The 72,089-nt window shown below is 46.5% G+C and overlaps 1 protein-coding gene across 1 annotated transcript; it reads left to right on the forward strand.

The window, feature by feature from the left end:
• Positions 1 to 3,532: 3,532 nt before the first annotated feature.
• On the forward strand, positions 3,533 to 39,941 carry LOC146771172 (phosphoenolpyruvate carboxykinase [GTP], mitochondrial-like; the record flags this gene model as incomplete). The annotated part of the gene is made up of 8 exons (XM_085640329.1): positions 3,533 to 3,717; positions 7,092 to 7,295; positions 7,955 to 8,142; positions 8,368 to 8,530; positions 8,692 to 8,910; positions 15,574 to 15,711; positions 17,702 to 17,797; positions 39,160 to 39,941. Coding segments are annotated over 8 exons (1,648 nt in total), but the record flags the coding sequence as incomplete, so codon positions are not given.
• Positions 39,942 to 72,089: the final 32,148 nt, after the last annotated feature.

Here is a 72,089-nt window from a genome sequence, read left to right on the forward strand (position 1 = left end):
ATCATCTCCTGTGCTACAGAAAATTCATGTGGCTTCTGCTCTGAGGGTGCGCGGTCTATCCTCGCCCGGCTGCCACCACAAATAGACTCCGTCCAGACACCGAGATCATGCAGAGCCCAGGGATACCAGCAGACACTGCAGCTCCCAGATGACCCTCATTTTATTTTTGATGCTCGGACTCTGTTAAATTTGATTCTAACTTTAAGTCTAATAATGATCAATTCGTCCCTGCAAGTACGACTCGCCTAATATTAATCCAGTGCAGTGGTCTAAGATTTCATTGCCAATCGCTGTATCAGTATGCCAGAGAAATTAAGTGTATGATGTAGGCTCCTCCACATAGGGGCACACTGTTTATGAAGTCTGCGCCGGTCTGCAGCCCCGCCACAGCATCTCTCAATAAATGAATTTGTTGCAGGACAGAAGTTGCACATGATTTCCATCACACACCACACAGTCTCTATAAATGCGATTTAAGAGAAGCAGCCAAGTGTTTTCGGTGTTCCTGCTGGCAAGGAAACGTAACTATTAATTCTCTACATGTACCGATATTATACCATATTGCATTCAAGTTTTCTTAATCACTTAATGCATTTTAACCTTTATTTTTCTGTGTGGCTTACAGTTTTAAATCGCACAAAATGAACTCCGCAATGCAAATTTAAGAAATATGGTGCCCCATAATTGTTCGGTTAGCCACATACTTTGCTGGCTATGCAGATGAAAGAGTGAGAAATGCAATTAATTGAAAAGATTTGCATGGGGAATGGCGCCCGGCCTCCCAAAAAATGCTGACCCCCCTAAAGTGAACCCCAAAGCTGCCTCCCCCTCATCCCTTCCCCTCCCGTGTGCAGTCCAGCCTCGCCACTCTCAAACTTCACCAGCCGCCACTGGAGTTAACTGACACACTGCTGCTGGTGTTGGAAGTGCATGTTTCACTCTGCATGTCAGAATGTTTTACTAAAATGGACGAGGAAGATATTTAAGACCACACAGAGATTGTGATCTAATTTTAGCTGTCTAGAGCACTGACCATAATTACTATAACAAAAAAACTTTTTTTTAAAATTTACTGCTGTATTCTCTAGTTTTGATTCCATCAAGATGGAGCTCAGGTGTGCCACACTTTTATCCTAAATACAGAATGTTAGCACTCTTGTTGCTCATTTAAACTTTGTGGTAAAGCTGCAGTTGACCACAACAGAGTTTACTGACAGACTTGTGTTGAAATAGCATGCTCCAGTCTGCGCGTCCGAATATTTTACTGAAATAGATACGGAACCTTTGAGAACTCCTAGAAAATCTGTCCTTTCCTCATTTTAGCTTTCTAGCACTGTAGCCATCATTTCTATGACAAAAAGAACACCCCATAATTTTGTTAATTTTTAAAGGAAATTCTTTAGGTTTTCCAGCTTGAATTCCTTGAAGATGGCTTAAAGTGTGCTATGGTTTTGTCATACATAGAAATGTTACTGCTCTAGTTGTTCAATAGAACCCCTTGGAAAGATTCGCAGAACGCAGGGGAGAGAACTGACAGGCTGCTGCTGAAAGTATATGTTTTACTCCGAACATCAAACTTTGTACTCCGATGGCTAAGGAAGATAGTGTGAATATAGAAAAAGTGTTGCCTCCTGGAGCACCTTCCATAATCTCTATGAGAAAATCATAAGAGAAAACACTTTTTTTTTCAAACATGGTTCATCAAATCTCAGCAGAAGGTCAGCGTTTTTCTCATGATAACATCACTGTAGAACACACCACAAATCTTACAATGAGTATGGTACACTCAACAGATTTATATTCGAACTAAAAGCCGTTATCGCCCTTTATATGTGCTCCTTTTTATGACCCTCAAAACCTGGCATTTACTACAATGCATTTCAAAAGGGAACATGCCCACATCATCTATAATGACTGTCCATGTTGTGGCTAGCCAGTCATGGGGAAGGGGCCTCTCTGGAGAGTCCCTCCCCCACATGCCTATTGGTGTCCGGTTGAACTCACCCTGCCTGCCTCTTATATGTTTTTTCATTTGTTTTCAGGATGCAGGGACCATGTTCCAGAGTCCTGTAATGGCTGCCATAGCTTATTGCTCATGTTGTGGCCAGCCAGTCATAGGGAAGGGGCCTCTTTGGAGAGTCCCTCCCCCACATGCCTATTGGTGTCAGGTTGAACTCACCCTGCCTGCCTCTTATATATTTTTTCATTTGTTTTCAGGATGCAGGGACCATGTTCCAGAGTCCTGTAATGGCTGCCATAGCTTATTGCTCAGGTTGTGGCCAGCCAGTCATAGGGAAGGGGCCTCTTTGGAGAGTCCCTCCCCCACATGCCTATTGGTGTCAGGTTGAACTCACCCTGCCTGCCTCTTATATGTTTTTTCATTTGTTTTCAGGATGCAGGGACCATGTTCCAGAGTCCTGTAATGGCTGCCATAGCTTATTGCTCAGGTTGTGGCCAGCCAGTCATAGGGAAGGGGCCTCTTTGGAGAGTCCCTCCCCCACATGCCTATTGGTGCCAGGTTGAACTCACCCTGCCTGCCTCTTATATGTTTTTTCATTTGTTTTCAGGATGCAGGGACCATGTTCCAGAGTCCTGTAATGGCTGCCATAGCTTATTGCTCAGGTTGTGGCCAGCCAGTCATGGGGAAGGGGCCTCTTTGGAGAGTCCCTCCCCCACATGCCTATTGGTGTCAGGTTGAACTCACCCTGCCTGCCTCTTATATGTTTTTTCATTTGTTTTCAGGATGCAGGGACCATGTTCCAGAGTCCTGTAATGGCTGCCATAGCTTATTGCTCAGGTTGTGGCTAGCCAGTCATAGGGAAGGGGCCTCTTTGGAGAGTCCCTCCCCCACATGCCTATTGGTGTCCGGCTGAACTCACCCTGCCTGCCTCTTATATGTTTTTTCATTTGTTTTCAGGATGCAGGGACCATGTTCCAGAGTCCTGTATTGGCTGCCATAGCTTATTGCTCAGGTTGTGGCCAGCCAGTCATGGGGAAGGGGCCTCTTTGGAGAGTCCCTCCCCCACATGCCTATTGGTGCCAGGTTGAACTCACCCTGCCTGCCTCTTATATGTTTTTTCATTTGTTTTCAGGATGCAGGGACCATGTTCCAGAGTCCTGTATTGGCTGCCATAGCTTATTGCTCAGGTTGTGGCCAGCCAGTCATGGGGAAGGGGACTCTTTGGAGAGTCCCTCCCCCACATGCCTATTGGTGTCCGGTTGAACTCACCCTGCCTGCCTCTTATATGTTTTTTCATTTGTTTTCAGGATGCAGGGACCATGTTCCAGAGTCCTGTAATGGCTGCCATAGCTTATTGCTCAGGTTGTGGCCAGCCAATCAGGATTGAGTAGTCCTCTTTAAGGTGGCCATTCAGAGCCTATCTGGACACCTACCCTTGTAACACATAAGTAAACTGCTCTTCTGGTAGCCGACACACCACGTCCACTGTTCTTCATTTCTATTGGGGTTAAAGTCATTATTTGGGGCGTATCTTTTATATTAATCATGCCGGCATTGTTGCTCTTCTTGTAGCTGGCTGACCAGGACGGATCCTAAGGATGTGGCACGAGTGGAATCAAAGACTGTGATTGTGACCGAAAATCAGCGGGACACTGTGCCCATTCCTGTTGGTGGTGCCAAGGGTCAGCTGGGCAACTGGATGTCTCCTGAGGACTTTGAGCGGGCGGCTGGTGCACGGTTCCCAGGGTGCATGAAGGGTAAGTTGGATGTGAGAGGAACCTACTTTTTTCCCCCTGCTTTCTGACAGCTGTCTATTTTTGGTTGCAAGTTTCCCTTCCCTCATTCTAAAAGTGCTCTTTCAATCCTTCCCCTATTAGAATGCCCTCTCCATCCCTTATTCTAACACTCTTTCTCTTACCCCTTGTTTTAATGACTTTCTTTCTATCTCACGCCATTGGAAAATGGATGTTTGAATCCTTAATAACTTTCCCCTTTTGACTAATCTCTACCAAAGTTGGCAATGACAATAATTTAGAATACATCTAAGTGCGTGACGACTTTCATGCAGATTAGTCACAAAATTCAGAAGTTTCAAAGGGGGGTGGGGGGGGCAAAATCATTTTTCACTCGTGCTGTTGACTTAGCGCAGGGTCAGTTGGATCGCCAGGTGGAAGCACCATCTCAACCTGTGAGTTTCAGACCACATTTGTTTTATGGTATAGCCACTTTTTGAAATATTAGTCAACCTTAACTTCCTTCTAACACCAATTTGTTTAGAGGATAATATATATATATTGAGTGGAAAACAGCGAAAGGTTAAATTCAAGTTATAGTTAGCCTTGGTAATACGACCTTAAAATGTGTTTTAAAAAACACCTCTGAAATTCATTGAAAAAATCACATTTAAAGTGCAGTTATGATTCTAAAACCCAAACACAAATTACTGAAAATGGCCAGTTATGGTTAGGTGAACTAACTTACAAAATTATGCACTGGTAACCATAGCTTTACTTTTTTAACCTTTGGTTTTTCAGTGAATTTCAGTTTTTTGAAATCGTCTGAAACTGCTCCTTGCCCCCAATCTTCTATTGACAGCCAGTCCCTGCTGCAGACGCCCTGCCCAGTGAGGGCTGGCACATAGGGCTAAGGCCTGGCATGTGGCCAAACCCACTATGGGAAGCCAATTCCTGCTTCACAGGGGGCCTTCGACAGTACCTCTGGGGGGGTGGGGGTAGCACTGGCCACAGACATGGCTTGGGATCAGGGTCTGGCCGTTTGCTAGTTCCTTCGCCAACCCACTGCAGGCTGCCAACCGCGGCCTCCAGCCTGTGCATCATTGTTGACCGCAGGGCCGAGTGCCAAACCTCGCGTGTGGCACCTCCAGCTGCATCATCCATTCTTCTTTTTTTCATTTGAGGATTTTGCAAACCTTTGGACTCTGGGAGGCTCTAGAATTCACAAATCCAGCACATGATTTCTGAGTCTCACCATGTTTAAAAAAAAAATATATATATATATCCATTTTTTTGATGGGGTTCCTTTGGGGGCCCTCACGTGCTTTAGGGTAGCTTCACCCTGTTCCCGTATGTATCTTTTTTCTTTGTTTGGTGCTCCGTGTTGGGTAATAGCAGCGACAACACAATAACAATAATAATAATAATTCTTTTTATTCTTCTTCTTTTACTCTCTCTCTCTCTCTCTCTCTCTCTCTCTCTCTCTCCTTCTCTCTCTCTCTCCTTCTCTCTCTCTCTCTCTCCTTCTCTCTCTCTCTCTCCTTCTCTCTCTTCTCTCTCTCCCTCTCTCTCTCTCTCTCTCTCTCTCTCTCTCTCTCTTTTCTCTCTCTCTCTTCTCTCTCTCTCTCTCTCTCTCTCTCCTTCTCTCTCTTCTCTCTCTCTCTCTCCTTCTCTCTCTCTCTCCTTCTCTCTCTCTCTCTCTCTCTCTCTCTCTCCTTCTCTCTCTCTCTCCTTCTCTCTCTCTCTCTCCTTCTCTCTCTCTCTCTCCTTCTCTCTCTTCTCTCTCTCTCCTTTCTCTCTCTCTCTCTCTCTCTCTCTCTCTCTCTCTTCTCTCTCTTCTCTTCCCCCCCCCCCCGCCCATGGATTTCTGAATGCGTGGAGGGTTCGTAAATTAATGATTGATATCGCTAAAATTTTACCTCTTCAAGTCTAGACTGGAACACTTTTTAAATTCTAATTTCTCAAACTACTGACCGGGTTTACACCACACTAAACAAATGCACTTACTCCCTTGAGTAAAGTTCCATTTGCATGGCAAGTTTGGTGTAATTCTGTTTATCCGTGTGACCTGTACCTAGGGGAGTTGAAATTCGAAATATCAGTTTTAGTTTTGGCCCTCAATAAACAGATCTGCACCCAGCTTGTCATAAAGAACCAAAGTGGAACACATTTAAGCCCAGATTTGTTGACTGATGTCAGATTCATTAAGAAAGCAAAACATGCCTTTAACCGGAAACCCTTACCTAATCCTAACTACAGGCACTAACCTCTATAACATATGGACACACCACTGAAGTACCCGAACTACATGTACTCCAGGCACCACAAGTCACCAAGGAGTATCACGGTGACAGTGGGATTCCAGAGTCCCTTGCTGTAGTATCTCAGTAACGCGTATGATCTGCCATTTCACTCCTTCAATTCAGAGCGCTTAAATCAAGAAAAGGATGCAAGCTTTATGGGCGCCGCCATTGTATAGTTCTGACCACTCTCTAATGGAGAACAACATACGAGGTCCACCCATTTTCTAACATAAAAAGCTGAAGCAGAAGGACAGCCACAGGGGTTTGTTGTTGTGTAGCTCCTTCTTCATGTTTACCTGACACATGTTCTCTGACCGACATACATCTCCCTTGTTTCAATGCTTCTCTAACCCACTCCCTTTGTGTATTTATTTATAAAAAAGGCGCATTTTCTGATCTTATCCATACCCAGCCATTTTACAGGCTTGGAGTGCCCCATGGATTATGCACACACACAATAGGAACCCGGAGTAGTTCCAGGTTTTAGGTGGAGTGCAGCTCCTTCATATGGAACACTCTCAAACTACTCGCCTCAAATGCCTTTTTTCCCAGCAGAGTTTGTAAGCATAAGAGTAGCATAGTGCCATCTACGCCGAGCTTGAACATTGACGGTCTTTTGCCATTTTTGCAGGAAAGTCTTTAAGCATAGAATTAGTTGGTGCCATCCACGTTGAGCTGAAAAATGGCAAAAGCCTTTTACCACTCCACATACTGCCCATCATCTCACTTTGTTATTGAGGGAGGACAGGAAAAGCCATGTGCCAGTGGTGCTCGTGGATTAAAAGTGATGCCTCTAGTAACCTATCATTAAATGCTGCATACTACATATGATATCATTTGCTTTTTCCAAGCGAATTATGAAATTAGAACAAATTCGTTGTAATAAGAACATCTGTGACCGTCAATCACAGGGAGATTATTTTGTCTCGAGTTTACCTCTGACTCCCTTATGTTTTCTTTCCATTTTTAATAACACCCTACTTTTTAATCTTTCTTTTTCTCACACCAGTGAAACGCTGTCTCCAATCTACCTGATTATAACCTTATCCCCATGTATGGTAATGCTCCTTGCATTGTATCATGTCTGCCCCATAGGTCGCACCATGTATGTGATTCCGTACAGCATGGGTCCTATTGGATCTCCCCTCTCTAAGATCGGAGTCCAGGTCACAGACTCGCCATACGTCGTTGCCAGTATGAAAATAATGACACGGATGGGGTCCCGTGTGCTGGCCACTCTTGGGGATGAGGAGTTTGTGAAGTGCCTACACTCCGTGGGACGACCCCTGCCATTGCGAGGTAACTAAGTAGCTTCATAGCCATCTGAGATGGAGCTCCAGTCCGGAGAGCCAGAGGTCCACTAAGAAGTGGTAGCGTATCTCCCATCTCCGGAGAGCCAGAGGTTCACTAAGAAGTAGTAGCGTATCTCCCATCCGTCCAACGTAGCGTGTTCCTTGATATGTTGAGTTGGGTTTTTTCCTGATTATGGACAGAAGAAGCAGTGTGGCTTGTTGTGTAGTTTTGGGGAGAGCAGTGGATTATCAAGAAACTGGCTGTGTGAAGTGTTACACGACTGTGGGGGCTGTGGAGTATTGTGTCACTTGGATTGTATTTGAGTGTCTTGTTTAGTATTACAGGGTGTGGAGTGGCCGATGGGAGTGTTGTATTGAATGGTTGGTTGGGAATGGCTGGAGGGTGGAATAAGTTGTATCCCATAGCTGGGTGGAGACATTTGCTTGCGACTGGTATTGGAGTGTCTCCAGAGTGGGGGTTCAAGGGGACAAGTTTGAAGAGTTCCACCACTGACCAGCATCGCTGGGGAGGAGTTTCTTTAGTGTGAACAAGCGCTAGTATGGGGGTATGAGGGCATGACATGTGGGCATAAGCTTCGTTCTTTCAGCCTGGTCAGACTGTACTTTTGACATTCATGCATATGGGTCCCCTTGCCTCCCACAAAGCACCGCTTACCAATGGCTGGCCTTGTAATCCCGAGAGCACCCTGATTGCCCACGTGCCAGATCGGAGGGAGATCTTCTCCTTTGGCAGCGGTTACGGCGGCAACTCTCTGCTCGGCAAGAAATGCTTTGCACTGCGCATTGCGTCCCGCATTGCCAAAGATGAGGGCTGGCTGGCTGAGCACATGTTGGTAAGTACAGCAAAAATGTGAGAGGGGGAAAAGGGCCAGAGAAGGGAGGCATGGGAGATGGTCATAGGATGCTCAAGGCTAAGCGATGATGGGTTAATCACGCGCTAGTGAGCAGAGTAAAACTGCAGAGTAAGACCGAAGTGAAGAATGACTGGCAGAGCTGGGCATAGAAAGATGGATTGGCTTCATATTTTCATAAATGTCTTTCTCACCAACTTCTTCCAGATTTTAGGAATCACGAATCCGCAGGGACGGAAGAAGTACATTGCAGCAGCTTTCCCCAGTGCCTGCGGGAAAACCAACCTGGCCATGATGAGCCCCTCCCTGCCTGGCTGGAAAGTGGAGTGTGTTGGGGATGACATTGCGTGGATGAAGTTTGACGCTGAAGGTGACCATCCTTCCTACAAGCGGCTCTCTTCTGCTAGCTTCATGTGTGAAACCTCCTCTCACTTCTCTCTCTCGACTCACTCGTTCGACACATCTGCATTTCCTTCCCTGAGGCTCCCCCTTTCATCTCCCCCTAACCCTTTGCTTCTGTCTCCTCTGCAGGGCGCCTCCGAGCCATCAACCCTGAAAATGGCTTCTTTGGCGTAGCGCCAGGTACCTCCATGAAGACTAATCCCAATGCCATGAGGACCATGCAGAAGAACACGATCTTCACCAATGTGGCAGAGACCAGTGAAGGCGGCGTCTACTGGGAAGGCATCGACGAGCCTCTGCCTTCCGGGGCTACGGTCATGTCCTGGCTTGGCAAGCCATGGAAGCAGGGTGAGTGCCTTTGAGGGGAGCAATGGAGGATTCCCTTTGGTAACCATATCATGTCTATGCCCCCTGACTTGTGGCCCTTTTAGTCTTTGTTACAATGCATACAGGCATACCCAAATCCTGACTGCCTAGCAGGGCTATAGCGCACAGACCCGGTGGTCCGTCAAGCATGTCCCCCTCACCTTTTGTATCCGAGGCAAGAGGGAACTGTGAGATCCATCAAGAAAATAGAAATGGTGTGTCAGGTGTGCTCTTATGGCGCACACACACAAAGCCTGTCCGTTTTATGCGGTATGACAGATGCAGTGAAGACCCATTGACCATTCCGCATTGCACAGTGTTACAATGAGACAACATGACACCATGTTTAGTCCTTGATGTAGACATTCCCTGTGAGCTGCTTGTCTCAAGTTACAATTCTGACCAGGCTAACTTACTTTTCCAGCCTTCCATTATTCATGAAATAAGATGAGTCCTGGAAGGAATGCAGTCTCTCCGCTGTGTTCACTCCTGTCCCGTGGACATCCACAGTGGGTGCTGTAACCTGCTAACTCGGCACAGCCACATTTGGTATGTTCCAAGGACAGACTTTTGTTATTTCCAAAGTGCTATCACTGTCACTCTTGCAAGAGAGCTATCTCTGCACAGCTTGCACAGGGACAGATATGGCTAGTACGAGTCAAAGATAGATTTGCCCCACCTGCTTCTAAGACATATCCTTTTTAGTTTCATGTTTCCCTAATAGCCTTTACTGAATGATGTGTCTCCACCTATATCAAAAGTACTGTGGCTGTTAATTTGTAAACGTTGATTTAGTAAACTGTATCAAAAATATATTTACAGCATGGAGGAAATCTATGCTGAAATGCTCAGACCAAGTTTAAAGTTAAATCCCAAACACCAATTGTCCCTGTAGCGGTTACGATACAGAAAACAACATTTTCTTGGGCTTCACTGAAGTGCTGTGACTACCAGTAGCATACGTACTTCTGGCTGGGCTGGAGTGACTTTGCTATACTCAGGATGGGGGGGAGAAGCCCACTGACGGCTGGCACGTAGGATATCTGAGACTTGATGCATTTTTCTGAAGAGATGAAATGGTTCTCACTGGGGCCCGTGTCCACCTGGACGCCTGGGCCAGATGTATACTTGGGTGCTGAGATTTGTGATGCTCGGGGAGCTGAACTGTGAGGGTCAGTGGTAGAGTTGGGAGGCATGGAGAACTGAGTTCGAGGCACATCGAGAGAGGGAGTAAACCCTGTGATAGTTATGACACCAGAAACTAGTGGATAATGCAGGGTAAGAAGGGACATGTGTTCCATTTTCAGGTCTCGTCTGATCCAGCGCTTTAGCGCTGCTCTCGCGAGAGCTTTTGTTAAAGGGGGATCTGGAAGTGCAGACTAGTGCTTTTCAGGCCTCCAAATACAGTGCATGTGCGCCGGGCGCGCGCACCATTTGTCAGCCTGCCTGATCTCTTTCGCGGGCGCTTTGATGTTCTCAGTGAGCCGCGCGGCCACTGAGAACATCAAAGCGGCCGCTAAAGTGCTCACCATTTGCCACCCCCTCCCTTATCCCACTTCCTGCTTGTTTTTTTGGGCTTACAGTCTCCATGCCCTCTTGCTCCTTCGTGCTGCTTTACCCTTCCCTCTGCTTGTGCTTCCTATCTCCTCCCACTCCTGCTGTTCTTTCTTTTTTTTTAAAGTCATTTTACTAAGCGCCAACGCGAACTGAAGGTATCGGAGTGCTTCACTTGAGCACCAGCTGCATTACAGACGGACGCATTCATTTTCATGGATGTACAGCCAGTAGGTGTGCAGGGGCGGGGATCTCATAGCAGCAGTTCTCAGAATACTGTACAGTCAGTACAGTGAGGCTCAGTTCTGCAAGCCTCGCGCCCTGTTGCTCATCTTGCTGCCAGCCTTTCTTTTAGGGTGGCCTTCAGGCTCACACACCTCGCACCTAGCCACAAACCACAGAGGTCGAGCATCTTTTGAACTGGTCTCTAATTAAAGAAATGACCTAGAAACCAAAGGCATTTCACAAGTCATCGTCCCGCAGCCCATGCGCACGTAGAGTACTGTCAGCACACGGCTCCCAAGCCAGGAACTTTATTATGAGATCCGCCTTATATTAGAATGATTCAATTCAGACCTCTCTGTTTCGGACCGGGGGAATGTTTTAGCGATTTAGCAGGCAGACAGACGTTTGCATTTCTTCAATAAAACGAGAGCGAAATGGGCTTTGACTCATTAAACTAGGGAGGTCCGCCCCTTAACAAGAAAATCCATGCTTTAAATGGACAGTTATTAGGTAGCTGCACTTTTGAATTTGAAAGGCACAGTTCCGTATTTTTAACTAGCAAACTTTTAATGATAGCGTATCTGCACTTCTGCGTTGCAGCCAGGTATCCTGGGAGTCAGAGTACCTGCACTTTAATGTTTAATTTTTAATCAATGACTGAATTGATGACGTGTATGCCCAGGTGTGCCACACTTGTTGTGTTGACACCAAAAGCTCCGGGGGGACAATGCAACCAGTATTCAAGCATTAAACATTTTTTAAATGCATAAAATGTTAGACAAGTAGCAGGAGACAAAATATGCAAAATGGCCGTGATGCAAACAAAATGAAAACGTGAGAATGACATCTATCCAGGAAATGATGCATGGCTATAGAGCAGAGGTCTTCAAACTTTTTAACTCTGAGCCCCCCCTAAGCAAAATGTTTTGAGGTCAGGCCCCCCTCCAAAACTTCATGACCAGGATTGGGGGAGCGGGAGGGACATGGCTGCGTGCAGGAAGCGAGGCTTATAAGATGATTTCAGGAATACTTTTTCTATAGCTTATGAACTGCACCAAATAGGAGACTTATAAAACAGCAAATGCATCAAACAAAAACAGATATCCCAAACAAACTGCTACCCATAATTGGGGTGTTGTGAGCCCCTCACACTGTTTGACCCCAATGCAACTATACCTGCTGCATTAATAATAACTGCAGTCCTGAGTAGCAGGCTATCTCCTTTGCTTTTTTTACCTCTTCCCCTCCATGATGGATCATCACCTCTGTCCTAATGCTTGAAAGGACAATAAGCTCTGATGCCCCTTTTTTTAAAGGTAGACGGTCATAATTGTGATGCAGTGGGCCCCCCAAAATCCATGGGCCCCAGTCCTGCTGCATCTGCTCCTTTATGATAACCAGCAGTGGCCACTTACACACTTGGCAGCAGTACCAGCTTCACTAATGAATGTCCCTTTTAAAAAAACAAAAACACTTATATTGTCCCCTTCTTTGGGGTATCTCGCTGAAGAAGTGGTCTCAGACCATTTGTAAACATAAAAATGAGTCCGCATACAGTGCTCCCTATTCTGGGCCTTCTGTTTGACAATATCTATGAATCTCGCTCCTTTCCTCTGTCTCCTAGACCATTACTGTGAGGCCCCAGGGGTCGAGAGGATTAGGGCTCTGCATCTGAATGCACCCTGCTGGCCTTCTACCTGCCACCCCATGGACTCAGCTTTCACAAAAAAACTGCCCCTGAATGGTTAATACTGACTTTGAGATGCCTCTGCCTGAAATTGAAGTGCGGGTGGTAGTGCAGAAAGTTAAAAAAGAAACCATGGAATTATGAGTTTCTGCAGCAGCGTTTTCCACATAATTATCAGTGTATTGCATGTGCTACATACTCTGCAGATTTCAACAAAAAAAACTTGATTCTAGCTCAAACGGAACAAAAGTTACTTAAAGCGTGACAAAGTGTTCCGGAGCAGTGGAAGGCCCTTTGCAAAGATTGACTGGTAATCTTGTGGTTGCTTACTGCTGTATTTGGGTGCTACACTGGTACTAATGAGGTGAAATATTTCCCCTGACAGTGTTACCGTGAGTTAAAATGACAAAATAATGAAGTAATATTAACCACAAAATGTGGCGCATTGTGCCGCATAATTTACCTTTTCTTGCTGCATAATTTAGTCAACCCTGCCGCATAATGTTGTCCTCTTCTGCTGAATAATTCCAGTGGATCTGCTTAAAGCTTTATGGTGGCAAAGATCTATTCTTTTTAAGATGTAATGTAAAGGAGTTATCAGCTGGAATCTGGAATAGTGGAGACACTTACAAAAATGTCTGCATTTGATACAGTTTGATTACTTATTACTAAAAAGTATGTTTTGTAAGAACTTGTTTTATCTCAATCACTGCATCATGTTGCCGCTGCCTAGCTTAGAGTATGTAAATACTGTTTTAAAATAATGACTTGCATGTTCACAGTGCTTTCTGCCACAGGCTGGGACCTCATAGCACTATATACAGGGCCATTGGAATTATGCGGCAGGAGAAGACCAAAACATGCAGCATGGTTGACTAAATTCTGCAGCAAGCAAAGGCAAATTATGCTGCATATTTTGTGATGGCATTACTGCACTATTTTGCTACTTTTACACTTGTTAACATTGTCCTGGCCTTTATTGCCCCTCATAAGTACCACATTAACACCCACATATAGCAGTAAGCAACAGAAAGGTGACCAGTCAACATTTAGAAAGGGCCTTCCACTATGAGGTAACGTGTTGCTGCATTTTTTAATCTGCAAATTATACAGCAGATGATGGATTGTGTGGCAAATGCGGGAAAACCATAACTATGCGCTGTGAGTGCAGGGTGAGAATGAGGAGTGAGTTGTCCGAATGCAGGTTGAATTCCCAGACACTTGAAGTTAATCAGCATGTTATTGGCGGGCGTAGGGTTTCAGATACAAGTTAAACTATTGCTACTATGGAATTAAATCAGGGAATCGAGGGTGAAGGAAATAAATAATGTGCTGATCCTGCAACAAACTTCCAGTCTTATGATTAGGGTTGCCAGCTCATTATTCTGATGTTGCAGAAGGTACACAAATAAACAGTCACCTAAAGCCCTATTTTCAGCACTTTATCTGTGCATACTGGGAAAAGCAAATATAAAGCACTTTTAAATGTGTTCTAGGGCTGCCTGAATGTTTCATGACTGAAAATAAAAGGAACAGACAGAGTCAAATTACAAATGAATACCTACTTTTTTATTTAAGAACCTATTTAGTGTCAAAGCAAGGTCTTTGCAGGCTCTTTAAACATACATGGCTGGTATTTTTTCTATTGGCAACCCTTTTTTTATATTAATTTTCATGAAATGCATTTTCACACTACAGCAGTATATGTAAAATACAAATTTAAGGAGGAATAGGCAGAGCCGGGACCCAGGGGTTACTGGAAAAAGAAAAACAAAACAGCCTCCATAACCTGTTTCCTAAGGTATGCAAATGGTCTTTAAAGACCGGTGAAAAACGTGGGCGTGCTGGAGTCTTAATAAGACTCCAGACACTGCCCAGTGAGCCCCCAGCAGCACACTCACTGACCTCTTGCCCCACGGCACTCTTAGGGCTTCGGAGTAAATGAAGACAGCCTGGAAATGCAGCGAATAAACATCGCTGCACTTCCAGGCGTCTTCATTTACATGTGCTTGCAGAGGCCTTCGCGCCCCCCTGGGAACCCATCCACGCCCCCCCAGGGGGGCGCGCCCCACAGTTTGAAGAACTGTGCTATAGAGGGAGTTTTGTTATGATTTGACTGATTTATACTTTTTTAAACGCACAATACATATAAAGGTCTCTTGGCGGGGGCTTCGTACTTCCTGGAAATAACATTCCAAAGGAGCCAGAATTACCGGGTTTTCTCTAAAACATATCAAAGCAGTCCGGTTCGAGGTTTAGTGCTTCAGGGAACGCTGAACCTCATTTGCCAGATAATCACCGATTGCGAGTAACCCTTCTAAGAAAGGGAAATTACAGGATCCTATTGCACAAGCCATCTGTGTTGTCAGGTTTCGCCGGCACAGCGCTTGCGCAGTACCCATGGCAAAACAGCCGGTATATGTGTGCAGGTCCGTCATGATCCTTTTCCGAGAAAGACCTAAATAAGCAAATTTGTGTAAATGCATGTAGTCTGTGTGGACCTGGGGAACTGGGTTCGAGCCTCGGTAACGACGCTGAACATCCTGTGATTCTGGGCAAATCACTTAATCTCCCTGTGCCTAACCAAAATGAATGTGTGTCCTCATGTAACGTAACCGGTGCTATGTAAAGCACTCTGATACCTGATTGGATTTGGGTCAAGTTTGCGCTATATAAAACTCTGCTAAAAAAAAAAAAGCTCCTTTGAGGGGGAGTTCCTTGGACTGTCAGATCCAATCTGCACTCTAAAGGATCATTTGTTACACGCCCTCATCCACTCTCCCTGTCACCGAGCCACCTTTCACACTCCTGGGCGACATGAAACTTTAGCAGACACCGTGGACCGCACAAAATCTCAAAAATGAACACGCATTGGCATAGCCAATAGGTCTCGTTTTTGGGACCTTTGTAAGTATTTAGTTATGCAGCACAATATCCTTGGTGCAACAACACCAACTGTTGCATGGCTAAACACTTATAAGGTCCCAAATGCGAGACCTATTGGCTATGCCAATGCTTGTTGGTCATGGAGACCATTCTACTTGCAAGGTGGAGGGGGCGGAGTGTTATCGTCACATAGTCTCAGGGATGCTTGATGTCTTCTTCTCCCCCCCCCCCTTTTTTTAATACATTTTTGTTTATTTATATTAACCCTCAATCTGTTCCCTTCTGTTTTCCAGGTGACAAGGAGCCATGTGCCCACCCAAACTCCCGTTTCTGTGCTCCCGCAGGGCAATGCCCCATCATTGATGAAGCCTGGGAGTCGCCAGAAGGAGTGCCCATTGAAGCAATCATCTTTGGGGGCCGGAGACCCAAAGGTAAGTCCAGTTAGTGGTATACATGAGAGAGGGGGGCTAGTGATGCCATCAGCTGCTGATGAAAGGTGATGGAGCACTGCTGGTGGAGGAGGTAGGGTGATCTTTATCAGTGAAATAGTACATTTCATAGGGTTTTCCCCATCTTGCTTCATATACGCATGGTGGGTATTTGACGCCCATAGGCATTCACCATTGCTCATAACCCGAAATACATGAAAGTTGTTGAGAAATATATAGCCACCATTGCTAACACCAGGCTTGGAATTTCATTGATCTTAGCCTTTTTTTTCCCTTTTTCCTCGTTTGTACTCTGGGCCTGAGGCTTCACTGCCTGTTTTTAAAATTTTTACTTTACAGAGTTTTATATAGCCCGAACTTGACCCGAATCGGGTATCGAAGCACTCTACATGAGCACCAATTGCATTACATTTTTGTTAGGCAAAGGGAGATTAAGTGATTCGCCCAGAATCACAGGGTGTTCAGCGTCATTGCCGAGACTCGAACCCAGTTCCCCAGATTCGAGGTCGACCGCCCTAGCCGTTAGGCCAACTCCTCTCCCCTGGAAACTTTCACCTCCATTTATACACCAGGCCTTGGGATTTACTGCTCCTAGGTCTTCACCTCCATTACGATCTTCCTCAGGGGGTGTTTATAGAAGATAGTTTTCACCTCCAGTGTTTCTTTTCAGTGCATACTATTATTCAATAAAATGCGGGGTCATGGCGTTTTTTAAATGTCCATTAAAATCTTAGAGGGTATATTCTTCCTATTGCTTTTCCCATCATTTATATCACCATTATACATCCTTCGGGATTAGAATGCACAGCCCACAGCATTTCAGCTCCATTATTACCACCCAGGAGTGGCAGTAGCGGCTCCTGGTGGGAGTGCTGCGGAGCGGTGAGGCGGGGCGGAGGGGGTAGAAAACCACAGAATACGGCCGAACGGAGGTAAGTACATTAATAAATAAATAAAACAAATCACATTGCGCACGCCGCAACGCCAAATGTGCGTAATGTAATTAGTTTTATCTATTTATGTACTTACCTCAATTTGGCCGTATTCCGTGGTTTACTACCCCCTACCCTGCCCCTCCCCCGTCCCGCCTCACCACCCCGCAGCACTCCCACCAGGAGCCACTACTGAGGAGTGGGAATTTATTACCTGTAGACAGTCACCACAATTATTAGCCCGCAGGGCTGGTTATTTAATATCCACAGCCATTCACCCATACATAGCTCCATGGGGGCAGGTATTTACTGCTCATAGCCTCTCTCATCACTTGGCTCTCACTCTCAATACTTGGCTGTTTACTTCAGTAGCTTTTCCCCTCAGTGAATACCCATGTGGGGTGGATCTTTACTTCCCACATGCAAGCCCCACCCCCATATCTTTGCCCACAATCTTCCAATTATGGTTTTATAAATGGGATTTGTGGTGAGCTGGTTATCTTGAGGCGCACCACTTATTTAACATGGCCCTCCCTCCATTGTCTCTGTCTCCCATGTCACATCGCACATGAATCAGGTTATGACCTCATCTAAACTGCAGAAGTAATCTTTCCATTATTTGTATTCCAAGTCATGTTGTGGGTCCCCTTACCTTGCTGCTTAAAATGATCCCTGTGAATCTCAGGGAAGTCCACCCTGGAGCCTCAGGACCTGTTGAATCTTGCTTTTGGAAATGCCTTAAGTAGTGAAAACACCTGGGGCACTATTTGGGTATCTGGGAAACATTCAGCAGGTCCCATGATCAGTTTCAGTCTGTGATGACTTCATCTTGTTCTGCACATGCTTGAAACTCAATGTAGCCCAGTTATTAAACGCAGCATATCTGACAGTGGCATTTTTATTGTGGAGCAGTAGCTTCGAGGTTTGCTGTGAGGTACCACTTAAAGGTCACCGCCTAACTCTCAGGCCTCCCGCCTTACCCCTTGAAACCCCATCAGTTTCTTTACGGTGTTGTGACCTCTGCCATCTTTCACTTCTAGGAGTGCCTTTGGTGTACGAGTCGTTCAGCTGGCGTCACGGGGTGTTTGTCGGTGCCGCTATGCGATCAGAGTCCACGGCAGCAGCTGAACATAAAGGTAAGACCTGTGCCAAACCCAATCTGCATTTGACAGCTGTGGGAATGCCTCCATCGACTTGTTTGGCAGAAGCATGGGGAGAGTCACCCAACATGGGGCCTTTGAGAAGTGGATGCCAAGTGTTAAGTGCCTTTCAAGGTTAGAGGTATGCCAGCCCACTCATTGTGGTCCGAAAGTAGCTTGGCAGAGACCTTACCCAGTGAGGTCTGAGATGCAGGATCCTTGCCCATCATGGCTTCACTGTGAGTAGTAGGGTCTGCCTAGTATTGTGTAAAAAATAAAAAAAAGCAGATCAGCAGCGTTAACCTAAGATGGGGTGTGTATGTGTTTGACCTCTACGTAACCGGACACGTGTAAGGGCTGTATAGTAGTTACATCCATTACTGGACATGAGCTAGGTCTCTAGATGAGGGACGTACAAGAGGCTGTTGGGCATTTTCAGCATGGTAGGCATACAATCAGTTTTAGAGATGCAGTCGCTCTACAAAGTGGTGGGATTGAATGGTGAAAGGCCAAACCCTTGAGATGCCATGGCTAAAGATAAACCCTTCTGAGGTCATGAGCCTGCAATTCAGGGGTTACTTGCCTGTGTAACCTGTAACGACTGTCCGACTGTTAGGATTTCACCAGGCCCTTGCTCCTCATGATGCATGAACTACAGACCACTAGGGTCTATAGAGGCGATGCAACAAACAGTTTAGTATAAACGCTCTCTATTGCCTTTCTCACTGTAGTTTGTCATTTGTACACTTTTTTCTCTCTATTTTTCAAAACTTTACACATATCTAGATTAAGGACAAGATTTTGATTGGGGCTTACATATTACTCCCTTTGAGCTAACAAATGCTACCGACCTATAGAGGCAACACTAGGCAGAAACTCATTGACCAGTACGGAGAACATAGGACTACTTTATTTCATCATGTCGGACTCAACTTTTTAACCTTGGCGAAGGTAGCAAAAAAGTTATAAATAAACTACTGTTTATCTCCAGGTGATCCTCAGTCACCTCTTACAAGCCCTTTCTACATATCGCCTAGGCAACCCATCCACTAAGCGCTCCATCTTTCAAGCCTGTTGGGACTTGCTCAACGAGGAGCAGGACCAGAGGATGAAGCACTCATTCTTAGTGGGTGAGGGTCCTTGTTATCTAAAAGTAAGACCTCCATGAATTTAGGTAGAACACAGTGTTCGAGGCATGTGGGCTGCTGAATTCATATCTGTGCATAGATCGCCACCTAGTGTTGGGTCCGGATGTTTGCATGTTGTTGTCCTGGAAGAGTCTTCGAAGTATCCTGAGATAGGTGACTCCTCCCCTGGACCACAGTGCGCATGGGCATCCTCTCCATCCTCAGATTGTTTTTTTCCGCCATTGGGTTCGGATGTGCTTATCTTGACTCAAGTTAGGAAAAACTTTTTTCAGGCCAAAAGGCCTTTAGTTTGCGTCGGTACTGTTCCCGATCGGTATCGACAGTTACTTGTTAGTTTACTGACTTCAGCAACAACTTTTTCGCATCGTATCCGACCATCGACCCTACATCGACGATGGAATCGAGGACACCATTCAAGCGGTGTCCTGTTTGCAATGCGAAATATCCCCATGTCGACGTCCACCCGGTGTGCAACAAATGCCTTTCACCGGATCACGACGAATCCACATGTATGGCCTGTGCCCGATTCCGATCCAAGAAGACTCTCCGGAATCGACGAGCGGCGAGACTTGAAGCGCAGCAAGCGGCACCGGCCCCGACCAACATCTTCAGCGCCGAGGACGAAGATGTGGAAGGCGTGGAGAACCTACCCTCCAGCCCTGCTTCCGAACACGATTCCGGATCGGAAGACGTCGAAGAACAACTCTTTCACAGAGAAGAAGCCGACACCGAGGTAGGAGACTACGATGAGGCCTTAGGGGCCGAAGAAAGTAGCTCCGGTGACGAGCAAGGCCTACCCGTACAGACGGAGGATGCCCCAGTGCGTCAGTCAATGGCTCCGGTCGAGGGATCGCCTTCGGGCCTTACCCAAGACCTATCCCGCAGTTCTTCGGCCCCGCCATCTGGCCCGGCCTCGGACATTCAGCGACAGCCATTAGTGCCCAAAATGACTAGTTTCCCTTCCTCGAGAACGAAACCGAAAGTCGTATCGGTTCCACAGAAACCGAAACTGAAAGTGACACTGGTCGGATCGAAGCCCTCTACACCTTCGACGCCAGCCAAACCCGTCGGCACCGACCGCACCAAACGGGACTTCGGTGCCGAACTCGCAGCAGCCGACGTCGGCACCGACACACGGAAAAAGGCCATCGGTACCGCCAAGCCGCCTCGGCCCCCGGCACCGAAACACTCGGCTCCGGCCACAAAGGTCAAAATGGCCGCTGCGTCGCACATCGCTCCGAAAGCAGCACCGAAGGCCCAATCATCGACGTCGTCGACAGCTACTACCTCTCCTCGACTCGATGACCCCGTGGCCCCGAAGAAGTCCACGCCTGCCTCTGCAGAACCGCTCGGCGCCAAAGAACTGTCGGCGTTCCAGGGTCGACAAGTTGCAGCGTCCTTGCAACGCATCAAGGAAAAAGCAACCCTCCAGGACACGTCGGGCTCCGAGCCGAAAAAAGCTCACAAAGCTTCTCCAGCAATACCCAATATCACTTTTGGACTGCCACCATCCACGGCACCCAAATTGTTTGAGATCAGGACACGTGTCACCCAAACTAGGATCACACCTGCTGAACGTTCTCCTACGGAGACGTCACCGTCCCACATCATCGATGCCGACACCGGCAGACTTATGCTCCAGAAGCGGAGAATATCTTCCGAGCAGCCTTTGGACTCCTACCGGATCCCGTTAAAGAAAAAGCTGCCAGCGGATTCGGTACCAGTTCTTTATGAACGTCTCCATACCTCCTACCTAGATCCACAGCCCTTCTCTCCGACACCCTCCGAAACAGATGCTTTGGAGGACTACATGGGTGACGATGTCCCCTACCCCAGAGAGATGGACCCTGAAGGCCAACAGGACCCTGACCAGGCTTGGGATGACCCTGTAGACCCGGGTGCGCCTATGGATACACAGGACACGCAGCTATATGGCGCAAAAACGTCTCCCACAGAGGACACTGCCGCATTCAACGCCCTCATTGAACGTGCTGCGGCCAATCATGGTGTGCCACTCCACTCTGACACAATCGAGGACGATTTTCTAATGGATACTTTCGCATCCTCAGAAAGGAATATCAAAACTCTACCCATGCTGAAAGGTGTCCTTAAACCAGCAAAGGACATTTTCAAAGAACCCACTAGGGCAAGAGTAATAAACCCCAGGATCGACAAAAAATATAGGTCGGCGCCTGTGGACCCTACGTACATTAGAGGACGGGTTGCCTCTAGATTCCATTGTAGTCGCCAATGCTCGCAAAAGGGCGCACTCACAGACTACTGGCGAAGCTCCTCCCCCGGACAAGGTGTGGAAATTTAGCTCGCAAACTGAACATTATCTGCGCCATCTTGCCCCTCCCCAGCACCACGCGCAACGAATGCACGGCCGCCATTTTAGGCACCCCGCTCTCTCCGCTCACTCTCGACCGCCAGCGTTTTCCCTTGGCGCTGCAAGCATCCCCCGCGCGCCGGCCACCCCCGCTCTCTCATACAGGCCATAAACCCTCTCCTTCTGCGCGACCCTGCTACGGAACCACTTCCAACCGACAACCCATACATGGTCATGCCTCTCCTTTGATAACCCCCTTCCTCTGCGCCCCATTGTCTGAACTGGTCCCAGGCCATCACCTAGCCCTGCGGATGCAGTTTACTGCCCCTACTGTAAGGGAAACACCCCACATCAAAGGGATTACAGTAGATCAAAGCCCCTACCCCCTGAGACCCGGCCAGTTGCACACACCCCGGAAATTAGCGGAATTCCCTGCTGCGCGATAGCCATCTCCCACTGCGGGTAGGGTGGGAACTTCTGCTGTATCTATGTGTGGGATCGGATCTGAACCGGGGCTCCAGGGGATATTCCCCCGTACTTCAAAAGAATCTCAAGAATGTACAATGTGTAATAAAGCAATAAACCAGTGTATAAGAGACCAGGTCTCAGAGATGCGGGTAGAGCACCTCGTGACGATACCTTGCTGTCTGATCTGATGTGTTCTGCTCCGACGGAATAAAACCTTGTTTCCTGCCTTCCAGTCTCCGGCGCCTGCCTCTTTTATTGGTAAATTATCGAGTGGTATGAGAGGCGATTATCGCCGGGCAAATACTTGGAAGGTTATCGACTGAAACTGCCGCTACCATTTAACAATTGGCGTCCCAAACGTGGGGCCCATCAGCGACACGTGGATCCAGTGGGAGAGGTCCCGACGACAGAGTGAACGACTGCAACGATCGGGAGAGCTCCTGCCCAATAGACCCTCGTCTGGCAGCCGATCATCCGAACTTCACTGGTTCCGAGCAGACCTCTCTCGAGTGATCTACGGTCCTGACTGGGAACCATCAGGAGTGCCGCGGCAAATACGGAGAATAGAGGACGATCGGGCGCTGGAGGCGGAAGACGAGAAACTGTCCATGCGGTCCGGGTAAGGTCGTGAAACACGACAAAAGTGCGAAATAATTGATTGATTGTTTGAATACTAGTATTGCTCATTGATTGTTCTTTTTGAGATATTCGCTGTCTACAAACGGGGAGGAGTAGAAATACTCTCTCTCTCTCCCTTTGCAGATAGTGAAGGGTAGGTAACGCAGACTTTTGTCCCCATTGAAACCCGTCGTGCCTATCTTTATCTCCCCATTGATTGATTGTCCGAACATTGATTGTTTTGAAGAATAGTGCTTTTTGAGATATTCTCTGTTTGCAAATAACGTAGAATAGGAATATTCTGTCTAGTCTTTGCAAATAGTGAAGGGTAGGTAACGCAGACTTTTGTCCCCATTGAAACCCGTCGTGCCTATCTTTATCTCCCCATTGATTGATTGATTGATTGTCCGAACACTAGTTGTTCGATATTGGTTCTTTGGAGGTATTCTCTGCTTACAAATAACGAGGAATAGAGATATTCTGTCTAGTCTTTGCAAGCAGTGAAAAGATAGGTAGTGCTGACTTTTGTCCCCGTTGAAACCCGTCATGCCTATCTTCTCCCCACTGATTGGTAGTTGGTTCTGCCCGGACCGCTTATTAGAGGTGAACCACCCGGCTCCACTGGAAGGCACCCCTAATAAGGACATGTTCACTAAATATGGACTAGTCGCCGTGGCTTATAGCAAGCTGTGGCATAAATATACCAAGAAGGAGCCCGAAAGTCAGTGGCCACTGATGGGATCCTTCGACGACCGCAAGATAGAAGCGCTAGAAGTAGCTCTGCGTAGCAATAAGACGACGCCTACTATGCTTGACAGTATTGGCATGTGGCGCAAAGAAGCGACGCAACGGAAAAAGAGGGAAGAAGTAAAAGCAGAAAAGGAATTACGAAAGGCAGCTCACCTTGCCGCTAAAAAGTTAGAAGAAGACATAAAGGAGAGAAGGGAAACTAAACTAAGACAGGAGCCCGAAACCTCAGGCCAGTACGCTGTTAGGACCCCTTCTTTGCTCTACCCTGTGTTGTCCTCCAAGCAGCAAACGAATGACGAATTACTGTTAGGTCCCCCGACCATTTACATGCCCCCTCCGTATGCACCCTCCCAACCAGTAGTGCAACACCCACAACCCCCGAACACGAACGAAGGCAGTACAGGGGCCTCGGCCCTCACGGCCTCCGCGCCGGCTGAGCCTCTTGTACTGAACCCAACGTCGGCTATAACGCTAGATGACCATGAGATGAGAAAGAACGATTCCACCAGAATGAATCGATTAACCAAGGATGAACGAGCAGGAATCGATAGGATAGTAGGGACGCTGGTGGAGCGAAAAGAAAGTGAGGAGTATATAACGGATGTGTATAAATCGTATGCCGACAACCGCAGACGACACTTTGTCGTACGGCTCTGTTATCACGCCCTGAATGCATATGAGGATAGGTACCACGATAAAGGTCCCGAAGGCTTAGCGGCCCTATATAGAAAGATAGACATCGGGGAAGAAAGAGAGGGCGATGTAGCGAACCTCTTCACTCGTACACTCGAGGTCTACCGACATCTTAAAGAACATGGACAAACAACCGAAACAGAAACCCCCATAGCAACTAAACCCCAGGGAGGAAGGGCCGATGCCATGATGCCCATTAAAGAAGCTGCCCCCTACTGGGTCCCCCCACGGGGTCAGGGAACACACGACGACATCAACCACCAAGATGCGAAGGGAAGGGTTGTATATAACTGGGTCTACCAGCCGTGGGACCGGCAAGATATTTTGACCTTTAGAAAGACCCTACCCGACTTGAGAAAGAACCCGACTGCCTTCTACACTGAATTAGGTACAGCCTTAGGCTCAACGATAATGACGTTAGCAGATATCGACTTGTTCTTTGGGCTATGTCTGCCGGCTGATGTGTGGAAACAAATCCGGAAAGTTGACCACGCTGAGCCGTTCGGATATACCTGGGTACAACTCGATACCATAGATAAACAGCGAGAACCAGGACAGAAACCCCCGAAAGCCATCCTAGAGCTCCCAGATAAGATTGTACAAAAGTTGAAGACTCTAATCCCTGAAAGAAAGGTAGACTGGTCGATAGTGACGGCTTGCCGCCAGAAACCCCAGGAAGACGTGTCTGAATACTTCTCCCGATTCGAGACTGTGTTTTCCGACTACAGTGGCCAAGACATGACCACCGCAACCGGACACCACCTCTTTGTCCAGAATTATGTAAAGGGTCTGTCGCCAGAAGTTTCCCAGAAACTACAGACCAGCGAGAGTAGTTGGGCAGCCTCCAAACCCGCAGCAATTCTCCAGATGGCCCAATACTACGAAAACCAGAAAAACGAGAACGATAGGGCGTCAGAGAAGAAGAAAAAGGAATTAAAGGAGAGGGTGATGATAGCACAATTGCAAGGGGTGACAATAGGAAGGGAATCCCCGAAGGAGAACTACCAACCAACCGCCCCTAGAAAGCTACCCCCTAGAGACCATACACCTACACCCTACAACGGACGGAGAGACTTAGATGGGAACCAATGTGCGTTCTGTAGAGGGTTCGGACACTGGAAATCCCAGTGCCCGGTCCTTTTGGAACTGAACAAAAATAGGGACCCCAATAGACACAACCGGAAGTTTGTTGATACCCACCATCAACGTCACCACACTTGATTAGGATCACGTGCAATCGAGCAAACGCCGAATACGCTAACCAGATCGCTGATACGTACAACGCTCCAGCAAAATAGTATGGTCAAACATTTTTAATAAATTATAAGTATAACAACATTCCGGCAAAAATGAACAGGTTAGAACATGTTTTAAACAACTATTTACATGACAGTCTGCTGCGACCTGCATCCCAAAGCATTTTCGTCCACGTGACACCGTCCTCGCCTCTCCTTCCTCGAAGTTGCAACATTGGCCTGTTTTGGGCGGTCCTTTTTAGTTGATTTTGGGCTATAAAAGCCATGCAGGAATCCCTTGACATCAGTGGCGGCCGATTGTGCGAATAGGCCGGAGGCTATACGAAGCGCCGGAGGGCTGGTGCCCTGGCGGGGGGAGGCGACGCGGACGGACCTCCCCCACCTCCCCAGGTGGAGGCTTGCCAGGCACCCCAACCGTCTTCCACTCACCGGCCAGCTAAGCTGCACCTAGCCATCTTTTTCATCGGCCTGCTGAATTTCACCCTGGCACGCTGTGCGGGTCTTCCCAGTCACTTCTTCTTTCAATAACGGAGGGTGCCCTGGCGGGGGGAGGCGACGCGGACGGACCTCCCCCACCTCCCCAGGTGGAGGCTCGCCAGCAGATGAGGGCACCCCAAGCCACACCTTTCACACGTCGGCCAGCTGGGTTGCGCCCAGCCACTTCATTCGCCGTTCGGCTGAGCCGGCACCCCTGCACGCGGCCGCCAGGCAACCACCCAAGGACAGGGTTCACCAGGACTGCCGCTAACACCCGACGCGGGGAGTGGGCCCCCGCAGCCAAGTAAGTAGGGGCCCACTCCGATGATGATGTCCTCCGGACTGCTGTTGTCGCTGCAACTGATGCCACTCCGGTGGCAGCACCACCCGAACTGCTGCTGTTACTGCTGCTGGCTCCTCTCCGGTGACTGTACCGAAGAGCTGCTGCTACTGCTGCCATTGAACTCCGGCGGCTGACCCCTCCGGTTCCAGGCCTGGCCCACCGTGAGACAATTCTGGACTCGAAAGCTTGTTTGCTAGGGCATGGGCCCCACTCTTGACAGAACGCTCCCCTCAGCCTTGCAGAATTGGTTGGAGTCATTCGACATTCGACTCCTGCGGACTTCCGGTAAGGACAAAACCACCGCCATTGCTCTTTTTGCCCCCCCCCCGGGCGGCAGCCACCTTGCCTCCGCTTGGTGCAGTGAGAAAGTAGAGTGTCGGCGGAAGAACCCGCCTGCTGCCCCGCCCTGAGAACGAACCATGGCATTGCTACAAGGTTGCAGTGACGCCATGCTGACGCAAAGTTGACGCTAACGAAAGTTCTCGAACTACCGAAAGGAATTCTGGTTCGGCAGCTAATTCATGGAAAGACTTAGACTGTGCACTGGCCCGACCCCACCCCAAGATGGCGCTGATGTAGGAGTGGCCTACAACTCCTTGTGGCGTTCCAGTCACGTGACATTTGTGTTAAAAAGAGATATATATATCTGTATGCGATGCTTTCACACATGATGGTGGGGGAAAGGGGGGAACCGATTTTTTTTTTTTTTTTCATGTTAATCCAGTGTTGCTCATGTTGCTCGACGCCCCTCACACTGTGGCCGGTCTATGGCGGCTGTAGGCCCGTATTTCCATACTGACATTGTTTTAAATAAAGGGCTTCTTAAAAAGGAATTACGAAATCAGTGTCATGACTAATCATCTAGGTTGTTGAAGGTTTTTCTTTTCAATAAATGATTGTTACTCCTAAGCGAAGGCATACAGATAATACAGACACAATTTGCCTAAAAATCTTTTTGTTTAACGAAATTTGTACCAATCACGCCTGCCCTTTTTCCGAGAATTGTCAAATCAATAATGAACTATAACTTAAGGTATATGTCGCATGCAAGGTATGGTATCCTGCACCATGATACACGACCAATTGAGAAATACCTGCACGACCAGGGAACGCGAATTTAGGAGATGAATGAACTAGAGCATCTTTGCCTCAAACTAAAGAATAATGGGTCCGTGGTATTACCCAACCCTACGGCTAGCCTGGTACATGGTAGGTAGAACCTTTCGTGTCTGCACGCGCTGGGGTATTTTGAATACTGCACCTCCCCTCCCCTCTTATTTCCCCTCTATAGGTCACGACGAAGTTCCGACTGAAGAATGGAGTGGACATGGACCGCACCAAGTTCAACATCAGGGAAAACATAGACAAACGTTGTGAGACAGTGTGTAAAATTACAGACCACCATTGAGAACATGAAAAACTGTATGATATGATTGTGCGTGTGTACTACGATTATACGATATGAATGTGTATGCATTTCATGTTCGGATCACTTGAAGAGAGCGTCATTGTATGATTGAAGTGTGCGTCCACCGATCAAAGGGAGGAGAATAAAGGGTCAGACAACCCATAGGATGAACTACAAAATACTGAAGGTACGCAGCATGCATAGGAATAGAGGACAGGGAAGGAGAGGTCCCCGTGCTCGACGCAGCCCTGAGTCTCCGTCTTGACACATGTACTGTCACACCCTATCCGGCATTTGTGTGTACGTGATCATCGAATTTATGTCTTTTCCCCGCTTGTGTTTTCTTACATGGAACAGACCCATGCTACTCCATGTTGTGTGTGCACCAAGTGACCTATTATCTTACCCATCTCTCTCTCTCTCTCTCTCTCTCTCTCTCTCTCTCTCTCTCTCTCTCTCTCTCCCCCTCCCTCGCAAAAGGCTCTTTCTTGCCCTCTTTCTTCTTGAATAAATTAACGACATACACCTCTTTGGTGAGTGTATAATTGGCCTGAACACTGTGGTGTTCGAACAAATTGATAGAAACAAAAACGACCATACTTTACCACGTTACTACCTCTCCTTTTTACAAACATTAAGCCTAATCGGCTGAGAAGGAAAGGACAGGTAAGACGACTGATGTCTCCCAATCTGACCCACAACACGGGGACTATATGTCAGTGGGTTTTTGTTCTTAACGGACACCATCTCCACCACCCAGAATTACCCCTGACCAATTGGCCCGGAATAAAATGTCTAAAGCACCCTGTTCTCCCAAAGATAACTCCAGCCCTATACTAGCCGTCTCAGAAGTATCCCGAATAAAACAGCTGATGGCCCCTGTTTTAAACTGATAAAGGGTCACCTACTGTATGAAAAGGATGCTCGTGAACGCATGACCATAGCACCTCGCACTTACAGGTATTACCAAACCTTGCATTATAGGGCGCAGAAACTGACACCTAGAAGGCCAGACGATGGACAGGGACACCCACAGAACCCTGCACCACAGCAGTAATTAATAGATTAGTAACACGCACCTTAACATCAGAGTTAATAGACACCAATCATATAGTAACAGATAAGAGCATTTCCGCAACTACTCGGTGGTTGGGAGAGAGAATAAAGTATGTAAATGTCTTCCCTGCCAAGATCTCTAAGACTTTCGTTTCTTATAACCTATTCAAGGATAACCTGCAGCCGTCGGAAGAGAGGGGTCGGATGTGACGCACAGTCTGGCTGCGGATCATAAAACATCTATGACATCGACCAAGGGGGAAGCGACGAAACAACAAGAGCGTGAGACGAGGCACCATTATCAGAACGATGAGCGCGAAGGGCTACATCGAGGCCCCTGCTCACTGACCAGCGTGCCTGAAGTCTTAACCCGTCGGGCCCGATTGATGGGCCCAGTGCTGAAAAGATTCTGCTCTCCTTGGTCCGCATTTTTGATCTGATCCCATGCCACCCCATTCTCTCTTCCTCTTTCATTTGGACTATGACTTTGACCTACTACCGAGGAACAAAAGGCCGGCACCCTGTCTCAAAAGTACCTGTGGTGAACTGTGTTAAGGAACAGGACTGTGATCAAAGAACAGTGAGTGGTCACACCCTGCCACGTGAAGAAATCGGATTTGAGCTGGACCTTAGTTCCACCGCCGGTGCTCAACAGTGCCAACGAAAGAAGAACAACAATGAGAGCTTACCAGTGATAGCTCTTTATAAACAAGGACACTGGAAAGAAGAACCCATGTCAAAGTTGAAAATCCTCTCCCAACCACCTTATTATATTAACTATCTTCTTATCAAGTTTTCATGATGTTGCATCAATCACTTCCGACTGTACACTGAGTAGTTAAGAAAATGTAACTTTGTATAGTAACATTCATACAACACCAGCCATGTACACAACTATACTGTAACTTTGAATGTACTTCCTCCTCGCCTGCTTCATCAAACTGTATGAGACAATGTACAAATGTGTCAGATTACTCCTGCCTACCCTAAAGACTCTGTATCTTTAAATGTGTGACGAACATTGACGAGACTGTAACTGAAAGGCTAACAAAGGCGAATATTGGCCGGACAAGCTGGCGAGATATGTTAAAAGGGAGGACTGTGGAAATTTAGCTCGCAAACTGAACATTATCTGCGCCATCTTGCCCCTCCCCAGCACCACGCGCAACGAATGCACGGCCGCCATTTTAGGCACCCCGCTCTCTCCGCTCACTCTCGACCGCCAGCGTTTTCCCTTGGCGCTGCAAGCATCCCCCGCGCGCCGGCCACCCCCGCTCTCTCATACAGGCCATAAACCCTCTCCTTCTGCGCGACCCTGCTACGGAACCACTTCCAACCGACAACCCATACATGGTCATGCCTCTCCTTTGATAACCCCCTTCCTCTGCGCCCCATTGTCTGAACTGGTCCCAGGCCATCACCTAGCCCTGCGGATGCAGTTTACTGCCCCTACTGTAAGGGAAACACCCCACATCAAAGGGATTACAGTAGATCAAAGCCCCTACCCCCTGAGACCCGGCCAGTTGCACACACCCCGGAAATTAGCGGAATTCCCTGCTGCGCGATAGCCATCTCCCACTGCGGGTAGGGTGGGAACTTCTGCTGTATCTATGTGTGGGATCGGATCTGAACCGGGGCTCCAGGGGATATTCCCCCGTACTTCAAAAGAATCTCAAGAATGTACAATGTGTAATAAAGCAATAAACCAGTGTATAAGAGACCAGGTCTCAGAGATGCGGGTAGAGCACCTCGTGACGATACCTTGCTGTCTGATCTGATGTGTTCTGCTCCGACGGAATAAAACCTTGTTTCCTGCCTTCCAGTCTCCGGCGCCTGCCTCTTTTATTGGTAAATTATCGAGTGGTATGAGAGGCGATTATCGCCGGGCAAATACTTGGAAGGTTATCGACTGAAACTGCCGCTACCATTTAACAAAGGAGTCCAAGGTGCTAGAGACCTCCGGCAAACGGGTTGCAGCACAGGCAGCTAATATATGGCGTATTGCCAATACCCAGGCGCTCCTAGCTCGCTACGATCGCTCCCACTATGACACATTAGAAACCCTACTCCAACATCTCCCTGACCAATACAAAGAGGGAGCAGAGATCCTCATCAGGGAGGGACAACTCCTCACAAACGCATCCATTAAGTGTGCACTGGATGCCGCAGATACAGCTGCTAGAGCAATAAATACCAGCGTCATGTTACGACGACTTGCCTGGCTACGAATCTCCGGATTCAAACCTGAGGTTCAAAATAACATCCTCAATCAGCCGGTCAACCCCGACTACTTGTTCGGACCGGAGGTTGACACCACCCTAGAAAAAATTAAAAAGGACACAGACACTGCAAAGTCCATGGGGGCTCTCCAAACACAGTCCTTTCGGAGTGGCTCCTTTCGTCACCCCGGAAATAGAGGAGCAGGTAGAGGACAGGGGTCACAGCAAACCTTCAACAAGGGCAACACACAAAGTACTTACGATAAAAACACCCGGGGTGGATATCGTGGCTCCAGCACAAAGGGTAGAGGACGCGGATACGGCAATACCAGGTCCTCCCCCAAGAACAAACAGTGACGCCCTCTCCCTTCCTCCCGACCACACAACACCTGTCGGGGGAAGGCTACAAAGGTTCCTGTCCACGTGGAACTCCATCACCACGGACAGGTGGGTCAAAGATATTATCAAACACGGTTACTGCCTAGAATTAACCTCCACTCCACCCACCATACCACCAAAACACCGTCCTATGTCCTCAGAGCACTTAGCGCTATTACAGCAGGAAGTGCTAAGTATGCTGGAAAAAGGCGCAATAGAGGTCGTGCCCGTCCGCGAGCAAGGTACGGGGGTGTACTCCCTGTACTTCTTAATCCCAAAAAAAGGACGGGTCACTCAGACCTATACTAGACCTGAGACCCCTCAACCGCTACATTCTCTCCGAGCATTTCTACATGCTCCCCCTACAACAAGTCCTCCCGCTGCTCAAACAGGGAGACTTCCTGGCCACACTGGACCTCAAAGATGCGTATTTCCACATACCCATTCACCCCTCACACAGAAAATATCTCAGGTTCACTATTCATGGACAGCACTACCAATTCAAAGTCCTTCCCTTCGGCGTGACAACCGCACCCAGAGTTTTCACAAAGTGCCTAGCTACTGTGGCTGCACATCTAAGGAGGCAACACATACACGTCTACCCTTACCTGGACGACTGGCTTGTTCAGGCAAAGTCAGCCCAGCAATGTGCCAGCCACATGTCCCGCACCATTCACCTCCTTCACAGTCTGGGTTTCTCACTAAATTACCCGAAATCACATCTCCAACCCGCACACGTACAACAGTACCTAGGTGCGACCATAGATACTCTGGCAGCCACAGCTCAGCCAAATTTAGTGAGAATCAACAGCATGCAAATGCTGATTTCCAAGTTCAAACCCCAACACTCCCTTCCCGCGCGAGTGTTCATGCAGCTGATAGGCATGATGGCCTCCTGCATTTTCATAGTCCCACACGCGAGACTACATATGCGCCCGCTTCAGGAGTGCTTAGCACGTCAATGGAATCAGGCTCAAGGACAACTAAAAGACCTAGTGTTGGTGAGCGGTCGGGCATACAACTCTCTGCATTGGTGGAATCCACAAAACCTTTGCAAGGGCCGACCGTTCCAAGAGCCTGTTCCACAAATAATACTGACAGCGGACGCGTCTCTCCAGGGATGGGGAGCTCATGTACTCAATTACACAGTGCAGGGACTATGGACAATACAGCAAAAGAAGATGCACATCAACCTTCTAGAACTGATGGCAATCTTCCTGGCAATGAAAGCATTCAAAGTACACTTGTGCAACAAAGTCGTGTTGATCCGGACGGACAACATGACTGCCATGTACTATATAAAGAAGCAGGGAGGAACACACTCTCCACAGTTGTCTCATCTGGCTCAGAGCATGTGGAAGTGGGCCATGCAGAGGAACATATTCCTCATGGCGGAACACCTCCCCGGCAAGGACAACCAGATGGCGGACCTGCTCAGCAGACACAGCCACCAGATGCACGAGTGGGAGCTACATCCGTCAGTACTCCAACCGTACTTCCAACAGTGGGGTCACCCAGAGATAGACCTATTCGCCACAAGCGAAAACGCAAAATGCCAAAGCTTTGCCGCCAGGTTCCCACATCCGCAGTCGCAGGGCAATGCGATATGGATGAACTGGTCCGGCAGATTTGCGTACGCTTTTCCCCCAGCACCATTGATACCGCTGGTGGCACGCAAACTCAGACAACACTCACTGACACTCGTCCTAGTTGCTCCAACATGGGCACGCCATCCATGGTACACCACCTTTCTCGAACTTTCCGTGGTGCCGCATCAAAGGCTGCGGATCAAACCCGCGCATTTGACGCAGAACCATGGAGAGATTCAGCACCCAGATCCACAACAGCTGAACCTGGCAATCTGGCTCCTGAAGTCCTAGAGTTTGGCTACCTAAACCTGCCACCTGACTGTATGGACATCATTAAGGAAGCTAGAAGACCCACTACCAGAGCTTGCTATGCAGCCAAATGGAAAAGGTTCGTCATTTATTGCAATAATAATGACATTAACCCGCTAGACGCATCCATCCAAAACATAATTTGTTACCTCTTACACCTATACCGATGCAATCTGGCGTACACCTCAATACGTGTCCATTTGACCGCAATATCAGCCTATCTCCAGAACAGGCAGCACCTCTCTTTATTCAGAGTGCCTGCCATCAAAGCATTCTTGGAAGGACTCAAACGAGTAATTCCTCCAAGCCACCCACCAGCTCCAATGTGGAACCTCAACTTGGTCCTCACACGCCTGATGGGTCCACCCTTTGAACCTCTACACTCATGTGAGATTCAATTCCTCACCTGGAAAGTAGCTTTCCTAGTAGCAATCACTTCTTTGAGGAGAGTTAGTGAACTCCAGGCACTAACCGTTCAAGAGCCATTCATACAGGTTCACGCCAACAGGGTCGTACTACGTACCAACCCCAAATTCATGCCCAAGGTGATATCGCAGTTCCACATGAATCAAACCATTGAACTGCCTGTTTTCTTTCAAAACCCACAAACTGTCGCAGAAAGAGCACTCCATACACTAGATGTAAAGAGAGCCCTCATGTACTATATAGACAGGACTAAAGTCTTTAGGAAAACAAAACAACTTTTCGTTGCCTTTGCCCCACACCACAAAGGTAACGCCATCTCCAAAGCAGGTATAGCCAGATGGATCGTTAAATGTATTCAAATTTGCTATCAAAAAGCTAAACGCACATTAACGATTCCCCCACGAGCCCACTCAACACGTAAGTTAGGGGCCTCCATGGCTTTCATGGGAAACATTCCTTTGCATGATATATGTAGAGCAGCCACCTGGTCCACTACACATACCTTTACCAAACACTATTGTGTAGATGTGCAATCAAAACAGCAGGCAGCTGTAGGACAGGCTGTTCTCAAAACTCTTTTTCAGACCGCTGCAGCTGGCACTGGTAGCCGCCGCTAATGGGAGGTACTGCTATGTATTCTATGCACATATATGAATTCAGCAGCCCACATGCCTCGAACTGAATATGCTACTTACCAGTATGCATCTGTTCTTGGCATGTAGGGCTGCTGACATTCATATCGCCCACCCTCCTCCCCGGCGCCTGTAGCAGCTGCAGCTCTCAGAATTACTGTATAGCATGGTCATCACTTTCTGTATCTACTCCATCACTGCCACAATGGCGAAAAACAATCTGAGGATGGAGAGGATGCCCATGCGCACTGTGGTCCAGGGGAGGAGTCACCTATCTCAGGATACTTCGAAGACTCTTCCAGGACAACAACGTGCAAACATCCGGACCCAACACTAGGCGGCGATCTATGCACAGATATGAATGTCAGCAGCCCTACATGCCAAGAACAGATGCATACTGGTAAGTAGCATATTCATTTCTGCACTACACCCCAAGGGAATTTACACTGCGTTGTTTGGCTATTGTATCTGGCAGGATGTATGGTGGATCAATTACATTCCTCTCCCACCCCCTTTCTGAGTGTTTGAATAAAGATAAACCCAGCCTCACCCTGAAGCAAGGTAAAATGGATACATTTGCGAAGTTAGATGGCATAGCACCGATGGACCCCGGGTTTGGCTGTGTCACAACAATGCAGGTGCAAGCCACCTTGACTCATCAGTCTCTGCAGAATTCATTCAGTGATGATCCAGTTCTCATGCTCATCTCCATAGATCAATATTAGGGCAGTGGGCATGGGTGTGGTGCTCCCCCACCAGGATCGAAGAATACGGTGAATCGAGTCAATGAAGCTCAGGACTGAATATCCAAACTTGAAGTGGTTACGGAGGTGCAAGCCAACAAGTCTGTATTTTCTAAATAGATGAAGTAGAGGATGCAGCGAGACGAGCCTGCCACATCAGTCTAAGATGCGTGGGCTTCGCAGAGGGTGTGAAGGGCAATCATCCCGAAGCCTTCCTAGAGCCAGTGGCGTACTCTCTCAGATGGTTGGTGTGCTTGTTTTGAGGTAGAGCCTGATCATTGATCCAACAGCCTCCTGCAGAGATCACAGTGGGGTAAACTTCAATTGAGCGATATAACCCATTAATAACAGACATGGCACACTAGACTCCAATGGAGGACTTCGTTGCAGCTGCTTTGTGACGGCATGTAGCTTACATTATGCATGGCAGCACTGCCATGCCTACAACCAATAATACACCTTTTTTTCAAGAGTGCACAGATCCATTTCTAAGTTCTATTTTTTTTATTTTTTTTATTGAATGTGAGAATGGTAACCGAGGTAGACCTTTTAGCCACAGGGCTCTCAAAGTACACCCCAATTGGCTAAAGACTAGAGGGAGGGGAGGCAAGGCTCAGCAAACCAACATGTAACGACTTAATGCTTGGGGTTAAAAAAACACTAGTCTTAGCAACACTCGTTTTAGGATGGCCCTACAAAAAGAAACCGAGAAATTCCATTGACTTAACAAAGGTTCCATTGATTCCCCAGCAATATTATGGAAAGCATTTTAATCCGTAGTGAGAGGCAGGGCTGTAGACTACATCTTGAAAATAAAACATGGCAAGCAGGAGGAAATCTGTGCTGCAGAGTTGGTACTCCTTAACGTGGAGGGACTATACAGACAGCAACGCCACTGAGATGCTCCTGCTTGATATTAAGAATGGCAAATTGCAGTATCGACAGCTTCTCACAGAAGAGGCCAAAATCTGTGGTTATTGCCCAAAGCCAGTTTTACGACCAAGATGATAAAACTGTAAACTTATTCTACGGACTGGGGACTAAAAAGGAAAATATACACCATTTCGTATACACCTGAAATACGGAAGGGCAGAGAGTAACAGACCCAGCAGCAACTGGAGCACTGAGTTCTAGCAGGGAGGGCGCTCTCAAATAGTGTTACCCTGAGGCCTCCGTAGCAGATCTTTAACTGAAGAGCCTCACTGACATGACGAGCGACCCTATTGACTACCCCATTACCGAGGAAAAAGGTGACTGGCGCTATTGGGCAAATGTCCTCATAGAAAGCCCTGGGAACTAATGGATTCTCCGTAGAATTAGTAAAATTCCACTCCAGCACACTGGACTATATCTATTGACCACGCACACAGCTGCAAGGGAATTGGGTGAGATACCGCAAGACTCCATTGAGGTGGACATAACCACAGTGCGTAAACCTGAGTGTCCAGTCAACTGCTGCGACAATTTCATTTATGTTGAAGCTATAATATATGTGATGTCACAAAAGTCAATGCATATCACGACTAACAGCACTATAACCATGGCCTGGTACTAGCAGTCCTTCAGATAGACTTTGACAAGACTTTAATAATCTGAAATGGGAGCACATGTTTGCCCTCATATGACTGAATCCAGGCCAGGTCTTCCTTGCATACCATAGCTGCATTGTGGCTGAGACTAGCACTGAGCTTAACCGCCAACCAGATACATTTAGCACCTGTGACAGGAATGGGTTAAATTAGAGACCATGCAAAGTGCATGGTCTCTGGTTTGATCCGCTCCTGTTAGGATTGCTTAGAGAAGTGAGGGTACCATTTTTATCAGGAGAAGTGTGGAAACGCATGGTGATAGGAACTTGTGGAACACTACATATTCCGGAAGTTTCTCTCAAAGAAATGTCAGGGAAATACGTGATTTTACCCAAAGTTTGGGGTTTCCATGGCATTCTGAGTAAGAAAACTTAGTGGGAGCCATGCAAGTCGCGCCAACCTGGACTCCATTGGGTGTTTAGTTTTCAGAAATGTCTAAATTCAGAACGGTTTCCTGGTTGTTGGCTGACCCAGAGTCCGAATAGTGCTGCCATTCAGCATGGCAAGTGACGGGAAATTGGGATTTAGCTCAATTGTGAAAACCATATGCCAAAACTACGCCTAAAAGAATGCAGATTTCCTTTTGTTTGCCATGGGAATGCTCTGGTCCTCATGGGGGATCAAATAATGTTAGGGGTATATGATGTCAAGACAGCCCCCATCCCATTATTTCTTTAAGAAATATCCCTGGCATCAGTGTGCTTTCTGCCAGCTCCCGGGAAAGATTCGGGGCAAATTCTCCAGTCGTCCCCCGGAAAGGGGGACACAAAGACTTCTGGGTAGTCTCCTGGGTTGGAGGCTCATAAGGATGCCAGGGCTTACTGCGGGTAACTCCCGCCTCCAGTTACCACCAGACTTCAGGGTGGGGGAGTTCTGCCCCCAATGGGGCCAGTAGGGTATAAACTACTGGGCCCTTTCTGGCATGTCCTGATTCTTGGGCGAACCGGCCCGAACTCTTCTCTTTTGACAGGGGGTCTATGGAATAGTCAAGCTGCCAGATTGGAACTGACCTGGTATTGTAAATCGGTCTTTGACGAGGATCCAGGCATGGCAGATTTTATGGCATACTACCAAGCGTTTTACTTAGCGGTCATGACTGACTGTATGTTTGTTACCGTGGAATACTCTGAGCGAGCTTTGGGTGATGAATGGAATAACACCTATACATGACATCTGTGGGGGCTGGGTGGGGTAGGTGTCAGCAGTGATGATCTACCAGCCACTAAGATAGTACTGGTAAGAAGCAGAGACACCTTGCATGCCCTGGGGTGGACAAATAAGCTAACAAGAGAAACCCATCCCTGTGCAGGGATACTCCCAACATAGTGTTGCAGCTGTTGAGGGTTTCCAGGGCTGGGGTGTACTTGACATCTTTATAATAGGGATTGTGGTCAATTGTAAGTCTACAAATTCATTCCCAACCGTGAGGAAGGAGTTTGGACTTTTATAGCCCCAGTTCTTCTGCTGCTTACAGCTCCGCCATGCACTGACACTCTACCAAACCATTCTTGAGGAGCTCCCCCAATCCACCCATTAGTGGTGAAACTCACCATGTCTAAACTCACAGATAAAAAGATAATGTGAATGTTTAAAGCAGTGGTGATGCATACGCCAGGCACCTTCTCCGTACTAATAGAGGCATAGGAGGCTTACGTTGGTCCCTTGGATGTAGTGGAGCGGCTTACTGCACTGATGGCCCCTAGCCCAATAGCCATATCGTCAGCCTACAAGCTTATGCAATTTAAATATTCACGCCATGCATACTTCACAAGAATAAGACTCTGGAATATTGGTAGATACTCTCTCGCAACAAACCCCCTCGCCCCTCCCACCCCATCTCCCCCCGCCCAACATGTATGAAATGTCAGCGAATGGTGACTTTCATTAGGGGCTTCTGGGATGCAGTGCTGGAGTTACTGACAGCATATTAGGGCACCGAGCAGTCCTCAAGCCCCAGCCCCCCTTGTGCTACTAAACGGTCTAGATTAAATGGATTTAAACAGATGTTGCCTTACTTTTAGGGACCTAGACTTGAAAGACGCTAAAAGGGAGACTGATCGGCACAGGAGGGAGGCGGCAGCTCTAAGCCTGCTTAAGCAGGGATAGACAGGTGCAGAAAGCTAGACAAAACAATAAATGAGGCTCAGAGCCACCCACAGAAGCACAGCAAATGGTGGGAAACGAACAATATCGAGATGCCTCCAACTAATGCACTCCATTGTGTTTATAAATGTAGTAATTGTTCTTGCTATGTTGCACTTTGTTATATCCAGTTTTACATGCTGTGTATCTAATGTCTGCTCTCTGTGTCTATGGTGTCTGTGAGGTGATGTAGAACCCTGGTGTGCAGTAGATGCCACCAATCAGACGGAGGAGCTCAGAATGGCTAGGCCTGAGCTGATGCCAACATGCTTCTGGTGGGGTGCTATTAAATATACCTTCCCTCAATAAATCAACGTCATGCTACAATTGCTTTGGACTTCTTTACTTAATAACCTACTTCAATCCACTTTTACGTACGGATAGGACTAATGTGCTTGGTACTCGCAAATGGGGGGATGTCACTGTTCCATGCCCCCTGGCATTTTCTTCTCCTGTTGATTGGTACATGAATAGCTAGTAAAACAGTTTATTAAACAATGAAGTCTAAGAACTTTGTAACAGCGCCCCTAAGGAGTCTCGGAGTGGCCCACTCAGAATGGTGTTTTTGAGATATATGGTAGCAAAGCCACCATGTTATCATTAGGAGAGACACACCGGATGTAGTGTCTTTGAGAGCTTTTTCCTAGTTGGGGTCTGTGAGAGCCACAACTCAAACGGTCTCTAAGAACTATGTGAGTCTGACCCAACATGGTGTCTATAAGGACTTGGCAACGTTACCCAAAATATACAGCTGTTTACCGTCTTCCCTTCTTTCTTGTCTCCCAGGGAAAGTCATCATGCATGACCCCTTCGCCATGCGCCCATTCTTTGGATACAACTTTGGCCACTACTTATCACACTGGCTGAGCATGCAGAACCGTCCATCTGTCCACCTTCCCAAGATCTTCCACGTCAACTGGTTCAGAAAGGACTCCGAAAACAACTTCCTGTGGCCCGGCTTTGGGGAGAACTCGCGAGTCCTGGACTGGATCTTCCGTCGTGTGGATGGCGAACCTGGTGCCCGGGTTACACCCATTGGTTATGTGCCTGCAGAAGGAGCACTGGACTTGCAAGGGCTGCCCCCAATTGATACAAATGAGCTCTTCTCCCTACCCAAGGGTTTCTGGGAGCAGGAGGTAGGCGAGGTCAGGCACTACCTGACTGAACAGGTGAACCAATACTTGCCTGGTGAGGTAGTTAGTGAGCTGGACGCGCTGGAGGAACGGGTGAAGAAGATGTGAGTGTCTGAAGGAAGAAGGTGCAAGTCTTTACTGCCTGGCTGCTCTGTTAGTGAGGGAGTAATGGTTACACTCCTACAAGGGGTGAAACTGTGAAACATTCCATTGTTTACATGATTTTTTTAAGGACAAAAATCTGATTATTTTTCAGGGAAGACACTCTTCATCATGAACCATAGACAGCTTTCTGTGGGGAGGAAGGGGAGGGAAATAGGGATTGGGTTGGGTCTTTCCGGTGTTTTTTGCCTTTTAACTCTCTTTGTACAGAAATAAATTGAGGGAAGTGTGTTTTCTGTACTTGTTGAAGAAAAATAAAGAACTATGCTGTGAGTTTGGATTACTAGACTCAAGTCTGTTTGCGAAAAATGTTGGAGGTTTGTTCTCCTGTCCTATTGCAATAACTGGTCACTAAGGAAAATCAGTGTGGCTCATTCATTTAGCAAGGTATCTAAGAGACTAAGGTTATGTTGCACTCCAGTTGAATAACCACATTACTATATTTAGGAGTTTGACTCTTTGGGAGCACCCACATTGACAATTAATAAACTCCAAGTCCAGTCAGAACAGCTACTTTTGTAAATACAATATTTCCTATTTACAGGGAGGTTTAATAAGCCAGCTGAAATTAATTTATAGACAAAAACAAAGAAAGGCAATAGGTTCTGATTCCCAGATACGATCCAAGACTTCTGTACAGTGACTGATCACCCGGAGGCTAGATCTAGGCTGACCCTGGTTTCCCCTACGGGAACTGGGCAGGGAAGGTGTAGGCTTGTTACACTTGCTGTCCTAAATTGTACTGCATCCCTGCAGTTAGGTTTTGGGGATACTGGCCTGATAAGTCCTTGTGTCTCTGGTCGGATTGTTGCAGCGCGGAAACCTGCGTAACGGGAATCAAGGCAAAACCCGTACCGAATAGCATCCCTTTATCACAGACCAGACATCACGTTAACACATTCACTCATTCAATCACTGGTGGGGCCCATAACACCAACATTCACACTTCACTTCTTACTGTGAAGAAAAAGGCTGAATTATGCCTGGCGGCGCAGGGTGCGCCTGAAATCTTCTGAGTTCGACTTCTAAATGTACAGAGACACGGAACACTCTGTTGCCATAGGAACTTCAATTTATTAGCTGCAGCTAGGTACAGTTATCCTAGAAGTACATCAGTGGTAGGTTCTCAGGAGACTGCCACTTCAATCCGTGGCTCACAGTCTTTTATAGCGCTTGAATCCCCTAAAGCAACAACCCCCTCAATGTGCAATAAAAACGAACAAATCATCCACTAGCAAACATTCTTTGTACAAGATACAGGATAATAGGTAATAGAAATTCCTTCCCTAGGGTCGTGTTCTCTACCTGACCCTATAGGCCAGGTGGCATGAGCATTCCTAAGTTAAATTAATTTACAACAGGACGTGTTTGCGTGTTGCAGGTGGTGATTCGTAAAACAATTGGAGAGGCAGAGAAAGATCACCAAGGGTCAATAGATGGTTATCACGGGAATTAGTTGCTTCGAGCCGGGTCTCAGAATGTACTTCGCTCAGAGAGACAGAAAAGGTCGTTTAACATGTTACAGTACAGAGTATGGAAGAAACGCTACGAAGGTTGTCGGTGCCTGAGTGAGGGCAACATCGCAATGGTGTCAATACGCAAGATGGAGCCATAATCAAATTTTCCTCAGACCCTCCTTTTGCTATTACTCAGGCAAAAACACTGAGGCTGTTGTTAATCAGAATCGACTTCAATAGCCATGAAATCTACAAGCTGTTGTTGCAGCATTATCTTCGTGTTCTCTGCTTTCTGAGATACCGGATTTGGAACACACAGGGTGGCGTCTAGCCCGCATATAGCGGGACCACATTGTAGGCAAAGGCAACATGAGAAGAGAATAGCCAAAGTTGCTCCGACAAAGGTAAGAATCTTCCTTCCCCATGTAGACAGTAGTCCCCAAAACCATCCCATCAGAGACCAATTCCCTTCATCCTGGTGAACTGACTCAGCGATCTTATGTAGTCTAGAGATGGCTTGGTATACTGTAGGGGCGTTGTCTGGAATATAAATTCAACAGCTAGATCCGATCAATTTGCATACGCCCCCACAAGAATAATATCTAATACCATCCTGTTCTGAAGCGTGACAAGGCGGTCAGCAACGAGTTCTGCAGTGAGATTACTCAAAGCTCCAGCTGTTTCATTGACAGTGGCTTCTACAACTCGGATTAGTTGTCTTATGTCTCTACTGTTGGCTATTGGGCCCCAGAATGGAAGGAGTCCCTTCAAGACATCCCCGACTTCTTGTCCTGACGTATCCTGGTCTGACGCCACCCTTCTTTTCTGTAAATGATGCTTGGCATCTGCTATATATGTAGGGGGCAACAACCAAGCGATATAACAAGTGCCTCTCCAATTACCAGGTAGAGAAGTCTAAGCCTTATTTCCACACACGAAGTATGTATTACGTGAGGGAACCATGCGAGGCCAATCTGTCCCATTCAAGGTCACAATATGTTGGCATTTGCTTGTACCTTTATATTCTAACCCTCCTTTCCTAATACAGAATGGTGCTTGTCCAGGTACCACTAGAAAAGTTTGTCCTTTTCGAGAGGTTTTATTAGAGGGCAGGAAATACAAATCCGTAGATCTGGTTTGGCGATCAGCATATTCTGACTTCTCACTATTCGTCCCATATATCCTTTTTCTGTCCCGCCAACATAAATGGTATAGATGTACTCCCAAGCTCCTTACATCTCGGGTATCACCATCTCCAGAAAATACCCAACTGGCACTCAATTCCCACCATGCACTACACGAACCATTAAATGAAAAAGGAAGGGTAATGTATGGTATTCCAGTATTCACCGAACTTGGCAGAAGACCACAAACCCAACAGTTTGTCGCATTAGTAGCCAATTGATGTTGGTGTAGCATAGAAACAAATGTGTTGTTACGGAATTCACTCCTTCTTGACTCAACATGAGGTGGTAGAGCGACATGCGTATGCATTTCAAAGGTAACTTTGGGAGTAGGCTGCGTAAAAATTAAATGTAATCCCCATCCTATGCAAGACAATATAATACACATTAAAATCAATATTATTAAAGCCACTACAAAACGATTATGCAATAATTTACAATGCTTCGTGCTCATTGTTTGTATTTTGTCCGTTCCTTTTTTAACAGTCATTTCCATCTCTAAATGTTGCCCGTGACGGGAGGTTGCTTGACTCAGCTGTGATTGTCTGTAGTTCTTTTTATTTTCCTACAAGTCCCACAGGCCTAGAGCCATACCTTGGGTCACAATTCTGAGACTACGATCACGGCCCTGCAACATGTGGAAATCGGGATACAGACAAAATTAATGAGGCACTATTGGGGTATTTTTGTTCAGTCTTGGCCTCAAATCGTACCTCTGGGAACCAGGTACAGTTTGTTCTTGGAAAAGGAGATGTGGTTTAGTAGTGTCCAACTTCAATGCCGGTGGTATAGCTGCTTGGAGGACCTCGTCGTCGTCATTCTTTGATCTGGCAAAGTCTAGGTGTGCATCGCTAAACAGTCCAAATCTTGGTATTCTTTCGTTTTCAGAGTCGCTAATTGGGTTGCGAACCCACTGATCATAAGGCAAAGGTAGGGGCACTTTCTTGCAATGTACCCCATGTACCCAGTTCTTTTTGCCGGCCACCTTCACTGCAGTACGCGTTGCTAGAAGTACTTGACGAGGTTCTCTCCAGCGAGGTTTCAAGTTCTTCGACCTCTGGAAGTTTTTAATGCAGACCCAATCTCCGGGCCGTATGGTATGACCAGGGTCTGTTGAAGCCTGAGGCAAAGTATCTTGTACCTGTTGGTGAAGGACACATAACTTAGTGGTGAGATCATGCAAATAGTCAATTAACAATGGATGCTCTATCTCAGAGTATTTCTTTGGCCTTGGGACTCCCCAAACATTTGCAGGGCGCCCAAACACAACCTCATAAGGACTAAGCCCCATACGGGAATGGGTGGTTGTTCTGGTGGATAAGAGAGCCAAGGGCAAGGCATCAGGCCAAGCAAGACCCGTGCTGGCTTGTATTTTCGCGAGTTTAAGCTTAAGAGTGCCATTATAGCATTTCACCAACCCTGCTGACTGAGGATGGTTTGCTGCGTGGAACTTTTGTTTAATGCCAAGGCCTGTACATACTTTCTGCATGATCTGACCCACAAATTCACTTCCGTTGTCACTCCAAATAATTCTGGGTAACCCAAATTTCGGCAGAAACTCCTTCACAAGGACTTTTGCCGTGGATAGAGCAGTATTATCTTTCAGGGGATAGGCCTCCACCCATCGGGAGAAGGCACATACCACAACAAGAATATACTTCAGATTGTTACATCGTTCCATGTGAATGTAATCTATTTGCAAAACCTCAAAAGGGTACGTTGAGGGAGCAAAGTGGCCTGCCGGTGTTGGTGTACCCTTCCCCGGGTTATGCATCAAACATATAATACAATGCTTAACCAGATTGTCTGCACATTTAGGAATCCCCACATTCTGCCATACCGGAGCCAGAAGTTTGCATATACCTTTAGCGCTAATGTGGGCTGGACCATGTTCCATGGTAACTACTGGGAGTACATAAGCATCTGGTAACAACCAGCGTTGATGTTCCGACAAGTCTGTCCAGCACCCTGTCACATCCAACCTTCCTATACTCTCTTTCCACGTACTCAATTCTCTCTCTGTGGCCTCTGCCTGGATCATTTTCACACTGTCCACAGTATTCTCACACATCCCTCCGTGTGCAACCCATCTAGCAGAGCCCACAACATACATGCGGCTTGTAGTGTCTCTAGCTGTCTCTTTCGCTATCTGGTCTGCGAAAGCATTTCCTTGACCTACATCATCAGTGATCTTCTTATGTGCACTACACTTCACAATCGCTATCTGAGTGGGCAAGGTGAGTGATTCAAGAATGTCATTTACCAATTGGCCATGCTGTATCTTAGTGCCATGGGATGTGAGAAACCCTCTTTCCTTCCACAGGCGGCCAAAACTATGGGCCACTCCAAACGCATCCTGACTATCAGTATACACATTCACCCTTTTTCCTTCAGCCAACACGCAAGTTCTAGTTAGTGCTATCAATTCAGCTGCCTGGGCTGAATTATGCATAATACGCGCTGTTTCCACAACAGTGTACAGGGTAGTGACTGCATAGGCTGAGGTCGTTTCACCATTGGGAAGCATAAAACAAGAACCGTCCACCCATAGGATCCCATCCGGATCCGGGAGTGGAGTATCCTTTAAATCAACTCTGCCTCTTGTCTCTTCCTCCGTGCGGAGGAAGCAATCATGCTGCTCCTGAGTACCATTTTCTACTGGAATTGGCAGCAATGTTGCCGCGTTCAGGGCATTACATTGCTTAATGTGTATGTGGCTAGCCAAGAGCGTCAATTCGTACCCCGAAAGGCGGGCACTCGTGAGGTGTTGAGTCTTTGTTCTATTTAGGAGGGTGTCTACTGCATGCGGCACCATGACAATAAGGGTATTATCTAATACCAATCCAGCAGACTGGCGAATGGAAACTGCTGCTGCTGCTGTAGCCCTCAAACAGCTAGGTAATGCCTTGGCCACTGGATCTAACGTGGCCGAAAAATAGGCACAGGGACGTTGCTTGTTCCCAAATCGTTGCGTTAAAACTGATAATGCGCAACCTTCTTTCTCATGAACATAGTGTGAAAGGCTTACTGTAATCAGGAGTTCCTAACACAGGAGCAGAGCATAAGGCAGTACGTAAATCAGTGAAACTTTTCTGACATTCCGCAGTCCATGGGAGAGGGTGCGGTGTATCTTTAAGAGTAAGTGCCAACAAGGGTTTCGCCGGGAGGGAAAAATTGGGGATCCATTGTCTACAATAAGAGGTGATACCTAAAAAGGCACGCACCTTTTTGCGTACATGGAATAGGAATTTGGGCAACTGCTTGGATACGTTCTGGGGTCAATCGCCGTCCCTCCTTTGACAAGAGATGACCTAGGTAGGTAACCTCTTGGCAGCAATATTGCAATTTTGATGGTGAAACCTTGTGGTGGTGGTCAGAGAAGTGGCGTAACAGTGAAATGGTAGCCTTTTTACAAGTGTCCTCAGAATCTGCTGCAACCAACAGGTCATCCACATATTGAATGAGAGTGGCCCCTGGTGGTAAAGACAAAGTATCGAGCTGTGATTTTAATGCTTGACTATAAATGGAGGGGCTCTCGCAATAACCTTGAGGAGCCCGCTTGAACCGGAAGCTTCGGCCTGCTAAGGAGAAGCCAAAAATATCCCTACTTTCCTCAGCAATGGGAATGCTGAAGAAAGCATTTTTGAGGTCAATGACAGAAAACCAGGAAGCTGAGGCGGGTATCATTGTCAACAGGGCATTAATATCCGGGACAACAGGGAATTGAGGTACTACGATCTTGTTGACCTCTCTGAGATGAATCACAAAACAATAGACAGGTGGCTGAGAAGGGTCGGTTCGTTTAAAAACAGGCAGAACAGGGCTATAGCATACATTTCCCCTAGTCTTTTCAACCACACCATTTTGTACCAAATCATGAACTATAGTCAAAAGAGCTTTTTCGCCGTCACTGGAAATTTTATACTGTGGAATGCGAGGAAATTTAATATTAGGCTTGAGGGTTACAATGTAGGGCGGGATTCGCAGGAGGCCCACATCATTGGGGCCGGTGGCCCAGAGGGTGGCGGGAAGAGATTGTAATTCAGGGGGAAGCTGGTCTTTAGACAAGTACATCGGTGAGGTCAATTTCTTACCTAAGGTGAGACGTACACCAGAAGGGGAACAGTGTAATGTCGCATACAATCTCTTCAATAAATCAAAGCCCAACAAATTTGCACCACAACCAGTTGTTAAAAGGAACGGGGCCTCCAATTTGTAAAAACCTATTGAAATGGTCAAAGGGCGTCTAACTGGGTTTTGAACTGGGGCGCCAGAAAAACCTACCGAAACATTCGTACAGCCAGACAAAGGTGCCCCAGGGAGTTTAGAGTGAATCATAGAGCTCTTCGTCGCACCAGTGTCTAATAGGAATGGCTCTGTAACACCTAGTGCTACCACATCAACATAAGACCCGCTTTGGTTCACTGTAACTGATACTACTCCCTTACTTTGTCCATGGCTGTCCTAGCTAGATTGGGAATTCTGGCTCTCATCCTCGGTATAATAATCATCATTGTAATAGTTGGTAGACTGAACATTTTGCTGATCAAAATAATTCGTGGAGTTTCCAGGGGACATGGAACGTTGGTTATTAGGCGGTGTACCCCGTCCTCTACCCCTGGGTGCTGACTGATAACTACCCCGGCCTCGTGACCCGGGAATGCCGCTCGTGCGCTGTAACAAAACCGGACAATTATACTTTAAATGGCCTTCTTCTTTACAGTAGGCGCATTGATTCTGGCCCAGTGGGGGTCGGGGAACAAAAGGCCCAGACCTCTGCAACTGTCTCTGAAAATGTGGAGGCGGCTGATATTCACGTTGGGCAGGGCGAGGAGGATAAGCTTGTTGCAAAAGAACTTTCGTTTTCAGCTCTTTAGTCTTTTTATCAAGTTTCTCTCTTTCCTCTTTCTCCCTAATTTCATAATACTGAGCAGTAGCCAATATCTGGGCTGAAGAGGAGACCGCCCACGCACTTTCGGAATTCTTCAATTTATTAGATATTTCCGGAACCAAATTTGACACAAATTTGTCTACAAATAGTCGTTGGCCACCTTCCGTGCTCATATCCTGACCACTATGATCGATGAACGTCTCCTCAAAACGAGTGAAGAAATCAGAGACGTTTTCATCCGCTTTCTGCTTACAAGCTGCTAACTTATCCCAATTAACTCGCAGAGGGGGCATCATAGTTTTCAGTAAGGCAATGATCCTAGCTGGGAGTTCTGTAATTAAAGCCTCAGGTTTGGCACCACCCACTTGGAGTCTGTCTGCGGCAAGTATGGCAGCCCCATCACCCCCCAATTCCCCGGGATGGTCCTCCTTTCGAATCCTAGCCCATAATGGTTGTGGGACCACATTACCCATTAGCATGTCTATATCAGCCAAATTCATAATACATGCATCTACAGTTTGGGACAACTCTTTGTAGTACCCAGCAGGATTTTTACGGGGGTCCGGTAAGGACTGTTTAAGGGCCAACACCTCAGATCGTTTCCAAGGAACGTGTACCCACACACGTTGAAAGTGAGCAGGTATAAGAGGATTACCACCCTGAGCTGCAACCTCCTCTCTCCACACTGGGGGAACCTCTCTCATAGGATAGTGTTTTAATTTTCGTCTAACAGAGGAATCGCGTTTTGGCAAAGACCGGCAAGCAAACATCATTCTAAATGTGACAAGCGTCCTAACCGCATCCTCAACCTCTGCGCCCACAATCAGCCCTTTATCAAACTCGGCCTGAACATCTAGCAGGCCCTGAGGGGCTGGTCCCAATCCCATATCCTCCCACTCTTGACCTAAAATGTTACACATAACATCAAAAACATATCTCTGCGTTGGTGCCTCCCACTGTTAAAAGGTGACCATAATGTCTTGCACACTATACTGGGGGCCATTCGTGATCCACCTTCGGGCAAGGAGATCTAGCTCTTCCCGTTCATCTGGACCTGGGAGCTGACTACGAGTTTGTCTACGAGGAGGAACAGGGGTCATTTGAAGTGTCCCAAAGAGAGGGGACAAAAGGCCAGAAACGGTATTAACCATTCGCCTCCGAGCGGAGGGAGAATTCGTCATTAGGTCAGGAGACAGAATATTAGGCGGGGCAGAAGAGGGAGTAATGGGTACAAAGGGAGACGAAGGTAGGGGAGAGCTCGGTAATACAGGAAGAGGCTGTGATGGGGGTGCAGGAACCGATTGCGGAGGTGGAACAACAGGTGGGGCAGGTGCTAATAATAAAGGTGCATTCGCTCCCGGGGCAGGCGGTAGTGCAAAATGTATATTAGCCCCCTGCGCATAGGGCGGAGGTAATCTCAGCAGATGGGACATTAAAGGATCCTTCTCAGGGTCCACATTTTTCTCTGTAGGAGAAGTTGGCAACACTGGATAACATTTATCTACCGCCATACAATGTTGCCTATCTGATATCTCAATCGCATGATCGGTCTCATTATTTTTAAACTGTTGGGCAGCTTGTAAAATAGACATATCCCTCCTATCTCTTTTAGCTTGTTTTATTTCTTTCTGTTTGGCCTCCTTACGCCATAAGCGAAAAGAGTCAAACATAGCCGGCCGGGCTTTTTGTTTAAACAAAGTGTCCTCCAAATTATCTAAGATATTGAGCTCAAAACTGCCATTCTGCGGCCACCGTAAAACACCATCTTTCCTAGTATAGCGAACCCACGCCTCATTAAAGGCTATGGGGCCAATACCATGTTTAGAATATACTTCATAAGTGGGAGTCCCGGCCGGAGGAATTGGACAAGAGTCCTCCAGTCGGGAATCCCTATCGCAACAACAACAAAACCATCTTCCAAACTTACTGAAACCAGGCATCGCTATCACACTAGTTTCTTTACAAACTTCAAGGGGTTAATTAGTCACTTTATAGTACAAAAACTGCACTCACCCCTCGGTTTCGGCTTTTGCAAAAGTCGAACAAAGACTAAACAAAGACAAAGGAGTGGCCACCATACTTAACTTAACCAGATGTTTCCTTACACCAACAGAGGTCCGTCTAATGTCTCGCAATACCAATTACCAAGGGAGCCAAAGCGTGGCGGCAGTCAGGGCAGCAGGTCTTCGCAGCCATTGGAAGGGAGAAGCCACACTTGTAAAAACCTTCGGTCCACTTACGACATGCAGGGGTCGATCACGTGGTGCCCGTCCTCCGGAATTTCCTTGCGGGGCTCCTCACCATCCTCGGGCTGGACCCACGACCTCTGAAGCCGCCTCACAGAGGGCACCATTTGAAGAAACAGGCTGAATTATGCTGTCGGCGCAGGGTACGCCTGAAATCTTCTGAGTTCGCCTTCTAAATGTACAGAGGCACGGAACACTCTGTTGCCATAGGAACTTCAATTTATTAGCTGCAGCTAGGTACAGTTGTCCTAGAAGTACATCAGTGGTAGGTTCTCAGGAGACGGCCACTTCAATCCGTGGCTCACAGTCTTTTATAGCGCTTGAATCCCCTAAAGCAACAACCCCCTCAATGTGCAATAAAAACGAACAAATCATCCACTAGCAAACATTCTTTGTACAAGATACAGGATAATAGGTAATAGAAATTCCTTCCCTAGGGTCGTGTTCTCTACCTGACCCTATAGGCCGGTGGCATGAGCATTCCTAAGTTAAATTAATTTACAACAGGACGTGTTTGCGTGTTGCAGGTGGTGATTCGTAAAACAATTGGAGAGGCAGAGAAAGATCACCAAGGGTCAATAGATGGTTATCACAGGAATTAGTTGCTTCGAGCCGGGTCTCAGAATGTACTTTGCTCAGAGAGACAGGAAAAGGTCGTTTAACATGTTACAGTACAGAGTATGAAAGAAACGCTACGAAGGTTGTCGGTGCCTGAGTGAGGGCAACATCGCAATGGTGTCAAGCCCTCTCTTGACCCAGACTGTTCTAAGAACTACCGTTCCATATCTCTGCTGCCCTTCCCAGCCAAAATTGTCGAAAGCTGGGTTAGTAACATCCTTTCTACCCATCTGGAACGTCATCATCTTCTTGACGCGGATCAATTTGGTTTCCGGCCCACCCACGGAACCGAAACCGCCTTGATCACCGCGATGGATGAGCTTCAGAGGCGTGCAGACAGAAGGCAGGCAGCGTTTCTTATCCTGCTTGACATGTCTGCCGCCTTTGACACCGTGAATCATGATATTCTGTTGAAACGACTGTTTGAGGCAGGAATAAGAGGTTCAGCTGTACAGTGGTTCCACTCGTTCCTCCAGGATAGACAGCAAGCGGTATCCATCCCCCCTTTTCAGTCGGTGTTTACTTTGGTCCCACATGGGGTCCCCCAGGGCTCTGCAATCAGTCCAATTCTTTTTAATCTGTACCTAAGACCTCTGATCTCGCTTATCAAAAGCTACAATATCAAAATTATCAACTATGCTGACGATACACAGTTGATACTCTCCTTGGAGGGTGAAGACTCTATCTCTATTGAGACATTTCACAAATGTCTACGTGACACCTCTCACTGGCTAAAAAACAACTCCCTCCAATTCAACGCAGGGAAAACTGAGGTACTTTTTAGCACTAGCACTAAGATTCCTCGGCCCTTCCCAGACAACTTTTGGCCACCTCAATCCGGGACCATAGTGCGTCCAGTAGCCACAATCTGCAACCTCGGGGTCATGCTTAATCAGGAACTCAGTATGGAGACGCACATCCAAAAGACCTCTGCTTGCTGCTTCGCTATCCTCCGCTCCCTAAGGAAGATATTGCCTCTCCTCCCCACTCATGCACGGGCCCAAGTGGTACGCTGTACCATCCTCAGTCGTCTAGACTATTGCAACGCCTTGTTGCTGGAATCCCCTGGGTTCCTGTTAGACAGACTCCAAAGAGTCCAATCAGCAGCGGCAAAATTGGCACTGGGGTTTCCTAGAAGAGCAAGTGGAGCCTCCCCATTGAGCAAACTCCACTGGCTTCCGGTGAGGCAGAGGGTCCAATTTAAAGCCCTCTGTATAGTGTTTAGGGCATTACATTCAATAGGCCCTGCCTCCCTCCAATCTAAATTTTCTTGGTATACCCCAGCCAGGCAGCTTCGCTCTTCTGAAGCCAAGCTGGCAATGGTTCCAAAATTCAAAAAAATCAGATCCGGAGGCAGATCCTTCAATGTGGCAGCTGCCAAGCTTTGGAACTCGCTCCCAGCGGAAATTAGACATATTTCTGAATTTCTACCCTTTAGGAAAAGAATCAAAACCTGGCTTTTCCCCAAGACTTCTGTCCACTAATCTTGTCCCTTGTTGCTTCTGGCCATTCCCCACCCCATTAGTGTCAGTCAGCGCCAGGATGCCTGCCATGGTGACAGTGCGCTTAACAAATAAATAAAATAAATAAATAAATAAATACGCAAGATGGAGCCGTAATCAAATTTCCTCAACTGGTCTGCACTTACAGGAGAGATAAATGTTCCAAGCGCGGACATGGAAAGAATACCTTATGACCTATGGAGAGAGATTTATTTACACATCTATACACTAATATTCTTATATCTACACACCTTAAACCTAAACATTAAGATACTCCTCCCACGTGATCAATGGATCATTTAGTTGGATTGGAGTGATGATTTATTCCCGCTAAAACATACTCAAAGATCCTGATCTATCTCTTCTCAATAAACGACCAAACACATTTTCTTGTTAATCAATATTTTTGTTTATCTAATTAATGCAAGAATTTAGTTCCATCTAATACATTTATTAATCATTACGCAAATCACAGAACACCATATTTACCTAATCTGGCTATCAGTCGTCCTCTAAGTCATCAAATTTGGTCGTCAATTAGTCAGAATTCGAAAGTTCTTCATGCAGCACGCTACAGTCCCAAAGATTGGGTCAAGGACCAGAGACGTGCAAGCATCGATCAGTGCCCATAGATTTTAGGTAGTCCTCAGTTTATCAAGAAATTGGGCAGCAATTCAGTCTGTCAAAGATTCAGGAACGCAGCTGTCATGTAGAGTCACCGTCGTCTCCGTCAGCAAAGTAAAGTACGGGAGCAGTAGAGATAGAGATGACCTCTCTATTCTAACGTCACTTTTATAATGAAAGTAAGGTCTAAAAGATACATTTTATAAAATTTGGGCTCATCCCATTGGTTGGTTTGGATCGTCTGGTGAGGTTTCACACAGTTCAGGAGGTTATGTCATTAGACATGATCCATCCGGTTCCTTGCATTAGTCCTTTGTTTGAATACTTGGCGAGCATCCCATCGTGACCTTGCTTGGGCACAGCAAGTCTAGGGTCATGCCGAGGCCATTGGTACATGTGGTGGCGCAGGCGCACTTCGCCCGAAACCTCGTGGAATGGTGGCCATCGCGTCGAGTCAGTCAGGCGGCCATCTTGGTTTTAGGCCCAAAGGACAACTTAAGCGAAACAAACACAAAAAGTAAATTAAAACATAGAAATAACGAATAAAATGTTAAACCCTCACTAATTCCTCTGTGTGCTTGTATTTATCTAGCGTATGGCGACATTTAAAGCGTTCATATTCACACATTGATGTCATCTGGTGCAACATATGATAACGTCACAAAAGCAACATATATCATGCGATATTCTATTTTTCTAGTATTAGTATGCGTACGTATGTTAATTACAAATTATTTTAGCCATGCAAAATGCAAATCCCACGTGTATTTCGTACATTAGTAATGTTGATTAAACTTCATGCAAACACATTAATAATATTACAATTAATAGATTATTCTAATTAGTATAAACATGCAGAATAGGGGGGTATACAAAATTGTGTACTACCCGCTCCATTAGGATCACTCTAGATATCTCCATGTAGACTTCACCTATCTGGATTTCTCTCTTCCTCTCTTGGTGAGGGACCTACTCTTCATCTCTTACTGGAAGTTCACCATACTCTTCTTTAGCCGCACTTTTGGTAGAAATGAAGCATGGTCTTACCCTGTAGTATGAAACGGCTCCAGCATCCCCATGAATATGCTTGTTGGGCCGAGGAACGGTCTCCTCACAATCCAGACACTAACCCGTTTGTGGCTTCTAAATAGGACCAGATTCATCATACTCCAGAGGCAGTGGCAGGAACTAGAGGCAGCCAAACTTCAAGTTTCCTTGAAAGGTGAAATACTCCTTCGTACAGTATGGAACTGGTTTGGCAAATGAAAATTGTGGCTGCCCCCTGCTACTATCATGACTATTAGAGTGTCGGGGCAGAGATCCAGAGGAAGAAGCACGCAGGCTTTTGCATCCACAGAGGGAAAAGACAGCCAATCTACAAGAGAATTAGCATTTTTTGCAGTCTACCACACACTCCCATGGACATGATTCCACATATACTCCATGTGTGTGTATGCGCAAAAAAACCTTGACTTTGAGGAAGGGCCACAAAGGACACCAGGTCTGAGATGCTGCTCAGGTTTTACAGGGAAAAGACCAGTGGGTCCACTCCAATCCACAGGTAAAGCTGGCTCTGCCACAATAGTATGTCACTGCCAACTACCAGTCTCGTCGTAGGCCGGTGTCCGTGAGGGGTAGGGGTCGTGGAGTATTCCCCCTTAAATATGGGTGGGGATTTATTTTGGTTACACCCCAATTAAACATCCTTCTGGAAGTCTATCAGCATCTCTTTGTGATGTCACTGTGCTGTGCTCCACGGGAAAGTCTAACCTTTGCAGGTATGTCTAATATCAGAGTGAGCAAGTATCTCGAAAGATCTCGTGATGTCGCCTCAGATGAAGCACAATTTCTATGAGGAATCAGGTAAAATCGACAAAAGGGTGACAGTTTGCAAATCCCCAGCCACATAATACACTCAGACGCGTCTTACAGAGATCGTGAGTACATCTCTCTCCTTTCAAATTTCAAGTGAAGTGGAACCCAGCCGAGCAACTTCTTCAGATCAAAATGTTGGAACTAAAAGCAATGTCTAGCAATGACGATGTTTCAAACAAAAGTATAAATGAAAAAATACTCTTTCACACAGACATGACAAGCAAGTACCCTGCAGGTCTCTACATAAAGCAAAACATTTATTTGTTTCTTTTGCTCCTGCACACCTCGGTCAACCTATTTCCAAGGCTACACAACCCACGAGAGTGAAAATTTGGAAGCGAGATATGAAAAATATCAGTTCCAACGTACTCTCAAGCTCCATCCCTAACAGCTTGCTCCCCCTTGAAGGATCATCCGATGCTCATAGCCTGACCAAACACTACTTCCACTCCATGAGCACGTTTCTAGACAAAGTAGCTCCCCTTCAACTGAAAAGAATCACCAAAAAAGACTCAAAACCGTGGTATGACGGCAGGTTAAATGAAGACAGAAGATCCCTCGAATTAATCGAACGACGGTGGAGATCTATCCCATCCGCTGACCACCTCAAGGCTCTAAGAACCACGAGAAATGCCTATTTTAGAAAGGTCAGACGATGTAAAGCGGACTTCTTCAGCACTCAAACCTAGCTAAGAACCGACCCAAAAAACTATGCGAATTAATCAAAGCGCAAACTAAGGATGCCCCATCCCCCCTCCGCCAGGATAATCCAGACATAAGACCCAATTGCGAGGATTTTTCTGCATTCTTTACTAGGACGACGGAAACATAAAGACGGACCTGCTCAACGACTTAATAACTCTCACGGACACTCAAACAGTCCCTCCAATTACCACACCACTAGCCCGAACCTCCAGTTCTTCAAAATTCGACCTCAAACAACGCATCATGGTCCTCCTTCAACTTTTACAGTAAAGAATCCATAAAAAAAAATCTGATGGCCTTGAATCCCTCCAACCACTTCACAGACCCTCTCCCCACAAATTACAAAAGACTTAATACCATTTGTACTACTTTTAATACCATTTGTACTACTTCTGTTGACCAAGATCATAAACATATCCCTCAGTTAAGGAACCATCCCAGATATCCTTAAAGCAGGACATGTATCCCCTATCTTAAAGAAGCCATCGGCCAACCCATCGGACTTAAACAACTATCGCCCAATATTCAACATCCCCACTCTGGCCAAACTCCTAGAAAAATGTGTTCATACACAGTTGGGCAACCATATAGTCCATTTCAACCTGCTCAACCAATACCAATCTGGCTTCCGGGCAGAGCACAGTACAGAATAGACGACACACTAAAAATCCTTGACCAAAACGAAACTCGTTTACTAATCTTGCATGACCTATCTTCGGCTTTTGACACAGTCAAACACGACAACTTGCTAGACCTCTTGAAACACAGAATGGGTTTATCCGGCTCTGTACTTACCTGGCTCACCTCCTTCCTCCAAAACAGATCACAAAGATTCAAGGTCAACAATTCCTTATCCAATCCCGTGCCAGTAACTTTAGGAGTACCGCAAGGATCATGCCTCTCACCCACTCTTTTCAACCACTATATGGAACCACTCACCGAACTCTTCAGCGCATCTAAGGTCCACTATCACATCTACGCAGATGATACGCAACTCTACTTAAAGATCCATTCACTTGGGGACATCAAATCTCTCAATTCAACGCTGGAAAAAACTCAATCCTGGCTGGCCGAAAACCATCTGAAACTAAACGCCCTCAAAAATGAATTCCTCTAATCGCCCCCACTCAACCATTCTTCCATCATTCATGACTGGCTGAATCACCTAACAGCACTCAAAGGTCAACCACTCATTGTCGGTTCGGCAAAATCACTAGGAGTAACGCTGGACAGAAACCTAAACATGCAGAAACATATCAGTGCCTCTACAAAAGGAGCACATTTTCAAATAAACACCTTAAGAAAACTGAAACCCTTTTTGCCCGCAAATGACTTCAAACAGGCTGTGCAAGCCTTAGTAATCCCAAGAGTACAATATGGATGTGTCGCCCTTTGCGGTCTTCCCAGATCAATGACGGCCCCGCTAAGAGCCACAATCAACACAACGGCTAGACTAATCACAGGCTCCAAAAGAAACTCTCATATCTCCCCGGACCTTAGAGTTCTCAATTGGCTACCATTCGAGGCGAGAATTCATCTAAAAATCGCTTGTATGACGCACAAGGCCCTACACCACAATACCCGAAGTTATCTATCACAAAAACTGTCACCTTCATGTGGTAACAGATCCACCAGAAGCTCCAAGAATCTTCTTTTGAAACCGCAAAGATTTGCCAAGAAAAAAACATAAAACCAATCCTTCTCAGGAATGGCCCCTAGGATCTGGAATGCCCTACCCCCAGAAACGAGACAGAACCCCTCTACTGCCTCTTTCAAAAAAGAAGTGAAATCGATTCTCATGGCTAAGTTTACGTGAAATATTTCATTTCCGGATTTTTAGTGACTACTTTGTATTGGATCTATCACACCAAGTCTTGAACTATATTCTCAGGGATATTATGTTTCTAAAAAGTTTGTATATAACCTTGTAATGAATGTATATTTTTTTTCCCCCTAGTGGTAGCTACTTCTATGTATTAGACTCAATCATAGATTCTCTACTATATTTGTATCTGCTCCTGACATCTTGCAGGTAAAGCGCTCCGATACCCGCAACGTTCTTGTTTGCGCTATATAAAACTCTCAAAATAAATAAAGGCTGACATATCTAGGTAGATAGTTAAATGCATCAGCAAAGAATGACGGCCACATGTACATTCTCTGGCATACCGGGCTAAGTTTTCGGCCTCATTTTAGAGAAATTAATTAGCAGAATCCATCATTGTAGAAAAGTACTTGTTTATTTCATTACAAGTTAAATGCATCAGCAAAGAATGACGGCCACATGTACATTCTCTGGCATACCGGGCTAAGTTTTCGGCCTCATTTTAGAGAAATTAATTAGCGGAATCCATCATTGTAGAAAAGTACTTGTTTATTTCATTACATAATCCTGCAGAGATAAACTGCCTGCAAAATTAAGCAATTGTAAAAGTTGCCGAAGAGGCGGCCATGGTTCAGCCAGCTCCCCGGCCTTTCTCAAAGATGACTCCACAATTAATTTCCTGTCATTTAAAGCCTCATAATCAATTATGTCATGCACCTGTGTAATAGCGGAGTAATAGGTGAAATCCGAACTGGATCACAAACCATAATTATATACACATATATAAAATTATTAATATAAAGTCAACAGGTGAAAATGACTGAACTGCATTTAATGATAAACTAATTTTCAATATTATTCAATCATATAACATAGATGGACATATAACCCTAAATCATATATTCATAGATTACTGCCATGATCCAAATGACGCAAACACAAGGAGATGATAGCATAGAAGTTATATAATACCTTTTTTGGTTGGCCATTTGGAAAAACCCTGCCGCTAAACTGACCCAGGATATCATAGAGGATTGTCTATGCTGCGACAGAGGCATGTCTAGTCCCTGGCTCTCTGGAGTGCAGAGCGTTCTTGGTAGTACGAATTTTCAAAATGTTTTTTCTGACCCTACCACCACTCAGCTCCCACCCAAGTGTGTACTCAGACAAGCTCTCTATACATTGTTTAGCGACGAAAGGGCTGTGAGAGAGTCTGCGAAACCCAGTGTCACTAGATACCTTGCCCGTAATTTTTTAACACACCCCATGCCCTGTTATTTAACTCTTCCAATGAGTTCTTGGGAGCGTGGCCTTTTATTTCGTCTTAGGGCTGGCACTATTAAATATGCTCTGAGCTTCCCATTATGGAATTTTAACGATCAAATTGCAGTGCCCTGCCCATGTGACTGTAGGAGTGACCAAACCATTTTACACTTCTTATTTTTTTGTAAATTTTATTCCAAATATATTAAATGGTTTTTAATTCCGTATTTTAAAAAATTAAAACCAATTAGCCTGGATCTTTCACTACTTATGATATTAACCCTGGATGAGCCCGAACTAGTTTTTCGCGTGGGTTCTTTTTTAAAAACTGCGGTTCGTGCCCGTCTGACCATGTCTTAACATTTGAATGAACTGTCGTTTTTATTATGTGAATATTTGTTCATTTTACATTTGTTCATGTTATTTGTATCTTGTGCTTTTATGGATTTTTCTTGTAATCCGAATAAAGTCTTTTGAACTTGAACTTGATAATACCTGATAGAAAAACATAGAGGGCCCACACTACTGAATATATATTGATGTCGTTTTCATTCATATACAAATTAATAAGAGGACAGGAAAACTTCTACATTACCTACATTTTTACATTAAAACCATCAATATATATTTTTTTCTGTTGATGTAATATTAAACACAATTCCATTTGTCGTAAACGGAGCTTTCAATCTCTTCTACTTTTATGTCTGTGGATTTAAAAAAATCTAACTATTTGTACTTCCACCATGATTTCCCAGAAACTTACAGCAACTGGATAATGGTCAAATGCACTTACATCTGCTATACATGTGCTCAGAGACATTCCACACACTCATTCCACTCTCGAAGAAGGGTATACCATGGTCTTCCTCTGCAACAGTCCACTCAGGATGTTTGCAAAACTACTACCTGGTCATCTATACACACATCTACAGAACATTAAAAGGCTGACAGTCTAGCAAAAAAAAGGAAACCCAACTGTTTCAGTTTTATTTAAAAAGTTACTACAGCTATGTTATGTTAATAAATGTATTAAGCGCCTGCATACCCGTAGGTGTCTTGGCGCTGAACAGTGGGTTAAGCCAGTATCTGTAAGACTAAGATGACTAGTTCTCTGCTTGCCATTGACCTCATACTTAAAGGAAGCAGCCACTGTTTTTAAGTTAGTGCATAAATGTGAACTACAACAAACCATGCTGCAGACAGAAAATGTGTGTAGAACTAGGGTTACTAGTTGAGAGGGGTGATACCGTACTCTGGGAGCAACCACATTCCTGTCACGGTGAAGTCACCAGCAAACCCCAAATGAATCTGTGCTCAACCCTCTGGGAGCTTGGCACAAAGCAGTCAGGCTGAACTTAGAGGCAATGTGTAAAGTATTTATGCAGCACCTTATGTGAAAACATAAGAAAAGTCCCACATCAATTTTGAAAAATATAATAAATTATTTGAGAACAAAAATCCAATCAGTAGAACTGGAGATATGTATTTTTAAAGATTTATGTATAGCGCCAAAAAGCTGCAAAGCACCAGTTGCAGTTACCTAGTCGTGCGAAGTTCAGGCTGACGGCAATGGAGCATGGGTCTGAAACAGGGACCAGGTTAGTCATGTGGAAAAGGTTACCTTCTAAAGTTCAACTCAAAGATTTCCATTCGCTCTGAAGGAGGCCATGAGAAGCAGGGTAAGTGATACGGATGGTCGTCCCTTTATCGCGAAGGGCATGCAAGGCATCACAGTTGGTCGTCACTTTAATGCGAATATCCTGCCGGTCATTGCGACAGCTCATGGTGACTACAGCCTTTCCCCGCTTCACCAAACATCAGAAGCTTCTTTGAGGCACTGTAAACACCTTACTTTTGTTCCTCTGATGGGTGGCTGCCAATCAAGGCTCTCACTCCCTCTGCCAGACAACTCCGTTAATATTGGAGTCAAGTCACCCTCAAGAAGAACAAATCTAGAGGGAATAGTAGGAGTGGGATGAAGAAGTACAAGGCCCTAAAGCCTGCTCCCAGCTTCAGATGGGGCTGGAAGCCCCAGCCCTATGAGCAGCTGGGAAGGACATTGCATCGTTTTCATGCTGTGCTATCCAGATTACAGTAATTGGAAGGACTCACTGATAAGGGCCCTGGTAGCCAGATTTCAGCAGACATGTCTGACAATTTCTATGGATTGAGCATCCGTGAAGGGTCTTTTCTGACTTATGCATACACACACGATCAATACATAAATTCAGTCATGATGTCAGGTTTCATCCTGGCTTGGCTCCCTCTTCCTCTTTTCAGATCTCTAGGCACACTGATGACAGATCGCATGAAAACACATTTTAAAATGATTATGTTTTCATGCAAGCTCTCCCAGTGGTCAGAGTATGATCATGTGTGGAGGCTTACAGTTTGTGGTGAGTCACCGCCCGAAGCCTTGTACACAAGCCACCACTGTCCTGAGTTATTTGAAGATTCCAAGAGACAAAAATGTCAATCCCTAAGGAACCTCAGCCACTTATTACTGCAACACTAGCATGTATTTGGCCTCTTGGCTTCCAGCTCTGCTAGCAAGTTGGGCATTACCAGAAAAACATCTCTGTATTAACTGTTTTTGGAGGTTCCTGTGCATAGGCAGGTGCCTGTGCATCTGTGGGACAACCAGCCTCGTGAGATCACCAGCCTTAGCTCAGTGGTCGCTCTATAATGCAATCTTTTTCCGCATGATACCATGAGGCACCCTGAGACTTTCTCGTTGTCCTTATCTTTTCTAGGTTGCACATGCCTACCAGAACGCTTTTCCTTGTGGGACCTGCCTGCTGCCATTGTTACTTACCTGCCGTGAGGGGAACGGCTGCTCCAGCGAGGTGTCTCCTTGCCTCTTTCCTCCGCTGTGCTGGCGGACGCCTTCAGAGACGCCGTGAGGGGAACGGCACTTCGGAACTAACCATCCCGGCATCCCTTGCGAGCGGCGCTTGCGGTGACGACACCTGGCAGCGCCGGATCACTACTTAGGCCGCCAGGTGTCACCGCAGCGCGGGACGCGCGCGGGCGGCGCCCGGGCGAAGCCCGGGCCAAGGGCGGGCCCGTCCTTGCCCGTCCCTGACCGGACCAGACTGGGCTGGGCCATCCCTCTAACGTTGGCTCAACGATTTTTGTGCACAAAAGGGGACTTGAGCGACGCCATCACTGTGGGCACAGAGGTTGAGTCAGGTTCCTTAAGGGAGCTTGTCTTACAAAAAGCGCCAACGACTCTCGACGCAAGAGAGCGCCCTGCAGACGTATCAACCATCAAGTATTGTCTTCTAGTGGACTTGCCTAAACCCGTCAGAAGTTCGGGTAAGACTGTTTTCGGACACTCCTTTTTGATAATCCTTTTTGAATCTTCTAACTTGGAAGTACTATTCCTCCAACTGTTGTTCTACTGATTGCCACTTCTCATTTGGTGTTTAGTTATCCCTTCTCTGAGTCAGATCTGTCTTAGCTTATCCAAGTAAAGCAGCACAATGATGACGAGGGGTAGCAAAAATGGTCTAACACATGTAACAGGTCCAATTGACCAATATATCACCAGAGCGAATGAGGCTATCAACCAAGGCATATCACTTTTAGAACGTAGGGTGTCCCAAGATCTGGCCATGGCAAGACGCTCTTCTTTAGGTGCATTAGCTCTATCCAAGTCTCCTGTAAACCCTAGGGAGTCTAGGCCCTTAATGTTAGTACAGGCCGAGACACATGGAGTTCCTAATACCGTCGATCTCTCGGCATCTTTGATATCCTTAGACTCGCAATCTAGCATGACCCTCGCGAGGACGCCAGCCCTCCTTAGGAGCCCTGGCCAGGCGCCCCCGACTACCGATGTATCAAGGGGCAATGGGGAAGGTGCTATCCCTAAAACCAAGAAGGCTAGGGAGGCAAACAAGCGTAAACGCAAACTTGTCAAAAAAGCCCCTACTACTCGCCAACACAGAAATAGTATTCTCACACAGGGAGGACCGATGGATGCCCCAGTTTCCCCCTTGAATTCAATCATACCTGGGGTATCTACAAGATTGGGAGAGGGGTGCAAGCCTTGTGAGGCCAACAACTTTCTTTTGTCCAGAATAGATGAACTTATTAAATCTTATTTACGACCTGTAGAACTGTCACTTCTGAACATTGAAAAATTGTTGTCATCTAGGAACATATCTTCGTCGATTATCCCTCTCAATGCAGGGTCAGGAGTCGAGATGACTGTATCTAGGGAACCCATCAATCCACCCACTGGGACGGGTTTACTACCACCTAACAATTCGAATAAAAGATCTGAGCCACTTGTGGGTGAACGTAAGAAGGCTGTCGAATCAGCCAAATCCCAACCCCCAATTGTACACTTGAATTCCTTACCATCTAAATCTCCTGGGGGAATGAATAATCCTGACAACGATAGGGATTTGAATGGTCAGCACTTAAACTTACCACCTGAAGCTGACCCCTACGTTGTCATAATGACAGGTGTCCCGGGCCTAAGGTCTAATACGGAGGAACCCCTGGGCTCCCTAAAAAATAAGGTCCAACACTGGCTTACCCATAACAGACCGCTCCCGCCTTCTTGCGCAAGTAAAATCTTAATGGTACGAAGGGTGTCCTGGGTAGGTAGTGGAAAAAAACGGACCTGTGGGGATTGTGTTGTTGTAAATTTTGACAACCCATACACGGCGGAATTTATCTGCCGCCGCAGCTTAAGTGCCAAGCAGGATGGAATTGAGACAAGAAGGCTTTCCTTCTTTTTTCCCCCCTCTAATCGCTACCTTGACTCAGGAAGGGATGGCCCTGAGGACTCCAATAGGGTTGGCAGTAGGGCGTGGGATGGCTGGCAGGATCAAAGGGGTAGGATGGTACCCTTCAACTTAGGCTGGAGTGACTTGCCTTTGACCAATAGATATAGTTGCCTGGATTTGGTGGATTGACCATCACCATCTATAAGACAGGGCATGGTGGCTTCTGACCATATCCCCCACAGCCATTCGCTGTCTACTGATTGCCCTCAAAATACTTTTACAGATATTAATCTCATCCCCTCGATCCAGAAGCCCGCCATTTATGATCTTCCGCAGGTTCCACACATAAGTCCATGTTCAACTTCAACAGCTGTTGTCCCTATACTTTCCAATGATTGTCCTAGCTTCCCTAAAATTTATTCTTATCCTTTGGATACGATAAAGATCCTAAGCTGGAACTTAGCGGGCATTCAAAGGAAATTGTGTTTACCCGACTGGAGTGCTTTTGTGGAGTCTCACATGATCTGCCTGTTCCAGGAGACATGGTCTCTCGAACCGACCTATCGGGTTGGTTACGTTACATACTTTGTCCCAGCCAATCTCCCCAGGAATGGCAAAGGCCGACCATCTGGTGGCTTGCTTATATGGGTAAACATTGCCCTGAATTGTCGAATAGACAGGAAAAAGATTAATTCATCAGACATCCTAGGCATTTCTCTAAGAAGCCCCCATCTGGGTCCCAGCCTTGATTTGTATAATGTCTATGCCAGAGGCACTAAATATGGAGCATTGTCCCCGACAGTGGCTTCCCTTGAAGGGGAACTCAGGAACAACATAGCTGCAACCCAAATCCTGGTCGCGGGAGACTTCAATTGTACTTATGAGCCTCTCACAACGGATGATTCTTCTGACCCCGGTGAAGACGATGCTAGATGGGGCATCCCAACCCTATCTATCCCCCCGATTAGAAAATGGACACAAGCAGCAATCCAGTTGAATGCTCTTACTTTGGAGTTCGGTTTAAGAGCTGCTAATGGCCGCACAAACTCCGATTCCATGGGAGCGGCCACATACAACAGAGACAAGCATACCTCAAGAATTGATTATATTATGCTTGATTTCTCCCTCTGGAGCTTTGTACGGGACATGATAGTTTTGCCCACAATTGAAAGCGACCATAATTCGCTTTCCCTTTCTCTTAAGAATCCCTGGCCTAATGAAGCGACTAAATTATCCTCCAGGTCGTCAGACACTATCTCTGTCGCGCCGTGCGGGAGGCGCTTAAAGTGGAAAACGGTCGCAGGGGATGAAGCCAAGCTTAATTCTATTAATGCAATGCTTATGGCTTCTCAAATTGAACTGGACATTATTGACCCAGCCCCTTCACATATAGAGAGGACAACATCTATCTTTGAGGGAACTCTGGAAACTATTGGAAACGTTTTTAAAAAAAACTGTGTAGGGAAGAAAACTGTAGTGCGAAATTCTAGGGGTAAGCAGGAATGGTTCACACCTGCCTGCAGAAAGGCCAAAACTATTCTAATCCAGGCTGTCAAAAGCAAAATTCAAGCAGAGGTTCAGGCAGCCAGGAAAAATTATAATGCATTCCTGGCACACGCTAAAAAAGAATGGGACTCAGAGTATTGGTCTACGTTAAAAGAGGCTAGTTCCGGGAAGGATTCTAGACGCTTCTGGGAAATAATTAGAACCAGAAACAGACCAGACAACGAGCTTATAATTTGCAATATCACTAGCCAGGCTTGGACTACTCATTTTGCCAAATTATATTCCAACCATGATGGTGATATTGCCTCAACTCCGTTTCATCGAGAACAAGTCCAGTTGTTGGAGTGTATCAACTCTGTTGCCCCTTCTAGGGGATTCGATCATCCCGCCGGCAATTTATCCCCGCCTACTCCTTGTATTGCCCGAGGGCCAGAGCTGGTGTTTCATGCTTTTTCCATTAAAGAAATTGAACATGCAATTAGCTCCATCAGGCCTCAAAAAGCCGCTGGCCCCGATGGCATTCCTGGGGACCTGCTGCGCTTTGACATCAAGAAATGGGGGAAATTGATCCACACTCTCCTTAACGCCATCAACAGAGGTGCACCCATTCCCGCCTCATGGAAAGGTGCAGAGGTCGTACCCATTTTCAAGAAAGGGGCTAGGGATGATCCATCTAATTACAGACCTATAAGCCTCCTCGATGTAACGCAAAAGGTCGTCGGTAAGGTGCTGTTGGTAAGATTACTCCACTGGATTGAGGAAAACAGCATCCTTTCCGACCTCCAGGCAGGCTTCAGATCAGGTACTGGCACAATCGAACAGGCCTTTAGATTGTTGCTAGTGTACTGGAAGGTCGTGGTCCTGGCCAAGGGCAGTCTTTATCTCGCATTTATCGACCTGAAGACTGCCTTTGACCTCGTACCGAGAGCGACCCTGTGGAGAGTACTCACTGATTTAGGGGTCCCGTATTACCTTTTATCCATTGTCATCAGGATGCATGAAAACACCTATGCACAGATCAGATGGGGCAGAGACGGAGAAAAAACTGATAGAATTCCGGTGGAGAGAGGGGTTCGCCAGGGTTGTGTGTTGGCTCCCACCCTGTTCTCTTTGTATGTGAATGGTGTGGTAGAGCATCTGCTGAAAGATCCTGCAGACGAACCCTCCCTGGCTGGGGATCGTATTCCGACCCTCCTCTTCGCGGATGACACACTCCTACTCTCCAAATCCCCTATGGGCCTCCAAAAGTTATTAAACAACTTCCAGTCCTTTTGTGGAGAAAGGGGTCTAGTAATTAATACGAACAAGACAAAATTCCTTGTGATGAATCCACCCAAGAAACCTGTACGTCCTCCAAGGCTGAATAATGTACCTTTAGAGAGGGTGGATGTGTTTGATTATTTAGGCATTCGCCTCTCACACAACATGCTTTGGGCCCCCCATTTATGTAAAATGCTGTTAGCACATAAGAGGGTGATAGGGGCACTCCTAAAGGAGCAGCGCTCTTGCGCAATTAGACCTATAGCCCCTCTTATGGAAATCTATGCAGCAAGGGGCGTCAGCTCCGCCCTTTATGGGTCTGAACTCTGGGGTTCATGTAACTCTAGTGAGTTGGCAAGATCGGAGAGAAAGTTCTGTAGGGCCATTATGTCTCTCCCCCAGGGTACTCCTACGACCCCACTGATGCTTGATCTGGGCTGCCGCCCAATTGATGAGCTGGCGAAATTTCGCCCCCTATTGCTATGGGCCCGACTATGGCGTGTCCCGGAATTAGTAAAATACGCTAATGGCCTCTCTGAAGTCTTGTCACTTCCCGGATGGTACAAGATCAAATGGTTAAAAGACATGAAAACCCTCCTTTGCAATCTTGGTCTAAGTACAGCATGGGAAAGCAGGTCTTCCCCTCCGAAAGCTACGCTAAAAACTCTGTACTGGAACTGGATTGCATCCCAGCAGAATTCTAATCATGCCCTGGGCAGACTCACGGAGGATTTTCTGAGCTTCAAAGACCTGCCGTTCCGGGAACCTTACCTAGATGTTATAGAGAGACCGTTTGATAGGACCCTTTACTTTAAATTTAGAACTGGGACCCTTCCACTCTATGCCTTTACATCTGGCTGGAATTTCCCTGCACAGACCACAGAATTTTGCCCTTTCTGTATCAATAGACCTGAAACTGTAGCACATTTTCTATTTGAATGTCAGGTTTATGTACTCCCTAGAAACAGATGGCTCAAACATTTGTGCCGCTTGTTAGGCACTCGGCAGCACACTGAGGCCCTACGTATTTTAAGGTCTGACTCTCGGCAACTTTACGCCTGTGCCCTTTCCAAATATTTATCTTGGGCATGGCGTATCAGAATTAATAGGCTTAAAATAACTGTTTAATACGTTTTTATTACCTATTTATGACATTTCTCACTTTTTAATGTAAATATAATGATGATTTTTAAAGCTGTGATGAACAATTTTCTTATTGTAATGCTTTTATGATATATTTTTTATCGAAATAAAGCCTTGACTGACTGACTGGCCTAGCAGAATAATGTGTTGGAGGGTGCCTGGATTCCAGCATCCGGTCACCTACAAAAGAAAGCAGCTCTTTGCTCTACCCAAGTAACTACATAGGCTGTGTCCTTCCAGGTCCATGCTCTTCATACTGCTCTTTGGGAAAACTCACCTCAGGTGTCTTTTGGGTTTTCTTTGGGCGAGTGATTGGCAGTGACTCTGAACTGCAATTACCACCTTTAACTATATGTGGTGGTTTCCCACCAGACAATCCTGCTGAGATGTCATCACAAGCACTTTAATCATTACAATCATCTGACCTGTAAGTCAGTCTCAGAAAAAGGATATTAGAAACCTTGTGTACTGCTTCCCTGGAAGCACTGTTGAGTCCCTCAATTTGTTAATGTTTTGTTGTGATTATCAAAGTTGTGTATAAACGTTGTCATACTCGCACCAGCATCCATAGTGCAGTGATCCTCCAACATAAACCTCTTGGCCGGCTTCCCATAATTCCAGAGCTATCTTTGCTTCCTCCATATAGACCATGGCACTATCCCATGGGTAGGGACAGACGGGCAGTGTGAGGATGTGAAATAGAGGTTTGCTCATGAGAACTCTCTTGACGTGACTTTTTCTGTTACACCCAAAGCCACCATCCTTGGGTGTGAACTCGGTATCCTGGTCTCTCCGCTCTTTCTCTGTTCTCTTGCCCTGTCCACATTTAGCTGTTGTCTCTTTAGATTTTCACTTCCAGTCTCTCTGGCCTTGTCTTATTCCCTGGCCTTCACCAGAAGATGCCCGATCTCTGGACTTTTCTTTTCTATGATGTGTGAGACACAGGGGAAATACTAGGAGCCAAAGTTCTTGGAGTTCATGGGGCTCCATACGGATGTACCACTGGATGGCACCCTGCATAAGCAACTACTTGGGATACCAGCCTCTGGTTCTGTGTTTTTGGAAGAACCATGCCCCGATTTCTCCAGCTGGTAATTCAGGCAGATAAATCACGAGGCTTTGGCCAGCATCATTTTTTTAAATTTGTTTTATAGTAGGTGGAAGCATGCTAGGGATAAATATCCTGCTGGTCCCATCTGCTAGGGAAAAACATTTATTGAAAAGATCTAATCCTTGTAAGTAAAACATGAACTGCGATGATTAGATAGTTGAGACATATTGTTATAAGCATCATTAGAAAGGTGAAACCCCAAACAATTAAACCATGTTATTTGGTCCTAATGTTACTCCTAGCTATCTCTAATATCCAAGAGCATGGTAGGAGTACCTTTTTACCAGACCCATATAGAATTATCTAACTCCATCCATTGGTATAATGTCTCAGGAAGGCGGCCTCGGTGCATTAACGAATGTACTCTGTATCAGTGTGCAAACCTGTACACATTTCTGATTGCACAGCTACCTTGCTGCTTAGGATAAACGTCGGGGTCTGGGGAGCTGCATCTCAGTCTCAGCAGCTTCCTTTATAATTCCGCTATGAAGTGCCTCTCGCTGAATTAAAAACAGATGCTGTTTAAATATGAAAACACCTGCCTTATAGAATTCTGCTATAGACACAGAATAACAACTTTATTTAGTCTGAGAAAAAGATTTGTGTCCTATGAGCACATAATAAAGCAAGAACTTCAAGTTCTAGTATGTGTGTCCCTCCCTGGATCTAACAGTGCAGACTACATACAGAATGACAATGTCTCCCAAAAATAAATGAGCGCGTCATGTTCTCGTGTTAATGAAAAACAACTGCAAACCACCATCTTAAAAAGATGCTGACTTAAAAAGGAAAACTAAAATGGAAACAAAATATAATCCCTATAACACAGTAAGTAAAAGGAAGCCATCTTAGATTGGGGAACATCTGAAAGTCTAATTTGAAAATAGACTTCCCCATTAAGGGAAATAAGGATTCGATTCAAAAGATAGATGAAGCACTTTGGTGAACACCTCCAACAAGAACAAGCATTTGCAATGCAATAGGTCTCGCAGTTGTTAAGAGTTTGAGCTATTGGCACTGTAAATGGCATTGCCTTTTATTTATGTGTGGGTTTTTAAAACATAAATAAAAGGCATTGTCATTTACAATGCCAATAGCTCAAACTCGTATAAATGCGAGACCTATTGCATTGCAAATGCTTGTTATAAGAAGTCGTAACAAACTGCAAGTATTTGCTTTTATGACAGAACAATATTAAAAGGAAAGCATAGCCAGCAGACAGTAAATGTACGCAGCCAGGCCTGCTTTGTCTATGGGGGGTGGTGCGTGGCTAAACTGGGGTGACAAATACAAGCATTAGCGAATACTGATCTGCGTGCTGGTGGTACGAAAACATGTTTTAAAATGTGTAATTACCTAAATAATGTAATTACTGAAAAGGCATCAGAGGTTGAAATGTTTATAATTTGAAGAGCACCTAAACCTGTCAAGCGTTTATAAAATGCATGCTACTGCTACCGAATTTGCTATGACACTAGTTTTGAAAGTATATGGTAAAAAGTGAAGTTAATAATTTAGTAAGTATTGGAGCTAACATTTTTCTAAAAAAAAATATATATATACAGGAAACAAACAGTTTTTGCAATGTGTGCAGACGAAGAAATGCGTGCAGACAGGAGCAGATAAACAACCCCAAAAAGTATATTTGAAATGCATGGAGACAGGAGGAGCCGAAGAACTTATAACAAATGGTGGTTAACAAGGAGGTCCTAAATGCAGAGCGATAGCGATCAGGGAAATGAGGCTACAACCAGATCAGGCTTCCCCAGGGACGAGACTCTTAGGGGCCCACAGCCAGGCGTCCTGTCCCCAATCAAAGATTGGGGACAAGATAAGAGAAATGGTGGAGGGACGAATATGGTGGAGAGATCTTCTGCAAAACTCCAGTATCTCCCTGGAGCATTGGTAGGTAGTGGATTGCTCACCTAAAGTGTCTGAACAGCAAGTAGTGGGAGGGATCGGGAATAGTACCAGAGGAAGCGGTATTTGGTAGACGTGAAAGAAGAGATAGAAAGTAGACATCGGGGTAGGGTGCTTAGGAGTGACAGCGCAAGAAAAACTGTGTTGGATTTTAGAGGGCGTAGCATAGGCATGTTTGTTGTCTCCTGTTGAGGCTCTGTGGTTGACGGTGTCGGGGCGACAGGTGTTTTCTATTTGTACTGTAGTTATATGCTGAATGGGACATTCATGAGAGGGGGTGGTGGGGAATAGGGAGAATGTATCGCATATTGGGTTGAAAAGGGTTGTGTGTAACATTTATGGATGAGTGTGTTACATAGGGCTGTGCGGTACGGGCTGTTATTTGTGGTTGGAGGACGTTGTCTAGGGACGGGTAGTGGAACACCTGTATTAAGTGGTGATAGGTCGGTTTTTAGCAGGGGTTATTATGTTTAGTATTTCCTGTGTTGGGTGTATACCCTGGGCTGGTGGTAGGTAGGGTAGAGTTATGAGCACAGCCTGCGGTGACGAAAGATAGGGGGTTGGCGGGGTCACCTGAGTGTAATGCAGTCCTTAGCTGGGCAGCTGCGCTGACATCTGTGACAGATCAGAGTCCGTTACATTCAGACAACCTTCTGTACCGTGGAGCTGCTGAATAATGAATATCTTCTCCTCGGGAGGGGGCGCGGGCGACGCGCTTCTAGGTGAAGAGAAAGGAATGGGCCAAACCCTCGGGGGACATTCCCGGACATCTGCCCCTCGCTACAGCAGGAACATGGAGCGGGGGAGGGGAGAGCCGAGGCGGGGCGGGTGCTGTTGCTGCATTCACTAGAGAAAATGAGCAGGAAGACTTGGGCAGGACAGTGACAGGAGAAGTGGGTGAGGAGGCGGGGAAGAGAAAGGGACATGAAGGGAGCAGGAAGTAAAATAAACTGAAGAAGAGGGGTGGAAGAGGCAACTGAGTAGAAGAGAGAAGGGGGAATGAAGGGGTAGAGAAAAGGACAGCAGAGGGAATGCAGTGAGGGAGACGGGGCAGAAAAGTGGGCACGAGAAGATGGAGTGCGGGAAGGGGAGAGACGTCAAAGAGACCAGTGAAGTGGGGCAGAGGCAGGAGAGAGTGGGAAAGGGTGTGAGGAGAAGGGACAGTATAGGAAGCGAGGCTACGGAAAGAGCGGGGCAGCACAGCGAGCGACCTGCTGGGGTAACAACAGGACTCAGGAGGGTGGCGGAAGAGTGTCAGGTGAGGGAAAGAGTGGCAAAGTAGAGCGGCAGATGAGGGAGTGCGAAACTGAGCGATCGGATCGGGGTATGAAAAGGTTGGAGAGAGGATAGAGAAAGCAAGACTGTGAAGGAGGGAGAAAAGTTAGGAGAGGCAGTGAGAAAGGGGAGATAAATAATAAGGAGCAGCGAGGTAGTGACTGTAAGGGGGAGGACAGCGCACAGAAAGTGAAGGATGAAGGCACGGAGAGAAGAGATGGAAAGGAGCTAACTGTAAACTGAAACTAACAAAAGGAAGTCTCTGACTAGATAAACAAGCACAAGCCCCGCGGAGCGTGGCACGCGCGCTTGGCGGGGGAGCTTGACGACAGTTAATAGCTAACTGTAAACTGAAACTAACAAAAGGAAGTCTCTCACTGGATAAACAAGCACAAGCCCGGCGGAGCGTGGCGCGTACGCTTGGCGGGGGCGGGGGAGCGCATTCCAGGCGGGGGAGCGGACCCTTTGAAGTGCTCCCAAAAGCGGAGTGCATGGCGGCACGATGCGCGTGATTGTGCGCGTGCTAGCCATGCTATCTGCTTTTGGGAGCACTTTGAAAAGCCCTTTTATAATAGTCTCGCTTAGCGATCGCTTACGCGATAGTAAGGCGAGACCTAAAAATGGAGAAACACCAACAGGTTCACATACATGCCAACATTTCAGAAGAGCAAAGCGGGAGATTTTTAAGAAAAAATCGGGAGAAAGGAGCCTTGAATCGGGTTACTGTCATGTATGGGCTTTGGAAGTGTGCTGCTGCAGGATCGGACATTTGAAACGCAAATGCATGTTTTTTTCTTACCTTTCAGAAGCATGGAGACCAATGGCAGGCAGAGAGAGGGTGATGCAAGTGTTGTGCACTGCCCCCCCCCCTCGTGTGTGGCAGCCCGGGCTGAAACAGCTTCCCGGGCACACACACACACAGCCACCCCCCCCCCCACCCCCCCCCCCCCCCCAGTACTTCACAGGTCTTTAAAAGACCGTTCGCTTGGTAATGAGGCTTTGTTGGTTTTTCACCCCTTCTAGAGCCCCTGCATCGCCACTCTGACTATAGCTGGAAGAATTAGCACGTTACACAATACCAGGCCCGGTCAGCTGAAACCCCGAGGAATCTGGTTTCGGGATGCTTGAATCGGGAGGCGGGAGACTAGTCTTGAAATCGGCAGTCTCCCGCCTGAATCGGGAGGGTTGGCATGTCTGGGTTCAGTTTAAGCATTAGAACACAATCGCGGACGCAAGCACTCGCACAGAACGACTCAGATTACTGACATCTTCAGCAT

This window comes from Triturus cristatus, unplaced genomic scaffold (assembly GCF_964204655.1).
Source record: "Triturus cristatus unplaced genomic scaffold, aTriCri1.1 SCAFFOLD_336, whole genome shotgun sequence".
Taxonomy (NCBI): Eukaryota; Metazoa; Chordata; class Amphibia; order Caudata; family Salamandridae; genus Triturus; species Triturus cristatus.